Below are 72089 nucleotides of genomic sequence, written 5' to 3'. Positions count from 1 at the left end.
TCTCTGTGCGTCACGTCGCGGCTGGAGCGGGCTCACGCTTAACAGCGGAGGCTTACCGTCGTCCTCTTGAGTTGTGTTTAGACGCAGGCTTGTCCTTAGGGCAAGGCTTACTGTCGGTCGTTCTTGAATTTTGTGTTTAGACGCAGGCTTGTCCTTAGGGCAAGGCTTACTGTCGGTCGTTCTTGAAGTTTGATGGCTCGGATTCGAGATACCAGAATCTTTGACGGTCTGTCTCAGATTTCTTCTCTGGTATCCCACTTCTGACACCAATTTGTTACACGGCCTTTCTCAAACTTCTTTTTAAAAAAACACAAAAACTTTTCACAACTAAACTGTCTTTTATTAGATTTCACAATTTTACAACACTATTGTTGACTTCTCAAATTTATGTATGCTCGCGACGGCTTCCAGATTCTAACTGGTTTTCAATATGATTTGATTTTACATGAAAGCTAAAAATGATGACTCTAATGGAAAACACAGTGAGCTTGTAAACGAGCTGATTAGGGCAAAGCTGCTTTGTAGAGTAGTGTGTAACAGTACCTCCCGCTCCGCGGGGGGAGAATCCCTCCGTGCGGTCGAGCGATCGGCCGCACGCTGCCCCACCGTTTCTGGGGGGGGCAAACAATGCCAAGACGTAGGGGGCGACAGCACGGGTCGCGTAAGGGACAGAGTCCCCACCGTGCGCCTCGAGCGCTGTGAGAGCTTGATCTCGCTGTACTCGGCGCGGAGCTCCGTAAGGGGCGACGCGTCTAGTGGGCGGGAGACGCCAGCTCTGTTTGCTGATTGTGTTCGGCAGCGGACTCGGCGGAAGCGGAAGTCGGCTCGTCAGCCGGCGTCCTCCGCTCCGTCCGACTCCTCGGAGGATGAGCCTGCCAGCGCCAAATACATGGCGTTGGCGGAAGGGCCGGCGGCTGCTGCGGCGCCGCCCGCCACTGATTGTGACGATAGTCTTCCTCGCGGACTGGCTGCTGCCTCCTCGGCGCATTCCAGGGCCGCCTGCCGTGAGGCAAGAGGAAAAATAAAAATAGGAGAGGTCGAGCGCCTGGAGCGCTCCCTGACGGAGGTGGGTCCCTATGACCACCTCCGAGCATTCGAAATAGTGAAGGACATGGTCGCCACCATAGCTACAAAATCGGCCAAGGGATTAAAGGGCGACTACGTGCGTGCCATGAAGTCGGCAGCCGCCACCTTGGCAGAGCGCATGGAAAGGATAGTAAGCCGCACAACAAATGAAGAGACAATGGACCAACGCAAGGAGCTGGATCTGATGCACGCCCGCCTTGAGCAAGTGTCAGAAGAGAATGGCCATCTTCGGGCGGAGAACGGACAGCTCCGCGTCGACATGGCCGAGCTGCGAACAATGGTTGCCGATCTCATCGAGCGGCAACGCAGCTCGGCCCCTGTCCCTCCTCCGCCCGAAGCAGAAGGCCTCACTGAGGTCGAGGAGCTGAGGCGGCAGCTCCTCATACAGGAGGCGCGCAGCTCCAAGGTGGAGCGCGCGAGACCGCCCCTCGCTCACGAGGCTTAGGGAAGCGCGCCTGTGCCGGCACCCCGCAGGAGTGTGCAGCCCGCTGCCAAAACATACAGCGGGAAGAAGAAGGTTACACCCGCGCGAGCTCCCGCTGCGGCTGCACCTAAGCCCGCGGCTGCGGGGGCGCTGGCACCCACGGCCCCTGCATCTAAACCGGTGTCCGCTCCTGCCCCGTCCCAGCCTGCGAAGGCGGGGCCCGGCAGGAGCCGGACCAAGAAGAAGGGGGGCGTCAACGCCGCGCGCCCCGCGGTCGGTTGCAGTGGTAGTGGAGCTGCTGCCGGCCGGCAAAGAAAAGGGCATCACCTACCACGAGGTGATGACCCAGGCGCGCGGCGGCGTGAATGTGGACGCCCTCGGCGTGGAGGGGGGCATCAAGGTCCGGCAGACGACCAACGGGGCTCGTCTTATAGAGTGCCCCGGCCCCAACACAAACGCCGCGGCCGAAAAATTGGCGGCCCGGCTGAGGGAGATCCTGCCGGACCCCGAGGTGGTGCGCATCGCGCGGCCCGTGAAGATGGGAGAAGTCAAAATCACGGGCCTCGACGAGTGCGCAACTAAGGAGGAGGTCGCCGCGGCCATCGCGTCGCAGGGCAACTGCGCCCTCGCCGACGTCAAAGTCGGGGAACTCCGGGCGACGTTCTCCGGAACCCGGACGGCGTGGGCGCGTTGCCCGGTAGCAACGGCGAACCTCCTGGCCACCCCTCCACAGGGTCGGCCTTCAGATAGCCCAGGATGGTTGCGCGTGGGCTGGGTAGTGGCCCACGTGCAGCTACAGGATGCCAGGCCGTGGCGCTGTCTTCGGTGCTTCGGCACCGGCCACGGCCTCGCCAAGTGCCCCTCGACAGTGGACCGCAGCGGCTTGTGTTTCCGCTGCGGCCAGCCGGGGCACAAGGCTGCATCCTGCACGACAGCCGCGCCGCACTGCGTCTTGTGCGACGCGGCCAAAAGGAAGGCCGACCACCGGGCCGGGGGCCCGGCGTGTAAATCCGCCCCCTCCTCTACAAAAACGAGGAGGGGCGGAAAGAAAAAGAAGCCGGCTGCAAAAAGGGCAGCCGGTGAGTCAGCTCCCGCCGCGGCACCAGAACAGCCGCAAGGCGGGACAGACGAGGGAGCGATGGACGTAGCCCCGTAATGGGTTGCGTCCATCGCTTCCTCCAAAGTAATTTGAACCACTCCGCCAGGGCACAGGATCTCCTCGTCCACACCATGGCGGAGTGGTCAATCGACGTCGCTGTCGCTGCGGAGCCGTACTTCGTCCCCACCGACCAGGACCAGGACCTGCTGGATGGGGGACGTCGACGGCTCCGTGGCCATTGTGTTGAGACAGTCCGCGGCGTTACCCCCCTTGGAAATGGTGGCCAGGGGACCCGGGTACGTCGCGGCTAGGATCGACGGGACCGTCGTGATCGGGGCGTACTTTTCTCCGAACAGGAGCCTCGCCGAGTTCGAGCGGTTTCTGGGCGGGCTCGAGGCGCTTTTGCACCGCCTCGGGTCCCGCCCTGTCATCGTCGCGGGGGACTTCAATGCCAAGTGCACGGCTTGGGGTTCCCCCCGCACGGATGCGACGGATGCGAGAGGCGAGGCCCTTTCGGAGTGGGCGATCGCGACCGGCCTCTGTCTCCTAAACAGAGGCACGGTCGCGACTTGCGTGCGGTGGAACGGGGAATCTCACGTGGACGTGACGTTCGCGTCCCCGTCCGCCGTGCGCCGCACCCGCGGCTGGCGCGTACTCGAGGGGGCGGAGACGCTCTCGGACCACAGATACGTCCGATTTGAGCTCTCCGCCTCCTCCTTGTCGTCGTCGTCAACCGCGGGCGCCCGCGGTGAGGAGGAGCTCCCGCAAGGTGCGCCCCGTTCGTTCCCCAGGTGGGCCTTGAAAAGAATGAATAAGGAGTTGCTGATGGAGGCGGCCGCTGTTGCTGCGTGGGCACCAAAACCCGCGCAGCTCGCGGACGTGGATGCGGAGGTCGATTGGTTCCGGGGCACCATGGCAAATATTTGTGATGCCGCCATGCCCCGGGTCGGCCCCCGAGCACCACGTGGGGGTGCGTTCTGGTGGTCGCCCGAGATCGCAAGACTCCGCGAGGAGTGCGTGAGGGCGCGCCGCCGGAGCGCACGCCACCGCCGCCGCCGTCGTCGCGACGCTGCGTTCGCGGAGACGGCGGCCCAGCTGCACGCTGACTGTCGTCAAAAGCAGACGGCGCTGCAGCTGGCCATCGGCGAGGCCAAGAAGCAGAGCATGAAGACTCTCCTGGAGTCGCTCGACGAAGATCCCTGGGGGCGCCCATACAAGATGGTTCGCAGGAAACTGCAGCCGTGGGCGCTCCCGGTGACCGAGCGGCTCCAGCCTCGGCAGCTGCGGGAAATTGTTGCGGCACTCTTCCCGCCGGCAGCGGGGGGGGACTTTGAGCCCCCCCAGATGGACGCCACGTGGGGCACGCCGCCGCGTCGTCCGAGCGTTCCCGCTGCCGAGGAGCCCCCTCCCCCTATCACGGGGGCGGAGATCCATGCGGCCGTGTCCAGAATGAGAGCGAAGGACGCGGCCCCCGGCCCTGACGGCGTTCACGGCCGGGTCTGGAGCTTGGCCTTCGAGGCCCTAGGGGACCGGCTCGGGGGGCTTTTCGAAGCGTGCCTCGAGTCGGGACGGTTCCCGTCGAAATGGAAGACGGGCAGACTGGTCCTTCTGCGGAAGGACGGGCGCCCCGCGGATTCACCCGCGGGCTATCGCCCCATCGTGTTGCTGGACGAAGCGGGCAAGATGCTCGAGAGGATCGTCGCGGCCCGCATCGTCCGGCACCTGACCGAGACGGGTCCCGATCTTTCGGCGGAGCAATACGGCTTCAGAGAGGGCCGCTCGACTATCGACGCAATTCTGCGCGTGCGTGCCCTCTCCGACGAAGCCGTATCCCGGGGCGGGGTGGCGATGGCGTTATCCTTAGATGTAAGGAACGCCTTCAACACCCTGCCCTGGTCGGTGATCGCGGGGGCGCTGGAATATCACGGCCTCCCCGCATACCTCCGCCGACTGATCGGCTCCTACCTCGAGGGCAGGTCGATCCAGTGCATCGGACACGGTGGGGCGATGTACCGCTTTCCGGTCGAGCGCGGTGTTCCACAGGGGTCTGTCCTGGGCCCCCTGCTGTGGAACATCGGCTACGACTGCGTCCTGCGGGGCGTCATTCGGGGTCCCCTCCCCGGGCTGAGCGTAGTTTGTTACGCCGACGACACGTTGGTCGTGGCTCCGGGGAGGGACTACCGGGAGTCTGCCCGTCTGGCGTGCGCAGGCGTGGCACCCGTCGTCACCAGGATCCGACGGTTGGGGCTCGAGGTGGCGCTCGACAAAACCCAGGCCCTGTTGTTTCACGGGCCGGGACGAGCGCCGCCTCTGGGTGCCAACCTCGTGATCGGAGGCGTCCGCGTCGAGGTCGGGGTGACCGGTCTTCGGTACCTCGGCCTCGAACTGGACGGTCGGTGGAGCTTCCGCGCTCACGTTGAAAAATTGGGCCCTCGACTGATGGCGGCGGCCGGCTCTTTGAGCCGGCTGCTTCCAAACGTCGGGGGTCCCGATCAGGTGGCGCGCCGCCTCTACATGGGGGTGGTGCGGTCTATGGCACTATACGGCGCTCCCGTATGGTGCCACGCCCTGACCCGCAAGAACGTCGCGGCGCTGCGACGTCCGCAGCGCGCGATTGCGGTCAGGGCGATTCGAGGATACCGCACCGTCTCATTCGAGGCGGCGTGCTTGCTCGCCGGGACGCCACCCTGGGACCTGGAGGCGGAGGCGCTCGCTGCCGATTACCGGTGGCGTAGCGACCTCCGCTCTAGGGGGGAAGGGCGCCCCGGCGAAGGAGTAGTTCGAGCGCGGAGGCACCAATCTCGGCGGTCCGTGCTGGAGGCGTGGTCTCGCCGCTTGGCGGACCCGTCGGCCGGCCTCCGTACCGTCGAGGCGGTCCGCCCGGCTCTCGCGGACTGGGTGGGCCGTGACCGCGGATGCCTCACCTTCCGGCTGACGCAGATGTTGACCGGCCATGGGTGTTTTGGCCGGTACCTCTTTAAGATAGCCGGAAGGGAACCGACGGCGCAGTGCCACCACTGCGCGGACCGCGACGAGGAAGACACAGCGGAACATACATTGGCGCGTTGCTCTGGATCGATGAGCAACGCGCGGCCCTCGTCGCGGTCATAGGTGAGGACCTCTCGCTGCCGCGCGTCGTGGCTACGACCTAGGTGTCGTGGCTACGTCGTGGCTAGGTGGCGGCCTCCCCCCGGTGAAGGTCAAGGGGCGACCTGAGGGGGTGAGGCCGCGCGGCGCGCTACCAGCACTCTAGCGCGCTGCCGTGGAGTGATTAGAGCGACCGGTCGACGGTGTATCGCGTCCCGACCCGGCAGGCTGGTTCTGGTCCAGCGGGGTATTCCGGGACAACAGCGGCACCGTCTGGGCGGCCCGACGGGCTGCCGTACCGAGACGGCCGACGTTTCAGAGCCTTCGATTCGCCTCGAAGGCTCGCCGCGCCGTCTGGTTGTAGTGTTGACCGCGGTAGCCCCCCTACCTCATCCGGGTTCTGACCTCGGAGGGGATCGGACGTCGGGTGTAAGAGTGCAGGGGAGTCGTTTAGTGGGTGGGCTCTAAAATCCTTGGGCCCGCGGTCTGCTCACAACACCATGCAGATCGTTGAGTCTCACATACCCCGCGCGCCCCTTTTGCGCGGGGACCTCGTAGGAGGTTCGGCCCTCTACCCGAAAAAAAAAAAAGTGATGGTACCCGTGCGGTCGATGGCACTATACCGTCTGGTGCCACGCCCTTACCCACGAGAACGTCGCCGCACTGTGACGCCGGCAGCGCGCGATCGCAGTCAGAGTCATTCAAGGATACCTCACAGTCTCCTACGAGGCGGCGCGCCCTAGCGCAAGTGCAGCCGGAGCGCGGGGGCTCCAATCTCGGCAGTCCGTGCTGGAGGTGTGGTCTCGTCTTTTGCCGGACCCGTCGGCCGGCCGTAGAGGCGATCTGCCCGGTTCTCGCAGACTGGGTGGGCCGCGACCGCGGAAGTCTCACCTCCGGCTACCTGTGCAGACTCACAAGACATCTTACCACCAGCCACCACGCAAACTACAATTTTACGGGTTCCACCTCTACTACACGATGTTACTCCCACACTGCGGAAGCCGACCGCGAACACTTGTCAAGCACGCTCAAGCATCCACTTCACCGGAAAAACTGGCATCCGCCAGCGGGACCCGAACACCGCCGCATCGCCAGACACGAACGCACCGGACGTCTTATCTTACAGGCCACGACGACTTCAAATGTGTCAATTTTCTTCCCCACGGAAACTTGCTTGCTTTCTTGTTTGCTTGCTTGCTGGAGCCCGAAGTCATCGAACGTGTAGTGTTATTGGTATTAAATCTAGCAGATTCTAAAGTTTCAGCGACAATTCACAGTCTCATGTCCTGGTTTACAGCACTAGTGCCATGTAACTAGCAGTAGTCATTGGCTTAAGACGATTCGTGTCGGAACTACCCACTCGTCATGACAGATCCATTATTGCGATCGAACTTTCACTTGAGACTTGCACTTGCCTTAATTTCTTGCTATAGCTTGTTACGTGTCGTATTTCCGCTAGTAAATGCCATGTGATTAAGTCGAGAGTCAACTGGGCAACATGAGCCAGAACGTAAGATGTGACGATTTCTTCGTGGCTCAGATCTTCTATCGAGGTGACAGACGTTATTACAAGACTTGCGTATGCTGCATTCACGCTTTTGTGGCTTACCATTGCTTAAATTGATAAGCGTCGCAGCAAGAATTTCGCATCATAACGAGCGAGAAATAAGTCGCAAATGCCTCCATGTGACACCTACGTGTGAAAGCCGCGACAAAATGATAAGGCACCTGCCTTTCAGGGCCCCACTGAAGACTACAATGAGCTATGCACCATCCAGTAGACGTTCATCGAGGTGCATATCAACCGTAGCGCACCAAGTACATGGATCGGCATCTGTCTGTTCCCGATGAATTTCTGATTACTGGTATTCTGATCTGTATTCTTTCCTTGTCCCGAAAGCCACAATACAGATTTCTATGGCAGAAAAATCTGTCTCGCTCTTCCAATTTGTTTTGTTCAGTCTTTATCATGAAAGCATTAATATGTGACTTAGCCTCAGTATTCCGTCATAGATTCACTCTTTTACTGTGTTGCTCGTCAGCAATTCTTTTAAAACATCTTTCTGTAGTGTGTCGGGTTCCTTTACAGTAGGAACACTCCTTAATGGATGGTGTAGGCGAATCTCTTGATGAGAAAGAAGCTCCTGATCCTGATTCTGAAAACGTTCCACGTCGAATTGCATTTTCCGGGCAATATCCAGCAAAATAACCTGTTTTTCCACAAACATGACAAGTCAAGTTGGATCTATCACGATTGAAGTTCAAACGAGGCTGTTTATTGAAGTCAGTCGGTTTAGTTGGTATATTCTTTCGTTTGCAAAACGTTTTGGCTATAGCAATTAACTCCGGAACAGTATTTGACTTGCTATTGAGCAGTTCTGTCCGAATCCGTTCATCTCCAATGCTCCCAATGACAAACTCTACTGCATCCTGGATTCGGGTTCGAAAGTTTGCAACATGTCATCCCGCATTTCCATCCAGGTTGTTGTCCTTAGGAGGCTACTATCTGCCCATGTTTTTGCACGACCTTTTAATACACTTACTGCTTTTAATCGTACCTCATGATCTCGAGGTCCATATTCTGCTTGAGTACATATAATAAGATCTACCCAATCGTGTACATCGGTACTAGAATCGGGGTCATATGTAGGAAAATAAACGTCGGCAATGCGCACTCGCGTATTTTCTTCTGACTTCATGGTGCCGATCATTTCAGTCAAGGATTATGCGATGATCGTAAGACAGTTGAGTTATCATATCGTTCATCGTGGTTTTAAATGCGTCTGCCATAGCTTGGATTACGTCGTTAGGCCGTTGTTCGTCACGTGGTGTTCCCTCTTCTGATGTTGGAGTATTTCTACTTTCGGGTAGAGACATGGTAAGCGGGCGGTCTTCGTAAGTCAATAAAACCAGAAATGTTAACTCAGAGCGTATATTACGCAGGAGCGTTCCGTCTGATACGGCGACTCGCTCGCATCTGAGCTCGAAAGACAACAACGGAGCGTTTTTATAGCAAGGTATCGTGGTGGGACGATGTTGTTTACGACTCTTATCTTGCACGTGTTGTTTTCGATGAATGCTTGCACGTGTTGTTTGTCGTCCCATCTTTATTAGTCATGAACTAATGGTTTATAAAAACACGCGCCGACATACATAGGTTTCTGTGCCCCAATGGCATTATATTTCCCGCAGATTCAAGTTTGAAAACCATTTACCTTAATTATAAAAACGAACATACTAATCAGAAACACGGGTGTACCAAGGCTATATGAATCAGATATTTACCTTTATATCTCCGCAACGACACGAACCAGCCACACGTCACGTCGCGACCACGTCAGCCGAGCCACTGGCTACCGCCAGCGCGGGGAGGGGTCGCCTGATGTTTCGTATTTAGCTGGGTACTTTCGAGTGAAGCGCGTGAATATGAATCAGACTTTTGTGCCGGACACTCGTTATTTTTTTATTTATAAATAAACAATCGTAAATATTAGTACCATTTTTTTTTGGTGTAAAGAAACAACTAATATTCTTTCGTATTAATTATAATTCACATCAATTTATGAATAAGAAATAATGTTATTGTTACTAATGTTCAAGAAACTGGGTTACGGACCCACCATATTAATCAGAAGAACTACTTTTAAATATTTTTTTGAAATATTTAAATAAATATTATTAAAAAAAAATAACTTGTGCAAGATAGGCAATAGTCTGAGGTATGTTTTAAAATTAATTGCAGACTGATTTGTCAGTTAGTTACAAAAATAAACCTCAAGACATCGAAAATTTAGGGTTCGGAGAATCACTCTTATACTGACATCTAAGTTGAAATAAATGATTTTGTTTGAATTGAATTTGAATCAAATTGAAATACGTAATTTTCCTATCTCTTGGAAAATTTGTTTCAGATTTCCTAACGTCATCTAGGGGCACCGTTAGTTGTGGGTACTCAATCTAATTAAGGTGCAGGGGGGTTTGTTGTTCCGAGGGATTACGAGGCTTCGTCGGAACGTATCCGTTGTGATATCCGCCTGTGAACGATCTCCGGAGTGACAAACATACAATTCTCACTCCATTTACATTCAAGCTGCCGTGATTGCTTTTGCGTCTACCGGTATCGTGTTATTTGTATAAATTAAAATAAGACATGACTTAAAGGTCTCAGTTACCAGGTCATGAAATCCATTAAAAATGTAGGAATAATTCCAGCGCACCTGGCGGCCGTAGATTACCATGTATTCTGGAATTATTTATAGTCTGTGGCATGTCACTTTTTACATCGAAAAAAAGTCAGGATCGAAATTTTTGAGCGAGCTATAGTTTGTGGTGATAAAATTAATAATTTCAAGTAGATTCATTGTTGTAATTGATATGACTAGTTAATATCAGTCGGTGCTCGGCCCCCTTTTGTGGAATATCGGGTATGACTGGGTACTGAGGGGTGCCCTCCTCCCGGGCCTAAGCGTAATCTGTTACGCAGACGGCACGCTGGTCGTGGCCCGGGGGGGGAGTTTTGCTGAGTCTGCTCGTCTTGCCACCGCTGGGGTGGCGCATGTCGTCGGCAAAATCAGGAGATTGGGCCTCGACGTGGCGCTCAGTAAATCCGAGGCCATGTGGTTCCACAGGCCCCGGAGAGTGCCACCTGTCGATGCCCATATCATCGTTGGAGGCGTCCGTATCGAGGTCGGGGTGCAGTTGAAGTACCTCGGCCTCATTCTGGACAGTCGTTGGACCTTCCGTGCTCACTTTCTGAACCTGGTCCCTCATTTGTTGGGGGTGGCCGGCGCGTTAAGCCGGCTTCTGCCCAACGTGGGGGGGCCTGACCAGGTGACGCGCCGTCTCTATACGGGGGTGGTGCGATCAATGGCCCTATACGGGGCGCCCGTGTGGGGCCAGTCCCTGGCCGTGGGGGTAGCGAAGCTGCTGCAACGGCCGCAACGCACCATCGCGGTCAGGGTCATCCGTGGCTATCGCACCATCTCCTTCGAGGCGGCGTGTATACTGTGCACCTGCGTGAGCCGGAAAGTGAGGCGTCCTCTGTCACGATTCACCCAGTTCACAAGAACCGGGCGAATCGCCTCGACGGTCCTACGACCAGCCGAAGGATCGGCCAGCCGTCTGGACCATGACTCCAGCACGGACCGCCGAGATTGGGCCCTCCGCGCTCTGACCACACTGAGGCTGGGACGTGCCACGCCCTCCATCCCCAGTGAAGGGCTGAAGTCCGGCGATTTCCTCCTGACAAAAAAAAAAAAAAAAAAAGTTAATATCAGTAAAATAAAGTTGTGAGTGATTAATATAATATGCAATTTAGGAACCAGAAGTACCGTAGAATTAAATAAAATTTCGCATCCTCAAAAAACCGTTCTGCTTACAGTAAACACAGTCGGTAGTCTGGCGATCCGTTTACAACGAGATTTTTGAACGGAACTTGGCGCCAGATTCTACCGAATCTGTGGATCAAATTAATCATCTTCATTTCATTTCATTCCATAATATCATTTTTCATAAAAATATGAATATAAATTAAAATAAGACATGACTTAAAGGTCTCAGTTACCAGCTCATAAAATCCATTACTAATGTAGGAATAATTCCAGCGCACCCTGGCGGCCGTAGATTACCATGTATTCTCGAATATTTATAGTCTGTGGCATGTCACTTTTTACGTCGAAAAAAAGTCAGGATCGAAATTTTTGAGCGAGCTATAGTTTGTGGTGATAAAATTAATAATTTCAAGTAGATTAATTGTTGTAATTGATATAACTAGTTAATATCAGTAAAATAAAGTTGTGAGCGATTGATATAATGTACAATTTAGGAACCAGAAGTACCGTAAAATTAAATAAAATTTCGCAACCTCAAAAAACCGTTCTGCTTACAGTAAACACAGTGGGTAGTCTGGCGCTCCGTTTACAACGGGATTTTTTAACGGAACTTGGCGCCAGATTCTACCGAATCTGTGGATTTGATAAGCATATTGTATCTGCACAATGATTTTTATTATATTTAATAAAATAATACTATCAATCAATCAATCAATCGAAATCAATTTTAGTATTGTGACGGCTCTTGATCATTTCACTCTAACGATTTCTTGTCATTTCAGAACAAATGCGTCGTTTTTTTATTTCAAAGATTAATTAGTAAATGTTGGTGCAACAATAAGCTATGTTTTTTTTTGTAATCCGCTAACGAAGAGCAGAAAATGTATATAATATTGTTACGCGCTGGGGTTCGGGATAAATAAAAATTCTACCGGAGTACAACTTAAAACTATATTAGCACTCAGAGCACTTAGAACACGTCACCAACACTAAAATTCTCAATTCCCTGCTTCCGCTCGAGTAGAGTATTGTGTGTTTCCATATCTGACTGTTGTCCTGCGTCTGCGTTATACTCCTCGACCGCTCTAGATGTTACTAGATCCTTCGATTTTCGTTCGGCTATTCGAATCCGTTGCTCTTACCGGCGTAACAATATCTTCGTATTCCGAAATCAGCTATAGCCATTATTAATCACTAGATATTATTAATCACCATTAATCACCACATAGATATTATTAATCGGCCATTATTAATCACTAGATATTAAATAACCGATACTGAGGAAATGTCGTAGAATAGAACATAAATACGGTTGTAGGGGAACACGAAGCTCCCAAAAACGAATAGTGCTAGTGATATATAAATTAATAATTAGAATCCGAGGCTTTGGAGCTCAATCTCAAGATTATCCATCGTCAGGTATCGACTGGGGGAGGGGTATTTGGGTACTGCGACATGAGTCACATACAACCTCAAGTTTTAGCATGCCTGGTAACGAATACAAGAATCTTTCTGAGGACCCAATAAAATAAATAAATAAACCCAATAAAACAAATGCTTTCCGGATATCCGCTTAGCACCGAATGCTATACTAACAAGTCGCACAGCATATCTCGCGCAGCTTGTGCTGGCATTGAAGTGGTAGGACAAAACATACTTGTGGCGTAATATTATTTTGCTAGTTGTTGGAACTGAGAAAAGCATATTTTAATTGCTTCACTCCGAAACTCCCTGTTACACTTTTGATTATTCACACTCGTGTTTTCAATACAGATCGATGAACAATATTCACAAATTTTCGTTTATGACACAGGCACCGTGCGTGTTTATATTTTACCGCCATTTTTTCTTTCTATTTTATTTTCTTGAGGTGCACGTAGTTTCGCTTGGGCAGCCAACAGATGGCGTAGGTCGAGGATTGAGAAAGGAATCAGGAAAATGATCTCGCAAAATAGCATGATAAACATAGCCTATACGTTACTTTAAGTAGTTGCCAAGCTATAAGTAATTTATTAGCACTTAGAATCAGAGCCACTTGCTCCTTGGGTGAACTAAAATAAATAGTACTCGAAATCATAATCTTGTCAATAATCATATTTAAAATTAAAATGTTTTATTAATATTCCTAATGCTTAAATAATATTAAAGCATTTTTTCTCATCCCATTAAATCAAATCAAATCAAATCAAATCAAAAATTTTTTTTTTATTCAACATAAATGAAAGTACATACTTGTTGAACGTCAAAAGAACTACCGCCAATTCACAAGAACTAGCCTCCGTCCTGAGAAGAATTGGCAAGAAACTCAGCGGGCATGTTTTTTTTTTTTTTTTTAATAAGCAATTATTATTTATTAATTTTTTAATATTACATTTTTTTTTTAAATATGAGTTTTTTACAATGAGTATTATAACGTAACAATTACTACAATATTGAAATGCCCGGAGCGAGCAACTCATTCCCACTTTGTGCAATCTTCTAGATAATCATTGACTTTATAGTAAGCTTTATTGCACAGATGTTCGTTAACAGTTTTCTTAAACCTATGTATATGTAGGTTCTGAACATCTTGTGGGATTTTGTTGTACAGGCGCACAGACAAACACCCGAATGAATTTCGTATCTTATGTAACCTACTCATCGGCACAACAAGCTTGTGTTTGTTCCTAGTATTTCTATTATGTATGTCCGACTTTTTAGGAAACTCCTCAATATGTTTACGAACATACATCAAATTTTCAAAAATGTACTGGGATGGCATAGTGAGAACTTTAATTTCTTTAAATTTCTCCCTCAGGGATTCCCTTGAGTGCATGTTATAAATAGCGCGTATAGCTCTTTTCTGCAGAATAAATATCGTTTCTACATCGGCCGCATTGCCCCATAGCAAAATGCCATAGGACATGACACTGTGGAAGTAACTAAAGTAAACTAAACGAGCCGTGTCCGCGTTTGTTAACATTCTAATTTTTTTTACTGCGTATGCTGCAGAGCTGAGCTTACTCGCCAATTTATGAATATGAGGTCCCCATTGCAGTTTTTTTTTATTCTTTATATTAATATATAGTTAATTAGCTTCGGTTGATAAGATAACAGATTGTTGAAGAATTTCATATTCCTAAACTTATATCTAAAATATCCTTTCTTCTTCAGCCGCCCCATGCGCTGCAGGGTCCTGACGAGAAGCAGGAATCGATACAAGCTGCTCAGCTCATCGCCCAGGCAAAACAAAAATGTAGACTCAATGTAATCTGGAAAATGTAAACATCGATATTTAGCTCTCCGAGTTTCGTTCAGTATTAAACACACAAACTTAATTGAAAAACATGACGTCAAAAGTTTCGAAGCGCGCCCTTTTATATTTTGTTTTGCAGTTACGAACAACTCGAAAATTCAAACATCAGGTTTTCCGTGAAATCATATTTGATAGTTTGACGCACGACAAAGGAATGATCCAGTGCTACAAACGTGAATGTTAAATAAAAAAAGTATTTTATCATATTTCGTGAGCGCTTGCATCACAGCCCGGCACATGAAAATTCCCGATGAGTTTTCTTTATTTCGCTAAAGTTTCTGGTTTTTGGATGATATTAAATGCAAGAGTGCAAATAAATAAAAGCAAAAAATTCCAAATCCAGCCTCATTTATAGACACGCCTTCGAAGTCTAATGTAACGTTTAAAAAAAAATGGATTTTATACAAGATTTTTAAACAATAATTGGCGTGTAACTGTAATTTTAAAAATTGCATAAAAATCGAAAGATCGGAATGGTCTGATATAAAGTACACGTTTAAAAATAAATGCGAGATTAAAATCCAGAAGTGTTTTTTGTTTTCTTCAAATAAATCACGTACGAATCGCGAAATTAGAAATTTTAAAACTGCGTTTATTAATTCTAGAATGCAGCAAAAAACATCCAGTCTCATTTATAGACACACCTCGGAAAACAGTCAAAGCTCTATTCCCACGCCGCGAGTAAATAAAGAATGTTCGCCGTCTGTTTATTTCGTTTTCTGGAAAAATCCCTACAGAGATCTGTCTGTTTTTCGTAGCTTACATATTTGTAGTTTATGACCAGAGTCAGAAGTGAGCCTTTGGTAATAAAATTGTTAAACTTGCTTAATGTTTAAATTTAAAAGAAAGGCGTTTTCAAAGACTTTTCTAGAAAATGTAGACATCTTCCGTTATACTAAGAATATTCTTATTCAATAAATAAGTTTGGTGTCGTGATAGAGCGGCGGAATATTTTTACCTAGAAATAAAAGCAATTCAAACTGTATAGTTTATAAGAGAATGGTGCACTTAATTTAAACTATCTATACTTTCATACTAATTTATTTCTCAGACGGCTCACCTTCTGTTAAGTGGTTACCGGAGCCCATAGACATCATCAATATAACATCAACAACATCAATATAAAAGCCACCACCCACCTTGGAGCATCAGTTGTAAATCTCAGTACAACGGCTGCCCACCAATAAAAACCAGACCGCATTACTACTAGAAATACGCAAGGTGGTGGTACCTACTCGTGTGGTAGTGCGCCACGTGGCCTCGCCCCTTCATATCGCCCCATAACCCTCACCAGGGGGAGAAGGCCTCCTCCAGTGGCCGGAGCCGGGGTCACAAGACGCCCTACCACTAGATATTACGTAAACTATATTTTCTCGAGGGTTTGATTTTTCTTACGCAATGTTATTTCTTCATTACGGAAGTCATTCATGAACATGTCGTCTTCTCGCATTAAAACTGTACAATTTCAAAACTTACTAATTTTACAGCTGAGTGTTTTATGTATGTGATATTTTTAATATTAATCATCTTTGTAACATTTATTTTAATTTTATAACAGTTACATTATCTGTCTTTTAAAGTAAGATAAAATTATGTGTTAATTTTGTTAATAGTAGTCAAAACATAGGTAAACAAAAAAAACTAAACTACGCTCTTTTGGCCGTATTTATGAGAAAAATACTGGTGATGCCAAATGATTCCGCAAAGTTAACTCAATTTCGAATATATTTGGAAATTGTACACTTTTAATGCGAAAAGACGATGTGTTAAGTATTAGAAATATTGCTGCCTTCCTCTACACCGGGATTTATGAATGCTTCGGGCGTTTTATCCTGAAAAGGCAAAGGTACCATACAGCCTAATCTTTTATATATATTTTTTATATATAACAAAGGTAATATGAAGTGAAATGAAGTTGATTAATATGAAACATGGCATGAAATTAAATGAGATGAGATGAGATGATATGGGATGAAATATAATCGCAGTAAAATGGTGGACATTTACTGAGACTCTTTCAGTGGACTTTTTGGAGGATCCCGAGAAGCTACGTTCAGTGGCTTTGTTACATTTGCCCACATTTGTGGACTTTCACAGATATTAAACAGTTAATAAACCATCGTTATTACGCATTTAAACCTGAAGAAACACTAAATAGACAAAATAAAATAAATCACACAACTTTACTCCTCGCGGTCCAGCCAAAATTCTTCATCGGGAACTCAATTTTTATTGATCGATGGCTTTAACATAGACAGGAATACAAACTGACGATCTATTGACATCACAGAATAAGATCTTTGAAACGAAATTGAAATATAATCTATTAAACAAGGTCCCAAAGCCGAAAAGTAGGCCAATGTACTTACTACTAGATACAAAGCTTAAAGCAACGCTCTTTTGCGAAACTAATCTTAATTAGTTGTAATTTAAATAAATATAAAACTTACAAACAACAAAACAACGCTGAAATACGCGTTGGTGTGAATTACATCCTTCCCGAAAATACACAACCTTTGAGAAAAACTAATGAGAATTCTATGTTTTTTTTTCTCATAACAGACGAAAACTAACACGCTATTGATATGTAAAATATCCGCACGTTCCCTGGATGAAAATTTCAGTGTTTCGTATGCAAAAATGTGAAACAAATTTTCCATTGGAAATTTTGAATGCCTTACGAGAGCTACTACACTAGAGCGTAGTCCTCTCTCTAATTAAATACTTCCTACATACTACAAATCTCTTCGACTACAATATTAATTAGTTATATGCTGTATGATTTTAATAAGTTTGTGAGATATTTGCTGCGTTGTGGTGATTTGCTTCTTGCGTATCATTATGACATTTTTGTAATAAAGTAAAAGTGTAAAAAGGGAATTTTGTTTTTAAATTTGTACATAATTGATGTTGTTCGTTTTCATTAAATAATTCCGCAGCATCTACGAGACGTCTTGAAAATTCACGAGGTGTTTTAAATAATTGTTCTTCGAAAATAACTTGTAACTATGGTTTTCTTTTAATTATAAATATAATACCGTATTTTCTTTCAAACCTTAGCTTTGGTACAAAAATATATTTGCAAAAACTATCTCCATAAAACATATAAATAAAAAAATTCAATGTTTTTTTTCTTAAGGAATTATCACTATTAAACTATAAATTTTATAAGCCTATATTATATGCAATATTTACTAATCTTTTGCGCAAGTAACCAAAATATTATCTACTTCAAATTGAGTTTCTAAAATAAATATCTGATAAATAAAATTCATTCGTTTGCACCGGAATGAAAACTGCTAGGACTAGGAAACAAATTCAGTCGAATATTCGTCGAGCCAAAGGAGCGAATTCATTTATGAGTCACTCAATGGTGAAATATCCGTTTGACACGTAGAATCCCTTTTTTGAACGGTCCACTGAACATACTCACTTTGAAAAGTGTGAAAAATGCACGACAGGAACGCGGTGACAAACTTTTTTCCAGATTTTTTTGTTATTGATCATTCGTGCTTTGTTAATTTGTCTCTACTGAATTAGGGTAGCGTTATTGAGTCACTTAGTATTTCGGGAAATTGGCAAACAATTAACAATTAATTTTTTTACTGGTGGTAGGACCTCATGTGAGACCGCGCGTGTAGGTACCGCCAGCCTGTCTATTTCTGCCGTGAAGCTGTAATGCGTTTCGGTTTGAAGGGTGGGGCAGCCGTTGTAACTATACTTGAGACCTTAGAACTTATATCTCAAGGTGGGTGGGGCATTTACGTTGTAGATGTCCATGGGCTCCATTAACCACTTAACACCAGGTGGGCTGTGAGTTCGTCCATCCATATAAGCAATAAAAAAAATACAATACAAAGTACTCACACTGCGACATCTATGATAACACGATGCCAAAGTAGGATAATGATAGTGATCTTCAGAGATATTCTTCGGTATTTTTACCCAAGGTTCAAACACTTTAACTGGACCCGCGTATTTTATCAGCATCCTTCTTGAAGTTTCGTTCAACTCTTTTTCAATTTCTCTCATAGGCATATCAAAAATATGTGTAGCAGCAAAGAAATTGTTAACTGTTTCATTAATATTGTTACCGCCAAATAGGGCAGCGTTTACAACAAATAGTTTTCCATTTCCATTTTTTTTTGTCTCGATAATTTTTAGAACCTATGCTGTCTATTATGTGTTTAGGATCGTTGGTAAGGTTTAGTTTATTTTCTTGGCTTATATTAGGAATAATTACATTACAAATATTCTCTTCGACTACTTCAAGCTTCAAATCATTTTCGCAATTAAATTTCATAAAGTGACAAGTATTTTCGAAAAGTATGACCTTGAACCCGGAACCGTTTTGTCGTAAAGCACACACTGACTTAGAATCTTCATTACAATCAATATTAAAACAATTATTTGAAATATTTTTGTTGAGTAATTGTTTTTCTGCGAATTTGTTTATTTTATTAAAATCCTCGCTAAAGGCTTTTTTGCAGATTTCTATATTTATTAATCTGTAAGCTGCAAAAGAAGACAATGTTATCAAGCAAATTAAGGATTAAGGATTTTATGATAGGATTAAAGATTAGCTTCTCCGGCTGTTTTTATCAAACAAAACTCATACAGTAAAAGTCCGTAGGTTTGTTTATTTACTCGTATTCATTGTATTCTCTCGTTGTTTTTAATCTTGAGTTAAAACTTACGTTTTACTTAAATTAGTACACTTAAGTTAAATTTTAGTTAAAACTTTGTACAGATTTTTGGCATTGCTAAAAGGCATTTGATATCTAACGTATGAATAATGCCCGTAAGTAGTTTAAAAAAAATGGACGTATTGATATTGTTCGAAACCAATCCGTTAGTTTTTGAATTCTTACCACGGCAACACGGGTCGCGATTTGACGGTGCCGTCGCGATTTGACATCTGTCACTTTGTCTTGCTTCTCGAACGGGACGGTACCTGTATGTTGACGGTCTACGCTAAAGTATTGTATCATCGCTAATCCTTATCCATTCCTGCCCTATACCCTTCTCCCTAAGTGATACGGCGTGAGAAGACGAAGGCATCGGTTCCGGTGAGTGATTGCATGATATTTTGTTAAAATAATACATACGGCGCCGCGAATCGCGGCACATGTTCGACGCGCACCTCGTGCTGGTTTCCGGAGCCCTAGGCTGCCACGAGGTTGCTGGGTTCGAATCGAACAATTTCTGGTAGCAGAGCGTGGTTAGATTTCTGAAATCTATAGTAATTACCACGAATGTAAAATTTTTTACGTCTAACCTCACTTAATTTTGTTACTAGTCAGCAGAAGTAGTGTAGGCATAGGGTTCGGTTCTGTTTAAACTATCATTCTTAGTGTGTTTCTATCCACCTGGTTAAGAAAATTAGTGAGTAGTAATAGTTAGTAATAGTAAGACTGATTTATTAGCTTCCACTGCGCATAGCTAACTAATTGTACGTGAGTTGGACAGCTGTGCTGGCTGAGTTTATGACCTAGCACACAGCTGCTACAGTGGTCAGCTATTTTCATACTATTACTACAGATTTATGTTAATTCTGCTCATCATAGCAGTAGATTACCACATCTATTTAAGCATAATTGTGTGTAACAATCTGAATGTTATTACAGTTTGGGTTTATAATTTATTATTAATTTGTGTATGATTGTAGCTCACTTCCTACTTATATTTTAGTATAATTGAGCTGCAACACATTTGTAATTGAATATAACTGGAGTACTTGTTGAACTTGTAGTAGTAGATTGCTGGTTGGGCCCTGTTTGGAGACTAGCTTAGTTATAGTCCAGAGGCCAACGGTGTATGAGTGTCATTTCAAAACTTATACCAGCAATTTGCTATTATATATATTTTTTGTTATTTGTTTTAATTTGTTCTAAATTTAAATTACTTGTTTGAATTTGTGGTAGTGGATTGCTGACTGTGGGCCCTGCTTGGTGACTGGCTTTGGTATAGTCCTGAGGCCATCAGTGTTTGAAAATTAATTCACAAATTTTTATCAGCAATTTGCTATCATATAATTAATTTTTAATTTTAATTTTGTTATTTGACTTACCCGTTGAACGGTGTGAATACTTTGTGATAGTAAATTGTTGATTGGGTCCTGCTTGGTGACTAGCTTCTAGTTATAGTCTAGAGGCCAGGTGTGCTTGAGTTTAGTTTGCAACTCAAAACCTGGTATCAGCAATTTTCTATCTTATAACTTTTAATTTTAAGTTTGTTCTTATTTGTTGGGGTGTCCTTGGTACAGTGGTGAGGTCTAGGTTACCTAAATACTTAGGAGTAGGAATATTTTGGTGGGCTCACTCGTACACTCCTTTAAATAATTCCTTTGTAATTTTTTTTTTCTTTGAATTTAAATTTTTTTTTGATTTTTTTTTTGAATTTTTTTTTTTTTTTATTTTTTTTTTTTGAATTTTTTTTTGGTCTGGTTGTAAACTGCAAGTAACATGTCGGTGTCCTACATTCGCGGGAAGGTGACTAGTGAGCTCCGATGGTTCGCATCAGCTCATGCTTTGGTTGACAGAACAGATAGGGATGCGGCATTGCTCGATAGGGCGTCTCAGGTGCACGAACGGTTGGAGGTAGTGTACGATCGGTTGTCTGACCTCGTTGCTTTGGGGTCCGAAGTGGAGAAGGAGGTGATCCATGCCATCGGTCTTGACGTGGACCAGTGTCAGGAGTACGCTGATGCCATTCTGCAACGGGTGGCCGATGTTAAGAAGCAGTCGTCATCCGGTGGTAATGGAGGTTCGGGAACTTCGTCAGGCGTCATATCACGCCTCCCCTCCATCGACCTGCCGATCTTCTACGGTGATCTGAACGAGTGGGTCGGCTTTATAAATTTGTTTGACAGCCTGGTCCATGGTCGGTCGGACTTGACTGCCTCTTATAAGATGGCTCAGCTTCGGGGTGCTCTGCGAGGTGAACCTGGTGGATTGGTGGCACACTTGCCTATCACCAACGACAATTATGCGGTCGCACGCCAGATCCTGTTCGACCGATATCAAAATCAACGACGGTTGGTAGACGCTCAGCTGGCCAGGCTGTTTGCGATACCCAAACTTTCTCGGGCTTCCGATATCAGAGCCGAGGTACTGAATCCAGTTACGGTGGCCACTAAGGCCTTGGGCAATTTGGGTCTACCAGTAGACCAATGGTCACATCTGCTCTTTTATATTGTTGCAGGTAGGCTGCCGGTTGAGGTGCTCACTCGATTCGAGCAGCAGGACAACGCAGGTATGGACGAACTGCCTACCCTGGCCAGTCTGCTGGCATTTTTAAAAGCCGAAAGTCGCAGACACGAGATTATGCCACCGCCCTCCTCCTCTGGGTCGCGTGTGCCGGCTTCCGGCCACGCCGTTTCGGTTGCTCAGAGGGGAGGGGGAGGGGATAAGAGGGGGCCGTCTCAACGACTGACTGCGCTCATGGCAGCGGTGGGAGGCCCACGGTGTGCCTTCTGTCATGAGAGCGGGCACGACGTAGCCGCCTGTCCGAGGTTCCGGTCGACGCGCATCAGGGGTAGACGCAACATCGTTGCCCAGCGGCGATGGTGCTTTTTTTGTTTTGGTTCGCACACGGCGAGCGTCTGTCCACAGCCACAATTGTGCCCTAACTGCGACGGTCGGCACCATGCCCTCCTGTGTCTGGAGTCTGCCGCCACTCCGAGGTCATCCGGACGCAGTCATCCAGCCTCGCCGACCGGTGAGCGCACCGGTCGTAGCCCTCGCCAATTCGGCGGCGTGGACCCTCGGAAAGAGGCTTCGCAGGGAGGCGCCGGGTTTGGTACTGCGGGCGGGTGCCAGCGGATGCCCACTAGCTACGCCGGGGTGGCCACGTTGTCCCCCCGTGCGGGGCCGTGTTCGCCTGCTGGATCGAGTAGCCTTGCTCACTCGTCTCCCCCTCCCTCAGAAGTACGGTTTTCCCCTCCGCTGAGGGAGCGGCCGACGCTGGAGCGACTCCCTCCAGTGTTTGGCCCGTTTGGCCATCGTACGCGGAGGTATATGAGGCGGGACGGGAAACGAGGGCCTTATGTGGGAGCGTGGGATCCGCTGGCACGCTACGACCTTCCGTCGCGCGCCGACCGGGATAGCGGGGACCCGGGCCCCCGCTAGGAAATTGCCGCTCACTGCAGTGTTGCCCCAGCCCCAGAAGCTGTTTTACTTCCTACCGCTTCTGTTCGGGTGTTGGATTCGGATGGCAACACTGTGTTTGCTCGAGCTCTGTTGGATTCCGGCGCACAGGGCAGTATTATGTCGAGCAACCTTGCAGTACGGTTGGGCAATCCTATTTACAAGTCTTCTTATTCTATTCGTGGAGTGGGCAATGTTAGAATTTCGGACGTGATCGGTCACACTTCATTTATTTTCTCATCGAATCCTAACCCTCGCTTACAGTTTAGAGTCTCAGCTTTGGTGATGCCTGAGGTGATAGGTCGTCACCCTCCGGTGAAGGTAAACAGTTACATACGGTCATTGACTTCAGACTTACGGCTAGCGGACCCCAAGTTTGACACACCGGGGCCAGTAGACGTACTACTTGGGGCGGATGTACTAGGGAAGCTGCTCCTGACTGGGAAGCGCGTTCTTCATGCGGAGGGTTTGGTTGCAATGGACACAAAATTAGGGCATGTATTGTTGGGTCCTGCGTTCCGGCCGGTCGCTGCGAGGAAATCGGACAAATTTCTGGTCGGGTCTACACTTTCGGAAGTAGTCCAACGGTTTTGGGAACTAGAAGAACCTCCTACAGCTTATCGAGTTAACCTGGATGAGGAGGAATGTGAGCTGTTTTACCAGAATAATACGGGTCGTCTCTATTCGGGCCGGTTCTTGTTAAGACTTCCTTTTCGGGCGAATCGCCCACTGCTAGGCAGTTCGAGGAAGGCAGCAGAGACTAGACTTTTGTCAATGGAGAGACGCATGAGGCGCGACGCGGTGTTCCGGCAGAAATATGTAGATTTTATGCGGGAGTATGAATCCTTAGGTCACATGTCGGTTTCCAAGGTAGATTGGAGTGCTACGGAGCACTGTTTCCTGCCTCATCATGCGGTTTTGAAAACTCCTAACGGTAAAATTAGGGTCGTGTTTGACGGTTCGGTCACGACCTCCTCCGGCGTCTCGTTAAATCAGTGTCTCCATTCGGGTCCAAAGCTGAACCGGGACATTTCAGACATACTGACGAGCTTCCGCAGGCACCAGATCGTTTTCGTGGCAGACATCCGTATGATGTTCAGGCAAACGGTGATTCATCCGGAGGATAGGCGGTATCAACTCATTCTCTGGCGTGAAAGCTCAGATGAGCCCATAAAAATTTATGAACTGAACACGAACACTTACGGGTTGCGGTCGAGTCCATATTTGGCGGTTCGTTCTTTGCGGGAGCTGGCAGTGAGGGAACGGTTGCACTACCCTCGTGCTGCGGACATTTTGGAACGGGACCTATATGTCGATGACGTATGTACGGGCGCCGACAGTGTCGAAGAGGCCTTATCACGCAAGGATGAACTGATCCGCCTTTTGAGCAGGAGCGGGTACGAGTTGAGAAAATGGCTGTCTAACTGTCCTGAGTTGTTGACTGGTTTGCCAACGGAGTTTCAACAGGATCCCCATCTTTTCGAGAATGTTGATAACCCTAACATGCTGTCGGTCCTAGGGATTCAATATCGTCCGATTCAAGACGAATTTACCTATCGGGTGGAGTTGGAAAATCCAAAGGTATGGTCTAAGCGAACGGTGCTTTCCACAATTGCTCGAACCTTCGATCCAAACGGTTGGATCGCTCCTGTCACTTTTCTCTTAAAGTGCTTCATGCAGCGACTGTGGTCTGCTAACCTGTCATGGGACGAGGGGATTGCTGGTGACCTATTGAAGGATTGGTTGAACTTTTTCTCGTCTCTTCCTGATATTAACCACGTTTCAATACTTCGGAAGCTGGTTCCTGCGGGCAAATACAAGGCGTCTCTCCACGGGTTTTCGGATGCCTCGGAACGCGGATTCGCAGCTGCGGTATACTTGCGAACGGTTTCTTCAACTGGAAGGGTTGATATACGGTTGGTGTTAGCTAAGAGTAAGGTCGCTCCGCTTCGGACACGCATGACGATTCCGAAGCTCGAGTTGTCTGGTGCCGCTCTGTTGACTAGGTTGTTAAACCATACAGCTACTAGTTTACGGTCGGTTATTGATTTAGAAAACACTGTCTATGCTTGGACAGACAGCCAGATAGTGTTGTGCTGGTTGAAGGCTTCGGTTCATACACTTGAAGTTTTCGTGGCCAACCGTGTCTCCCAGATTCAAGGTTCTGAGGTCCCTCTAACATGGAGACACGTGCCTGGTGAGCTCAATCCGGCGGACTGCGCTTCTCGGGGATGCTTAGCATCGGAAATAGTTGATCATCAGTTATGGTGGGGTCCCCAGTGGCTCACCAAGAAGGCTTCTCAGTGGCCTCCCTCTCGCATAGAAGTTCCTCCAGGTCTCGTGGCTGCACCGGCGCAGTTCGAGGATCGAGGAGTGATTCAGGGGTTGGATTTGGATCTGCTCATCAACCGTTATAGCTCCTTGGACAAGCTGGTTAAGGTTACCGCCTGGATTTTGAGGTTTATTCGGAATTGTCGTTTGTCGGTGTCTCAACGCAATGTGACACCTGTTGTGTGTCCCATCGAGCGGAAGAAGGCGCTGCTGAAATTAATTGAAGTTGTGCAAGCCACCAGCTTTCATTCAGAATTGAAGGCGCTAAGGATTGAGCGCCCTAAGCTTCGTGGAGCTATCGCTCGTCTTAGCCCCTTTGTAGACGGCCAGGGGTTGATTCGAGTGGGAGGTAGATTAAGTAACTCCAATTTACCTTATTCGGCGCGCCATCCTCTTTTACTTCCCAAGAAGAGCCAGTTAGTTGACCTGTTGGTGATGGATCGCCACATCGCAAATTCGCATTCCGGTTGCAATGCGCTGTTGGCATCCCTCCAGAGGGAATTTTGGATTCTGTCGGGGCGTCGTACGGTTCGGAGCGTCCTGTTCCGGTGTTTACCCTGTTATCGGCTTAAGGCTTCTACGATGCAGCCTCAGATGGGAGATCTGCCCCCAGACAGAGTGAAGAAGATCAGGCCATTTTCTGGAGTTGGTACGGACTTCGCTGGGCCCTTCATGATCAAGGCTTCACGTTTGCGGAATGTTAGGTTAATTAAGGCTTATCTGTGCGTCTTTGTCTGTCTTTCAACCAAAGCTGTACATCTTGAAGTTGTTGCCGACCTTACAACTGAAGCCTTTATTGCGAGCTTGGATAGATTTGTGTCCCGTCGAGGTTTACCCGAATTGATACGCTCCGATAACGGAACGAATTTTGTAGGTGCGGACCGTTACTTGCGGGATGTAGTAAATTTCTTGAACAATAACCAGGTGGATATTGAAACGGCCCTCTCTCGTCGCGGTATTCGGTGGACCTTCAGTCCTCCAGGATGCCCCCACTGGGGTGGAATTTTCGAGGCAGTAGTAAAATCGGCTAAGACTCACTAGATGCGCGTGATAGGGCAAACCTCGCTCACCTTTGAGGAGTTAACCACGGTATTTTGTAAAATTGAAGCGGTACTTAATTCACGGCCGTTGTGCCCGCTCAGTTCAGACCCGAATGACTTGGAGTCGTTAACTCCAGGCCATTTCTTGATAGGACAGCCACTCAATGCGTTGCCGGAGTATCCCCTCTCGGATATCAAGCCTGGACGGTTGAGGCGATACCAGATGTTGCAGCAGATGTCCCAAGATTTTTGGAAACGTTGGTCCCTTAAGTATTTACATCTGCTCCAGCAGCGCTTTAAGTGGACGGATAGAACCAGTCCCCCTCACGTCGGTGACCTTGTGTTGGTTAAGGATGCTAACCTGCCGCCACTGCGTTGGCGTAGGGGGCGCATTGTTAATCTGTTTCCCGGTAAGGATGGGACCCCTCGGTCTGCAGAGGTTCTGGTCGGGGACTCGGTTCTTAAACGAGCGGTCACAACGTTGTCCCGGCTGCCAGTTGATTAGAGACAGGTAGGGGACCTGTCCGGGCGGGTGACTGTTCGAAACCAATCCGTTAGTTTTTGAATTCTTACCACGGCAACACGGGTCGCGATTTGACGGTGCCGTCGCGATTTGACATCTGTCACTTTGTCTTGCTTCTCGAACGGGACGGTACCTGTATATTGACGGTCTACGCTAAAGTATTGTATCATCGCTAATCCTTATCCATTCCTGCCCTATACCCTTCTCCCTAAGTGATACGGCGTGAGAAGACGAAGGCATCGGTTCCGGTGAGTGATTGCATGATATTTTGTTAAAATAATACATACGGCGCCGCGAATCGCGGCACATGTTCGACGCGCACCTCGTGCTGGTTTCCGGAGCCCTAGGCTGCCACGAGGTCGCTGGGTTCGAATCGAACAGATATAATATTTTGAGACCGTTTACACCGAATTTTGAAATCGCCGTGACCTAAGCGATAAGACATCCGGTGCATTCGTGTTGAAGCCATGCACCGGTGTTCGAATCTCAGGCGGGATTAAATCGATGGACATTCCACACATGAATGCAAAACTCACAACTGTACGAGTATTAACGATGCATGTCATTGCTGCGATAAACTAATTTTGATTCTATTTTATGTATTTCGTCCCTATACTTAACCGTAAGCCACTAAACATGTTGTAATTTGAGACTAGATTCGATTCCAAACACTAGTGAGATAATTTTTACAGTTATTTATTTATTATCACGAATTAGGCAATGTCAGGCTTTGTTATGATCAAGGTGAAAAAGATATTTTAAACGTTACGCGTGTCATTTTCGTGTCAGCTTGACAGTTCTTATCGGAACAGTGCATTAAAATACCACTACGATTTAAAACGATAAACAATGAGCGAAATATTAGAGTTGTTATATACCCTAACTCTATGTAATATTCCGATATGCAATAGGAATTTTACCACATATATACATTGGCGTACGTGACTGTCGTGAACGCTGAGACAGCATTGCAACACCCTAGAAACCGTGCATTGACGTAAATGGCACATTGACGCACTTGAGTGCGGGGACGCCGATTCAGCACCTTTACCTCATGGAGCCTCGAAGCCAGCCACGGGGCCCGGACTTCTGAACTCACATCGTCGGAAGACAGACCAGTAGCATTAATTAAGTTTAAGTTTCATTGTAATCTTTTTAATTTTAATAAACTTTAGATTCAGTTTCGGTTTTTTTTAAGACCTTAGGCTGCGACCTCCGTAATTGATTAGTTTCAAAAAAAAAAACTATAAAAAAATCATTTAAATAACAAACAAAATAATAGTAATAGGTTTATGTGGGTCGTAGGCATATTAAAACGACCTTTACGATTTTATCTTACGGTTTTTATTGCAAGTATATTATTTCTGACGTTTTGATTATTTTATAGTTTTTATGGTCACAGAAGACGACACTACGATTATATCGAGGAGTGAAAGACTACTTCGTTCAAGCGAAATTTTTGCAACTTTACCGGAGAGCCATTTAAAGTTTAAAATTTGGAAAAAATATTATAACAAAAAACTTCTTCAGCTATTTCAATGCAGTAAGCTTAATTAAAAACACCGGACCGTTTATGCTAATCTCCATATATAAAAATGAATTGCTGTTCGTTAGTCTCGCTAAAACTCGAGAACGGTTAGACCGATTTGGCTAATTTTGGTCTTGAATGATTTGTGGAAGTCCAGGGAAGGTTTAAAAGGTGAGAAAACATAAAAAAGCTCGACATTTTATATAAAAACAAACAATTTTGTTTTTCCTTTGATGTGTCCCCTTGATATGTCTTTTTTTTATCGATTGAGGCACTACGAAGTCTGTCGGGTCAGCTAGTACCTACCAAATAAAATGCACCTTTAATTACAAAAATAAATGTCGCGTAGGTATTCAAATCAAATCAAATCAAATCAAAAAAGTTTTATTCAACATAAATGAAAGTACATACTTGTTGAACGTCAAAAGAACTACCGCCAATTCACAAGAATTAGCCTCCGTCCTGAGAAGAATTGGCAAGAAACTCAGCGGGCATGTTTTTTTTTTTTTTTTGAAATATTAAATAATTTTTTTTAATATTAGATTTTTTTAAATATTCATTTTTACAATAAGTAATTATAACATAACAATTATTACAATATTGAAATGCCCGGAGCGAGCAACTCATTCCCACTTTGTGCAATCTTCTAGATAATCATTGACTTTATAGTAAAGTTTATTGCACAGATGTTCTTTAATAGTTTTCTTAAACCTATGTATATGTAGGTTCTGAACATCTTGTGGGATTTTGTTGTACAGGCGCACAGACAAACACCCGAATGAATTTCGTATCTTATGTAACCTACTCATCGGCACAACAAGCTTGTGTTTGTTCCTAGTATTTCTATTATGTATGTCCGACATTTTAGGAAACTCCTCAATGTGTTTACGAACATACATCAAATTTTCAAAGATATACTGGGATGGCATAGTGAGAACTTTAATTTCTTTAAATTTTTCCCTCAGGGATTCCCTTGAGTGCATGTTATAAATAGCACGTATAGCTCTTTTCTGCAGAATAAATATCATTTCTACATCGGCCGCATTGCCCCATAGCAAAATGCCATAGGACATGACACTGTGGAAGTAACTGAAGTAAACTAAACGAGCCGTGTCCGCGTTTGTTAACATTCTAATTTTTTTTACTGCGTATGCTGCAGAGCTGAGCTTACTCGCCAATTTATGAATATGAGGTCCCCACTGCAGTTTGGAGTCCACTGTTATACCAAGAAATACGGTTGACTCAACAAGCTCCAATGATTCCTCAGAAACAATTACACTACTATCTACTTGTCTTACATTTAAAGATGATTTAATACATTTTAAAGTAAATTTAATACATTTAGTTTTCTTACTATTCAATAATAGGTTATTGATACGGAACCAATGAACCACACACGAAATCGCAGCGTTACACAGAATTAAGCGAAATGTCACTTAAATAGTATTTTAACCCTCGAAATAATAATACTTACTTTAAATTAAATTAAGATACTGAAATTGAGATTTAGAGAAATATATTTTGAAAGTTTCTCTAAGAGTTGCATCCCGGAAGGATTTTTAATAACACCTCAAGAAATCACAAGAGACGTGGAGTGGTTTGTAATTTTCTTTGAAAACCGAAGAAAGACCCTTTAATAGCTAACGAACACGTAACTTAATATTCCTAGTCCATTTGGTCGTTTGTCTTTAAAGAGCCGTCTGAGTAATTCCAACATTGTTCTCCATTCTCGACTCTGCCTTTATCTCTAAATATAATAATACGACACTTGAAGAAAGAGTCACGTTATATTAGTTTTCGTTTCCCGTAGTTCATTTATTTTGCTTTCACGATTTTCCTTTGCGCTTAAGCATGTTTTTTATTTGATCCAACTGTAGCTCGAGCTATTGGAGACATCCGCATGTCTATGCTGTGAACTGCTAGTAGTTGAAGTCGTCGTGGCCTAAAGGATAAGACGTAGGTTGAATTCGTATCTAGCGATGCAACGGCATCGGTATATCACGCTAATATCACAATCGTTTTACTTGGAGTCTACAAACACACAATTTCAACTCAACCTGATAAACAACTGGCAAACGCATATATGATACGGCCCGGACAAAAAAAAGCTTGAAGCGGTAATTTTTTGTTCTAACGCAGTAATCGTGTTAGTAATAGTAGTAGTATACAATGTTGCCCTGAGCGCTTTCTATTTCGCAATTATTCCTACATCCACATATAACACCTATTCTTATATTAGTAGGTGGTCATAAGTATACTGTAAAAACTGAGACCTTAGAACTTAAGGCTCGAGGTAGGGGCGGTATTTACGTCGTAGGTGTCTATGGGCCCCGGTAACCACCTAACACCGGGTAGACCGTGAGCTCGCCCACCCACATAAGCAATAAATAAATATATAATAAAGTAAGTCCCGGCTGTTGGGTATTATTTTTTTATTACCACCAGTAATTACGCAAATTATAATTTTGCGGGTTTCACTTTTATTACACACGTAGCCAACATTTCTTCTGTTTTAGTCACGGAATAATGGTGCGTTCCAATTTAAAGGGTGAAACGACCGTATTACAATATTAATGAATGTTCTGCTTCTCTGCTAAATATATGATTTATATTATATTAATACGTGAAGCAAAAACTATGTACCCCTTTTTACGAAAATTGTGCGGACGTAGGAATATGAAATTTCCCACACTTGTAGAGAATAATCGAGAAGGAGTGCAAAATGTTTTTTTTTTTTAAATTATGCATAAAAAATACATTAAATCAATAAATAAAAAACATTACACACATTACCATAATTTGACCCAACAAATACTCTTTGTTTAATGTCAAATTTTTGTTACCTATTGCTTGTCTCATTTAAGCCACCTAAGCAATTCACAGACGACAGCCTTGCAACAGCAACATTCAAGATCAGACACGTAATATACACGAATCTCTAATACACAATATTATAAAATGGTAAACAAATTTCGTCTGCGTTTCTCTGCATGCGAATCTCCTGAAAAGCGCAACGAATTTACACGTCGAAATCGATTAGAAATGACGATCTGAGTTTGCTAAGGTTGCTAACTGTTCTTAGCCGAAATCCATAAAGGAGAAGATTGCCAATGGTACCCTAAGTAATTCGTAACCTCGACTTAATATCTCGTTTAATATAAATAAATAATAGCTTAAAAAAACTAACAAAATACGCTTTTATAGAAAATCCAACTAAAAAGTAGAAAATAAATTTTAATAGTTTTGAATTAAAAATAGGGTAAGAAAAAATTATTTTATTGTAAAAAAGCGTGGGCTGCTTTTCAGGATATTATCAAAATAACCCTTCTACTCATATCTGTTCATAAAATATTTATACTGATACCATGTACCCCACGCTTTTTTTTTACTATAAAATCATTGTTTCGTACACTATTTTTAATTCAATTTTATTAAAATGTATTTTTTATTTTTTAGTTGAATTCCAATTATTATTTTTTAATATTGAATTGTCATCGGTCCTTAATCAGTATCCTAAATTTCGAGTTAATCCGACGTTTTCAAGGGGGTCAAAATCATGTTCAAAGATTCCGTGACAAACATACATACGTCTGAAGCTAATAAAAGCTTAAAAACAAGAGATCCCAGCATCGCATGACCTGCCAATATATATTTTAGAGGGTAGGTCGGGCCGTAATTAGATTTTCACCAGCTCGCAACGAGAGGACTGATTGAAGAATTACTGGTGGCCCGGAGGCCTTTCCAGTTTCACCAGAACAGGTGGGCGAGCAAAGGCTCAGCCAGGAGGGGTGGGATTTACTAACAGCTACTCGAGCGCCTCAGAAGGAGACCTAACAGCTCAAGAGCAGCTGCTTCGCGAATGAATCTACTACCGGATCGGAATCGCGACCCGCTAAGAAGATCCGGCGAGAAACTCAGCGAGCTGATTCATGGGTTAGGTTGCACGGCGCACTCTTTGTCGAGTTCGACGAGTACGGTTACCGGGGTCCCTAAGCCTGCTCCTAGTGTTAGAGCTGAAGGCGTCTAATGCAAAGGTTATTGGATCTGATGGATCCGTAAGGACGTGTCTAGGGCGTCGACGGTGACTGGCTCCTGCGTGATCAGGATTCGGGGAGTAGTCAGCGGCGGCAACGATAAGGCGATTATCATGATATGCATGATATGATAAGGCGATATAGCTACGAGATGCACCCTGTGATTGGCCAGTTAAGCTTTTCAATCCCGCGACTGTCTGAACCGCCAGAAGAAAAACGGCACACTCTTGTTACTTCTGCGCCAAGAGAAGACTCAGTTATATTATTATTGGCTAGTCGTGTTTCGTCATGGTCAAAGTTATTACGTTGCGTGGTATATGTTTGCCGCTTTGCTAATATGTTACTACAGCAGCGGTACATAGTCGCCTCTGACTTTTATAAGGCAGAGCTTATTGTTCTTCGTGAACTGCAACGAGCGCATTTCGTTTCAGAAATTAGCAGCCTAGAGGCCAATAAACCTTGCAGGCGTCCTTTTCAAAATTTGAAGCCTTTCTTACAGGATGGACTCATCCGAGTAGGTGGTCGTTTGAGTCAGTCCAACTTAGGATTTGATCAAAAACACCCCATAGTTTTACCGCGTAAGGGCCACATCCTTGATTTACTGGTCGATTATTATCACAAACTTCACTGTCATGCTGGTCCCGATTTATTGATGTCAATACTTAGACAAAGATATTGGATACTTTCCGCACGTAATTTGATTCGCTCAAGGGTACATAAATGTGTGCCCTGTTATAGACTTCGTCCGCGTCCCATCGCACCTGAAATGGCTGACCACCGTTCTTGTCGCGTTGTACAAACCGCTAAACCTTTCGTGCATACTGGTACAGACTTTGCTGGACCCTTTAAGGTCACCATCTCACGTGGTCGGGGTATTCGTTCATCGAAAGCATATGTTTGTCTTTTCGTGTGTAAGACTACTCGTGCTGTTCATATGGACCAGAGACTCGAGAACTCCGATTCAGACTCCCTAATCACACCTTTATCAAGAAGATCCTTAATAATTTCTCTAACGCGAAGTTTTTCGCTAAATGATAATTTGTAAGGTCTGTAAACAATAGGAGTTTCATTGCTGAGTCGAATTTGCATGGATCCAGTTGTAACAGTACCGGCCGCGGTACCAGTTATAAGGTATTTTGAAAATTTTCGTACCAAAGCTAATAATTTATTTTTTTCTTCACCTGTTAATGAAGTATTCACGGTAGGGATTGAATTAAGTTCAGTTGTCTCAGCAGTAAAAACCTTTTCTACCCGAGTTAAGCGCTGTATGCCCTTTTTCCTAATATACGTGACACCTTCCCGATTCAAAACGTCAGTACCGATTATGACTGGGGTATTCATGAACTTGTCACTAACAATTGGAAAGTCTATTTCTAGTGTAATTTCGGGAAACTCAACTGTCAAAGTAGTAAAATAGCGAGATTCAGTGTCACAGTCACCAATTCCTCGTAACACGCAAAATGAGGGTACTCGTTTACATTGAAAATGTTTTACAATTGATTCAGACATAAGCGAGACTGTGGATCCACTATCTATCAGGATATCGACTGGTACACCCTGTACGATCGCAGTAGCTATATCATTTTTTCTATAGTCATTTACAGTATCACGGCAAAAATTCACGTTAGATTTTCCACGAGCTTCAGAACGCTGCTTAAAGAAACACTGCTCTACTTTATGGCCCAGCTTTTTACAAAAAGAACAAGGTTCAGGCTTCTGCACAGAGGAGCTGGCAGCGGGTACAGATGTAAATCTATCATTCACAGTCGGCGAACGTTTTCTCGTTCGCTTAGGGCAATTCACTTGTCTATGGCCAAATGATCCACATACGTAACAACCGGTTCTACTAGAACTATGCTCTCTTTTACGTGATGAGAATTGTGTATTATGAAAACGACCAGCGACAGTGCGAGTATTATGATTTGTTTTTGTTTGAGGTGTAGGTTTTACATATATGGAGAAAAACTCAACTAAATCGTTAGGCAATAACCTCGCGTTTGTAGCGGCCGCACGAATTTGTGGATCAACGATACCCCGGATCACTATTGCTGAAACTAATTCGTCACTAAGTCCATTTACTATACGAAGACGCAATAAAGATCGCCTAACATATTCCGCGTATGTAGGATAGTTGTTGGAATCGGTTTTCATAACATCAAAAAGGATATTTGCAACATCTACCCGACGGGGACACAACGGCTTAAGCTCGCGTTTAAAATTAGACCAGCTACAGTCATTGGTGACCCATTCATTTAACCACACACGAGCATCGCCTTTAAGGCAATTACCAATATGAGATAAGCACTCCCTATCGGTCCACCTATAAATGGCACGTGCATGATCAACTTCATCACACCAAACATTAATATCATTAAAATCGGGATCAAAGTTTGATATATAAATATGGTTCGGCCTTACCAGATTCAATTCATTAATTTCGCTTACAATTTTACCGGCTACCTCGGCAGCGACGCAATCGTCAGCGGAAACTCGTGGAACCGGCGTAGGCACCAATGCCGGTGTCGTGCTTTGCTCAGAAGCCAGAACCACGCACGGCACCACAGCACTGCTCGCCGATCCCGATGACTCCACCGCAGGCTGCCTCTCAACAACAGTCGCTATACCAGACCTTGAATTGTCTTCCAACGCATTCAGGCGAGATACAATCGCTTGAAGTTGTTGGTACAGTCCAGGATTCGGAGAACGTTCACGTGTTTTACTATTTTTACCTCTACCTGTACTTGACTTTGACATTTCGACTTTGTTTTAGAACAATGTTTCAGAATAGCACAGTAGGCTTAAGGATCACACAAAGCTATGAAAACTTTATGCGTATCCCACTTCTGATATTATCAACACCCTAACTTTACTATTAAAAAAAAATATAAACGATATAACTTAGACAGAAATCACTTTAATTATAACCAACAATGTAAATTAACTAAGGTTAACAAAATGCAACTAAATCTTGACAACAACTAAACTTTGACAATAATAACTTTGAATAATAAAATACAACGATTGTGCAACGATGTGAACGTCCGTCCGTTCCGACTGCCGCAAGCAAAAGAGAACGATGTCTTGTGCCAACGCACCTCGAGCCGAGACGCGCCCCTCCAACAACATCTCGCCACGCGCCTTCCCGACATCACACCATCCTTGACGTCACTTAGGCCACGCCTCCAATGTCATCATCATCTTCTAACAATATATTCTTCTTTTAAATGAATACATACGTAATTTGTTTGAATAAATTATGGTTATTAATAACTTATTTGATTTTTACACAGTATATAGCTGCGTACAATAAATCATAATGTTCTAAGAAACTAACCAAGGCCTTTGTATAATAGGTTGGGGAAAAAGTCTTTAAGCATTATAGTATGTATGAACTTGTAATAAAATATCTTTTCCTATAGATACTATTTGTATCTGACTGGTTTTGGTATTATTAAAAGTTTAAATTTTAAAGAAGATAATTCCAAATTCAAATTAGGAAAATGTGTGATTTTTATTTATTTTTCGTACTGTCAAGATGAGTGAATCTAATGAAGAAATTCGATACATTTTAAAATTTTAGCTAATACTAGTAGGTGAGCTCACGGGGCTCAAACCTGATGACACGAACCCTAGCAAGAGCCGTGCTTCGCAGAATCTACCACCGGATCGGAAACGCGACCCACTGAGAAGATCCGGCGAGAAGCTCAGTGGGCTGTATCTGTGGGTTAATTTACTCGCCGAGCCCTTCATCGCAAGCGACGGGCTCGACGAGAACGATGACCGACTCATTGACCGAGACCGCTTAGAGCTGCCTTTATTTGGTCCGCCCATCGTAACGTTTATCTGCCGCGCGGTCTTGTACCCTCAATCATGCCCTGCACCACAAGGCCCTCGTCTGAGTCGTCACCCTGTCACGGCACAGTCATGTCCGAAGAAAGTGTCAACGAGTGCACAAGAAAGGTACGCGCAGAATGTCTATGTCTTGTGAAGTGCACCACCACTAGAATTGATGACCACGATCACTCCGTCAAGAGTGCAAAAGACTATGAAGAAAAAATATGCCATTCAACACAACGAAACAAGCATAGGGAATTCCGAATAGAAGCATCCGTAGACCGGTTGTGTCCAAGGGAAGTCGCCTGTTAATACAATTATTGAAACATTCAATAATCATTCGTGCGGCTTTCATGTAATTTCTCTGTCAGCGACAATATACCAGGTACGAAACATCAGTTAATAGGACTAGCGTTGAAACAGTGACGATAAATTTATATCGATAATTGGACATCACACGTGCAGTTTTTTAATTTGCCTTAGTTACATTTACACATATTTAATTTTTGTCATGGACGGATGGACGAATTTGCGGAGACCATGGACATCGAAACGTAAATCCGCCACTCGCGTTGAGACTTGAGGCCTGAGTCTCAGTTGTACAATATAACGGCTGTTCCACGCTTCAAACCGAAATGAATTATTGATTCGTGGCAGAAATAAGCAGAGTGATGGTACCTGCTCCCAAAACTCCCGAACGCCAGTAAAATATTTTTAAGTAAACCATGTTACATTTGATAATGAATTTCTTCTTTTGGTGAGTCAGTCAAATATTATCAGGAATTTCCGCTAAATGTCTTTGTCATCTGACGACAATCTGCGGCAAAATAAAGCTGATATTACGAAAAACAAATCGAAACCTAATTAAAGATTATATTGAAAACTTTGAAAAAACTCAAGAGGATTTTGCGATTTTTTTTTTTTAAATGTGCGACGTGAATTTTTATTCATAGTCCGACATTAAAGTTTGGACATATCAACAACATACGTAGATTCATAAATACAGCGAGCCCCGGGCGAGGATGCACCTCACGGTTACCATGGCAACCCCAGGGTCGCTAGCTCGCTCGGTCTTTGTGATGCAACTCTATAGCAAAATTAATTTTAAGTACTCTGCGAACCTTTTACAATTTATCAATTTTATTCCATTCAATAAAGGTTTTCTGCTTTCTGATATATCTATTTGTTCACGGGTTTCATAGTGTGGACCGGGATAAAAAAAGCCTTTTGCGTTGAATATTTTTGTGATTTATTGTTTGGGAATTATTAGACACAAAGAGATCTGCGATATGCGAGTCCGACAAAATATGATTTTGTGTTATTCAAGAACAGGAAAGATTTTAGGCGCTTAAGTACGTGAGATTATGTTATTTTCTCAGAACAATTAAGAGCCAATTAGAATTGCTACAAATAATTATTTTGTGCGCTTGAAATAAGATAAATTGTAAATAATCAGAGAGTATTAAGATTTTTTTATTGCTTAGATGGGTGGACGACCTCACAGCTCACCTGGTGTTAAGTGGATACTGGAGCTCATAGACATCTATAACGTAAATGCCGCCTCCACCTTGAGATATGAGTTCTAAGGTCTCAGTATAGTTACAAGTTACAACGGCTGTCCCATCCTTCAAACTGAAACGCATTACTGCTTCACGGCAGAAATAGGCAGCGCGGTGGTGCCTACCCGCGTGGACTCCCAAGAGGTCCTACCACCAGTGATTACGCAAATTATAATTTTGCGGGTTTGATTTTTATTACACGATGTTATTCCTTCACCGTGGAAGTCAATCGTGAACATTTGTTGAGTACGTATTTCATTAGAAAAATTGATACCCGCCTGCGGGATTCGAACACCGGTGCATCGCTACAGACGAATGCACCCGACGTCTTATCCTTTAGGCCACGACGACTACTTATTAGTTGATTACGAAATTTACATAATAAGATTTATTGATTTTGTTTCCGATGTTGTTGTTGATGTTTGTTTGTTTGATATTGTTGTTCCTTATCACTGCCCTCTACGTTGAGTATCTATGCTTTTTTCCTACCTAAGATTAGAGGGCCATGCCAGCTTAACCGAGCGAGAGTATGCTTCGTAAATTCTTTCATTATTCTGTTTTGTTATTTTGTGTTCAAAACTAAACTTGACTAGACTTGCCTTAAGTTAGACAGAGATTAACTACAGATACTTGAGGCTCAAGTTCTAATTGTGTTGAAATAACGACTCTCTTACCAAATCGATTGGTTTGCTTTGCGAGAGCTCGGGAGTAGGTACGGTGGAATCAATACATCGATATTCTTCATCAGTAGAACTGATGAAGTTATAGGGTTGGTTGAGAAAATACGAACATAGCTACGGGTTTTTTATATTGATTCATGAACATTTCAAAAATCTCCCAGTGTTGTTAAGGGTGTTCAATAAAAAGACGTTGATGCGTATAACTTAATGAAATTTTATTAAATGTTATTTTATTTTTCGACGTAGTTACCTTTTAAATTTATAGACTTTGTACATCTTTTTTCTAAGATTAAAATTAACCTTAAAAAAAAATCTTCTTAATTCCTTTAAAAATCGTGTACCGCTGTGACTACTGTTTCATTATCTTAAAATTCATGGCCCTTGAGATGTTGCTATAACCGCGTAAATAGGTAGAAATCACTAGGAGCTAAGTGCGATCAATTTAGAGGACATTCCATCAATTCAAATCTAGCTTCTTGAACCAAAATTTTGACTTGTATGCAGTGGCGTTATCTTGGTGAAACAAAACAACTTTAGCGGGCATGCAACGCTGTTGCTTGTGTATCTCCTTAAGAAACTTTGTTATTTTTCCTGCGTACAAAGTCCCAAATAGTGGCTCCATGATTAAGGTATCCGAGCATTACCACTCCTTGGCAGGCCAAGAAAAAACAGCTCATAATCTTACCGGCGGATGGAATCGCCTTAAAGTTGGCGAGTTGGAAAAGATGCTCTCTTCTAAGTCATGGACTGTCTTTTTCGTTTTCAAGTTATAATAATGAAGCCATGTTTCGTGAATAGTCATTAATCGAGCCAAAAATCGGTCAAGATCTTGCTGTAACAAACTTTTTCATATCAATCAGATTCGGTCGCCGGCTCGAAAAAAATAGGTTCGCTATGCTTATAAACGTGTTTTTTTAGTTTTTTAAGTAACGTTTATATGTGAGGTTCTCGGACGACAAACACGACGTTGGTATTATACAGAGTTTGGGTGTGTTGAATATTATGGACACTTCCTACAGACATCTTCATTTATTCTGGTATAAAAAAAAACAGTAACACGACGATCCGCCAGGACAATGTTTTCAACTATTTTAATCATTTCTTCAGTCACTATCGATGTAGGGCGTCCCGTGCGGGGGGTTCGTCGTTAATAGAAGTTATTTTGCGCTTGAACTCAACACACAACACCCAACCGTAGAATATGGTGGAGAACGAGCCCCTAATATTGCTCTCGAGTCTTGCTTTACCAGTTCCGCAGTCAAAATAAAATTTTATCCATTTTTAACGACACGTTTCAACATGACGCAAACAAATTAATTCAATTTTTCAAAAACAAAAGATAATTAATTGCTTTTTTTTAATATATAAGTAATGTCTGAACTATGCCTGCCAGTATTTTTTTCTTTCCAAAGAAAATTGTATCGCATTTTCACTATTTATTGAACACCCCTCGTAAGTATTAACCGGAGCCCAGACACCCAAAGATAGCTTGTCCTGTACTATCACACCCTTCATAGGGGTACGCGTGACCGCTTCGCCGCAAATTTGTATGACTTATGGAATATTTAGACATTGTAAACCCCGTAACGCAATTATAATAGGTCGTCTCTATCATGGAGAAAGACTTCTGCAATATCGAGACTTTGTTTTGATGGTTTTTTTTGTTTTTTTTTTTGTTCGGTGTTTAAATACATCCAAATTGGTTGCGCTGGTTTAAAACTGTTAGTTTTAAGTTTCGAAAAATAGCAACATTTTAATTTGGTTTTGCAAATCCTGTCCCATCCCTTTCCGGCACTTTACCTACGGACGCGTGCGAGCGAGATCGTGTGGTGACATCGAGACGAAAAAATATGGCTGAACAACCGCGCGCGCGCTTCGTGTCTTTGTTATGTTAAATACTTTTGGGTGTCAGACTTAAATTAAACAGGCCAATTTTGTTCACACTCTGCTTTATTTTGCTAGTTGTACATTGATGCGTTTTGTTCTTGATTCATTCAGAAGAAGAAGAAGGGTCGTCGTACCCCCTTTCGGGGGCACGGAACGGGCCTCGGGGCAAACCCCACTACCCGGGCTGAAACTCCCTACCACATAGGGCAGGGGTGAAGTAGATGCGGGGAGGACTTGGGGAAGGTACGCTGTTCGCAATGTGCACGGCTGCACTACATCGACAAAACATATATACTTATACATAATACGATGGGCTTGAATGGCTCCAGGGATGACGCCCGGCAGCAGGATCCTCCGGCTTCGTGTTGTCCTAAAATTTTTTTTTTTTTTTTTTCCTTACTAACTAACTACAAGCTAACTAAAACTAAACTACACTACTATTTACACGGGGACAACAGTCAGCGGCTACGAGGGGCCCGCCACCGGCCCCATGCCGCGGCCCCGCCTCTACAAATCAGAGGGGGAGCCGCGGCACTAGTAAGGCGCTCACCCGCTCCGGGCTCCCCAGAAGGGGAAGTCCGTCACGGGGAGGGGCCGACTTAAAACACTCCCCAAACGGGGGAGTGGTCCACCCTCGGGGGTGGAAAATGGGTCCCCATAGGGGGGCACCCCAACAATGTGGGGGGAAGTGACGAGTGTGGACAGCTCAGTCCCATAGGGGCACTCATTATGAGCACTCCCATATCACTCCGGTTAAGCCGACTATCTTACCATAGCCGGGGGTTCCAGTAGCTCCCTTGGTAGCGCCAGACCATCAGGTGGTCTAGCGTGCAAGGGAGCTAAGTTGTGGAGATGCTCGTGGGGTCCACCGTCAGCCCGCTCGTAAAGATTACGAGCTAGCCTCCGGATGAACTCCTCGAGCGACTCCACATCCAGATCCCGGGCGATTACGGCATTACTGACGTAACGCCCTGCTCCGACTATCGTGCGAAGAGCCAGATTCTGCTGGGCCTGTAACTTCACCCGCGTGACCTGCGGGATGAGGTGATACCAGGCCGCAGCTGCGTACGTGATACGGGAACGGACATACGTCTTATAAATGCCGAGCTTAGTCCTGACCGGCAACCTGGAGGCCAACACCGGCTGGAGGAGGAATCTCGCGTAGCGAGCGGCCGCCAACGCCTTATTGGCGTGGGCGGTCATCCTCAAACTCCGGTCGATATCGACCCCCAAGTACCGGACGCTGGATCTAAACTCGACATTAGCGCCACGGAGACTGAGCTGTCCCGGGACGACTCTTGTGCGGACCGGACCGAAGAGAATAGCCGCGGTCTTCCCCACGTTGACCGCGACCCTCCATCGGTCCAGCCACTGGGGCAGTAAGTCCAATAACCTCTGCATCCTCGAAATGGCCGCAGAGGGGAAGTTGGATGACGCGAAGTAGGCGCTGTCGTCGGCAAACAGCGCCAACTTCACGTCGGCTTCCCACGCTTCGAGGTTGCCCTCGAGCGTGGGAATATCGTTGGTATAGAGAGCGTAGAGGAATGGTGCCAGGACGCTCCCCTGCGGAACTCCGGCCGTGACTGGGCGCACCGACGACTTGGCGCCCTCGACCGCGACAAGGAAGGATCTTCCCTCCAAGTACGACCCCAGCAGTCGCACGTAGGCGTGCTGGAGGTCCGTGTTCTGCAACAGCTTGTGGATCAGTCCCGCATGCCAGACACGGTCGAAGGCCTTCTCGATATCGAGAAAGACTGCGGCCGTGTACTGGCGCGCGTTGGACCGATCCGCCAAGTGATGCATAACGCGGACCAATTGCAGCGTTGTCGAGTGACCGCTACGAAACCCGAATTGCTCGGGTCTGAGAAGGATGTGCGGCGACACCCTTCTCAGCAGCAGCCGCTCGAACAACTTGCCCACGTGCGACAGCAGCGTGATCGGACGGTAACTGGAGGGATTTCTCCTGTCCTTGCCGGGTTTGGGCAAGGCGATAACCTTGCCCAATTTCCAAATTCCCGGGAAGTGTCCTGTGGACAGAATGGAGTTGAACAGCCGTGTCATATATGACACGACCGTCTCAGGGAAGTGGAAAAAAGCGAGGGAGGGAATACCGTCCTCGCCCGGCGCCTTGCGCCTCTTCATCCGCTTGATGATGAGGCGCAATTCGCTGGGAGTGATGAGATCACCATCTCCCAACGGTGGCACCGGGGAGGAGAGTAGGCTTGCTACGCTCTCTTCCACCGATTGGTGGAATGCGGCCTCTGAGTGTGCAGAGTCATTTGGAGCGAACTGCCGCTCCAGCATTTCGGCCAGGATATCGGCGCGGGCCTGAGCCGAGAAGCATCGGTTGCCCCTCTCGTCCACGAGTGGACAAGTCGGGGCAGGCCGATTTGAGAGCTGGCGACAAAGCCGGTGGAGGGATACTGAGGAGGGGTCCTCGCGGGCCTCCTCGATCCTCTCCTGCCAGGCATAGCCCCGGAAGGTGCTAATCTTTGTCGCCAGCTCCGCTTCCAGCTCATTAAGCTCGCGCTTTATCCTGGGACAACGAGTTGTCGCCCAGAGCCTCCTCAAGCCCCTCTTCCGGCGAATAATCGCCTTCAGATGGGCCGGGAGTATGCCTCTGGGCCCGCCGCTGGGCACAAGAGTCGTCGCCTGGTCGATCGCTCCCCTGATGGAGTCAACAAGGCGGATTGCCGCATCGTCGACCCCATCAGGGGTGTTGGGGTCCTGAACCACGGGAAGGTCGACTAGTCGTCTCTTAAAGAGCTCCCAGTCGACCTTCGGTCGTAGGGGCGAGGTCGCAACCCGGGTGAGCCCCATTCCCAGTGTCACCAGGATAGGGAGATGTGGGGTACCCAGGTCGTACAGTGTCTCGATCGTTACGGGGCACCGTAGCCGTCGGGGCCGACCACAGAGTAGTCGCCCCTATCGGCATCTTCTAACAGCCGCCTGCCCACTGCTGAGTTAAGTCGGGAGCCCCACGCGACGTGCTTCGCGTTGAGGTCCCCGACCAGCAGAGCTGGGCGGCTGTCGTGATTCAGGGCCCGCCTTATGTCCTCAGGGTGAAATTCAGGCCCCGGGGGTCTATACGCGGCATAAATCCGCATATCTCCCCCCGAGGTGTGTACCCTCACACCGACCGACCTTGTCGATGTGAAGGACAGCAAATCCAACTGATCATGCACCACGTCCCGCCTGACGAGGGCCGCAGTGCCCCTGAACGGCCGCCCGGCAGGGGTAAGCTCGTCACGTCGGTACATGAAGTAGTTAGGAATCCTGAACGCATCCTGAGGACGAAGCTTGGTCTCGCCCAGGAGCACAACCTCTGGGTTGTACTCTCGGGCGAGAACAAGCAGGTCGTTCTTTCGGGACTTTATCCCGTCGGGGTTCCAATAAATGATGCGCAGCTCCTGGCTAGCCATTGAACTGCGCAATCATTCGGTAGAACCCCAACAGGAGCGCCCCGAAGGGACTGGCTCCCGAGGCGATCTCGCGGATTACTCCGGAGATCACCTCGGACAATTTCTCCCACAATGTGAGCAACCAGGCAGCAAAACCGACAGGCTGGGAGGCCTGCCGACCGCTGCGCCGCTCGCGCTGTGGGCGGGGGGGGAGGGGGGGCAAATTATTTATGTTGGCAGTAGTGGTTGCATCGGCCGAATGGGCCGAAGGCAATGGTTGGCTTGGTATCGTATGGGCCGGAGTGGAGTTTTCTGTGACCTCCATGTTCTCTGGGTCAGTTGGTTGTGGTGCAGAGCTCTGCACTGTAGGCACCGGAATGCCTCCGTTTGCATTCTCCCGTTCCTCTCTTTTAATTATTTTCCGTTTCAGTTTTTTCCTCCTGTTTTTTTCCCTTTTTTTGTTTAGGGTCGTAATGCCGCTAGTCGGACGGGATATTGTGGGAGCACCAGCAGAAGTGCGACCACGGGGAGCAGGAGTAGGTTGGACTTTCTTTGACTGCCGTGGCGGGTTGGCCTGTGCCATCAGCGTAGACGCCGATGGCAATGCCTCCACCACCACCGCAGACGGAGCGGGGTGGGAAGTTTTCCCTTTCCCCTTCCCCTTCCCTTTTGCTACAGGTACTGAAGCCGGAAGAGCTGTACTCCCGGCTCGAGGCGCCTGTGGGGCAGGAGGAGGGACGGTTACTCCCATCATCCTGGCCCGCTTGCGGAAGACCGCACACCGTCTGTCGACGGCGGCGTGGTCCTTCCCGCAGTTGGCACAGGATAACGGGCCGTCCCTCGGCCTCGGGCAGTCCGATACGATGTGCTCCCCGGCACACCTTATGCAACGGACCGCACGATGACAGTTGTAGGAGGCGTGTCCGAAGGCCTGGCAGCGATGACACTGCGCAGGCCCTCGGATTGGACGCCATCCTTCGACCGTCACCCCCGGCAGGTACAGCAGTTCGTTGACTGCGTACAAGCGGGCGAGGTCGTCCTTCGAGAGGTGGTCCTGATTCATTCAAAATTGCTTTGGACTTCTTATACTAATTTTTACACACAACGCTACCGCGATGTAATTTTGTTGGCCTGTGACATCTATTGACGACATTTGTCAACTGTTGGGTTTAAACTTAACAATATTTTAATGGTGTGCAATATAAACCTCATATTTAATAATAATTCTTAATATGTACAGGACTCTATATAATCATATAAATAATCATAAACCTTACACTCTATATAATCATATTAATATAAATAATCATAAACCTTACAGCTCGGCCATCCTACCTAAAGCGAGACCCTTCGCTTTGAGATCAAGAAAAAAAAACAAAATATATATGTTGCAAACAAAACAAAAAAAAATAAAAAAATTTGGCAATTAATTATACACTAGGTTGATATATGACCCCCGGTGAAGGTCAAGGGGCGACCTGAGGGGGTGAGGCCGCGCGGCGCGCTACCAGCACTCTAGCGCGCTGCCGTGGAGTGAATAGAGCGACCGCTCGACGGTGTATCGCGTCCCGACCCGGCAGGCTGGTTCTGGTCCAGCGGGGTATTCCGGGACACCAGCGGCACCGTCTGGGCGGCCCGACGGGCTGCCGTACCGAGACGGCCGACGTTTCAGAGCCTTCGATTCGCCTCGAAGGCTCCGTCGGCTGGGCGTCCTTGGGGTGAGCCGCGCTGTCTGGTTGTAGTGTTGACCGCGGTAGCCCCCCTACCTCATCCGGGTTCTGACCTCGGAGGGGATCGGACGTCGGGTGTAAGAGTGCAGGGGAGTCGTTTAGTGGGTGGGCTCTAAAATCCTTGGGCCCGCGGTCTGCTCACAACACCATGCAGATCGTTGAGTCTCACATACCCCGCGCGCCCCTTTTGCGCGGGGACCTCGTAGGAGGTTCGGCCCTCTACCCGAAAAAAAAAAAAAAAAAAAAGGTTGATATATGACCCCGAGGGACCTGGGCGGGCCCCCCGGCGCGCACTCTGCGTGGCCGGGGGCTCCGTCTGTGGGGGAGTTTTGCTGGACTTCCACCGGGCGCGTCCGTAGGTGGCGGATAACGGGATCCTCTGGGAACAGTCCCACTCCCAGGGGTATCGTCCGGTCTTTTTCGTTGCAAGGATTTCTAGGTGTTAGGTAGGTAGGCTAGGTGTAGGAGTAGGGTAGCCTAGTTAGGCTTTGCAACGAAAGAGATCGGATGACGCGGACCAAAACCAGCAGGGGGAGTTGCGGGCTCTCCACGCCCTTCACTCGCTGAAGGGTGTTCCTCCTGGAGACGCTCGGGCTCCCTCTCTTTTCCCCTTTCTTCCCCCTTTTTTGTTTTCTTCGGGTCACGTCCGACCCGTTTCGGACGTAACCCATGGGAGATGGTGGGCCACTTTTGGCCTGCCTTTCGATGGAGAAGTGAGCCGGCGTTGCTTACGCATCTTCCGGCCGCTGGTCGCCATGTCCCCGGCCTCGGCTACAGGGGCACGCCCTCCAGAGGGGGGTACCGGTATACCGGCGTGGCTTCGTGGTTGTTGCTCTTTTGAGCGTCGGGCGGTGGTCTGTCGTGTTGCTCGTTGCACTCGGCGGGCCGCCGGCCAACCCGTAATCCTCACCGTGTGGGGGACGGGGGCCGCTGCTGCGAAGCACGGGGCCGCGAGGACGTAAACCTCTTTAAAAAATGCCCCAATCCTAAGCTCTGGTGCCCGGCGATGGGATGAATGGCTGGAGGGAGTCCAGTCCCAAGGGTACCAACCAGACCCCAGGGGACCGACCCCTGGTTAATCAAAAAGGAAAAATGAAAAATGGCACCTGTGAAGAACTTATTACCCCAGGAGGGTACCTCCCGCTCCGCGGGGGGAGAATCCCTCCGTGCGGTCGAGCGATCGGCCGCACGCTGCCCCACCGTTTCTGGGGGGGCACACACTGCCACGAGGAAGGAGGCGACAGCACGGGTCGCGTAAGGGACAGAGTCCCAACCGTGCTACTCGAGCGCTGCGAGAGTTTGATCTCGTTGCACTCGGCGCGGAGCTCCGCGAGGGGCGACGCGTCTAGTGGGCGGGAGACGCCAGCGCTGTTCGTAGACAGCACTCGACAGCGAACGCGGCGGAAGCGGAAGTCGGCTCGACGGCCGGCGTCCTCCGCTCCGTCAGATTCGTCAGAGGGTGAGCCCGCTAGCGCCAAATATATGGCGTTGGCGGAGGGGCCGGCGACTGCTGCAGCGTCGCCCGCCACCGATTGTAACATGATATCTTCCGGCGGACTGGCTGCTGCCCCCTCGGTGCAGACCAGGGCCGCCCGCCGTGAAGCCCAGGAAAAATCAATTGGAGAGGTTGAGCGCCTAGAGCGCTCCCTACTAGAGGTAGGTCCCTCTGACCACCTCAGAGCCTTTGAGGTGGTCGGAAAGCTTATGACGGCGATCGCCACAAAATCCAGCGCTGGTCTGAAGGGCGACTATTTGCGGGCCCTTAAATCTGCATCTGCCACCCTAGAGGAGCGACGAAGAGAGGTGGTGAACCGCACTACGACGACGGAGACGGCGGCCGTGCGACAGGAGTTGGACCTGATGCACGCCCGCTTCGACCAGGTATCGAACGAAAATGACAAACTTCGAACGGAGAATGGGCAGCTGCGCGTGGACATGGCCGAGTTGAGCACCATGGTTGCCGACCTCATCGAGCGGCAACGCAGCTCTGCCCTTGTCCCTCCTCCGCTAGAAGCGGAAGGCCTCAGTGAGGTCGAGCAGTTGAGGCGGCAGCTCCTCATACAGGAGGCGCGCAGCTCCAAGGTGGAGCGCGCGAGACCGCCCCTCGCTCACGAGGCTAAGGGAAGCGCACCTGTGCCGGCACCCCGCAGGAGTGTGCAGCCCGCTGCAAAAACATACAGCGGGAAGAAGAAGGTTACACCCGCGCGAGCTCCCGCTGCGGCTGCACCTAAACTCGCGGCTGCGGGGGCGCCGGCACCCACGGCCCCTGCATCTAAACCGGTGTCCGCTCCTGCCCCGTCCCAGCCTGCGAAGGCGGGGCCCGGCAGGAGCCGGACCAAGAAGAAGGGGGGCGTCAACGCCGCCAAACCGGCACCGACCCCCCAGCCCCGCCCACTGCCCCCGGCCCCGGTAAACATGAACGAGGCCTGGACGACGGTGCCCAAAAAGGTGGCGGCGCCTCCTGCGCCGCGCCCCAAGCCCGCCCCTGCGGCTGCCGCTCCCCGCCTAGGGGGTCGAGCGGAGCCGAGGGGCCGAACTGGACGAAGGAGGCCGCGCGCCCCGCGGTCGGCTGCAGTGGTAGTGGAGCTGCTGCCGGCCGGCAAAGAAAAGGGCATCACCTACCACGAGGTGATGACCCAGGCGCGCGGCGGCGTAAATGTGGACGCCCTCGGCGTGGAGGGTGGCCTGAGGGTCCGGCAGACGGCCAACGGGGCCCGCCTGGTAGAATGCCCCGGCGCGAATTCCAGCGCCGCGGCAGAAAAACTGGCAGTCCGTCTGCGGGAAATCTTGCCGGACCCCGAGGTGGTGCGCATCGCGCGGCCCGTCAAAATGGCGGAAGTGAAAATTACGGGCCTCGACGAATGCGCCACCAAAGAGGAAGTCGCCGCGGCCATTGCGTCGCAGGGCAACTGCGCCCTCGCCGACGTAAAAGTTGGGGAGCTCCGGGAAACATATTCCGGTACCCGGACGGCGTGGGCGCGTTGCCCGGTAGCAACGGCGAACCTCCTGGCCACCCCTCCACAGGGTCGGCCGGCTGATAGTCCAGGGAGACTGCGCGTGGGCTGGGTAGTGGCCCACGTGCAGCTACAGGATGCCAGGCCGTGGCGCTGTCTTCGGTGCTTCGGCACCGGCCACGGCCTCGCCAAGTGCCCCTCGACAGTGGACCACAGCGGCTTGTGTTTCCGCTGCGGCCAGCCGGGGCACAAGGCTGCATCCTGTACGACAGCCGCGCCGCACTGCGTCTTGTGCGACGCGGCCAAAAGGAAGGCCGACCACCGGGCCGGGGGCCCGGCGTGTAAATCCGCCCCCTCCTCTACAAAAACGAGGAGGGGCGGAAAGAAAAAGAAGCCGGCTGCAAAAAGGGCAGCCGGTGAGTCAGCTCCCGCCGCGGCACCAGAACAGCCGCAAGGCGGGACAGACGAGGGAGCGATGGACGTAGCCCCGTAATGGGTTGCGTCCATCGCTTCCTCCAAAGTAATTTGAACCACTCCGCCAGGGCACAGGATCTCCTCGTCCACACCATGGCGGAGTGGTCAATCGACGTCGCTGTCGCTGCGGAGCCGTACTTCGTCCCCACCGACCAGGACTGCTGGATGGGGGACGTCGACGGCTCCGTGGCCATTGTGTTGAGACAGTCCGCGGCGTTACCCCCCTTGGAAATGGTGGCCAGGGGACCCGGGTACGTCGCGGCTAGGATCGACGGGACCGTCGTGATCGGGGCGTACTTTTCTCCGAACAGGAGCCTCGCCGAGTTCGAGCGGTTTCTGGGCGGGCTCGAGGCGCTTTTGCACCGCCTCGGGTCCCGCCCTGTCATCGTCGCGGGGGACTTCAATGCCAAGTGCACGGCTTGGGGTTCCCCCCGCACGGATGCGACGGATGCGAGAGGCGAGGCCCTTTCGGAGTGGGCGATCGCGACCGGCCTCTGTCTCCTAAACAGAGGCACGGTCGCGACTTGCGTGCGGTGGAACGGGGAATCTCACGTGGACGTGACGTTCGCGTCCCCGTCCGCCGTGCGCCGCACCCGCGGCTGGCGCGTACTCGAGGGGGCGGAGACGCTCTCGGACCACAGATACGTCCGATTTGAGCTCTCCGCCTCCTCCTTGTCGTCGTCGTCAACCGCGGGCGCCCGCGGTGAGGAGGAGCTCCCGCAAGGTGCGCCCCGTTCGTTCCCCAGGTGGGCCTTGAAAAGAATGAATAAGGAGTTGCTGATGGAGGCGGCCGCTGTTGCTGCGTGGGCACCAAAACCCGCGCAGCTCGCGGACGTGGATGCGGAGGTCGACTGGTTCCGGGGCACCATGGCAAATATTTGTGATGCCGCCATGCCCCGGGTCGGCCCCCGAGCACCACGTGGGGGTGCGTTCTGGTGGTCGCCCGAGATCGCAAGACTCCGCGAGGAGTGCGTGAGGGCGCGCCGCCGGAGCGCACGCCACCGCCGCCGCCGTCGTCGCGACGCTGCGTTCGCGGAGACGGCGGCCCAGCTGCACGCTGACTGTCGTCAAAAGCAGACGGCGCTGCAGCTGGCCATCGGCGAGGCCAAGAAGCAGAGCATGAAGACTCTCCTGGAGTCGCTCGACGAAGATCCCTGGAGTCGCTCGACGAAGATCCCTGGGGGCGCCCATACAAGATGGTTCGCAGGAAACTGCAGCCATGGGCGCTCCCGGTGACCGAGCGGCTCCAGCCTCGGCAGCTGCGGGAAATTGTTGCGACACTCTTCCCGCCGGCAGCGGGGGGGGACTTTGAGCCCCCCCAGATGGACGCCACGTGGGGCACGCCTCCGCGTCGCCCCAGCGTTCCCGCTGCCGAGGAGCCCCCTCCCCCTATCACGGGGGCGGAGATCCATGCGGCCGTGTCCAGAATGAGGGCGAAGGACGCGGCCCCCGGCCCTGACGGCGTTCACGGCCGGGTCTGGAGCTTGGCCTTCGAGGCCCTAGGGGACCGGCTCGGGGGGCTTTTCGAAGCGTGCCTCGAGTCGGGACGGTTCCCGTCGAAATGGAAGACGGGCAGACTGGTCCTTCTGCGGAAGGACGGGCGCCCTGCGGACTCACCCACGGGCTATCGCCCCATCGTGTTGCTGGACGAAGCGGGCAAGATGCTCGAGAGGATCGTCGCGGCCCGCATCGTCCGGCACCTGACCGAGACGGGTCCCGATCTTTCGGCGGAGCAATACGGCTTCAGAGAGCGCCGCTCGACTATCGACGCAATTCTGCGCGTGCGGGCCCTCTCCGACGAAGCCGTATCCCGGGGTGGGGCGGCGATGGCGTTATCCTTAGATGTAAGGAACGCCTTCAACACCCTGCCCTGGTCGGTGATCGCGGGGGCGCTGGAGTATGACGGCGTCCCCGCATACCTCCGCCGACTGATCGGCTCCTATCTCGAGGGCAGGTCGATCCAATGCATCGGACACGGTGGGGCGATGTCCCGCTTCCCCGTCGAGCGCGGTGTTCCGCAGGGGTCTGTCCTGGGCCCCCTGCTGTGGAACATCGGCTACGACTGGGTCCTGCGGGGCGTCATACGGGGTCCCCTCCCCGGGCTCAGCGTAATTTGTTACGCTGACGACACGTTGGTCGTAGCTCCGGGGAGGGACTACCGGGAGTCTGCCCGTCTGGCGTGCGCAGGCGTGGCACACGTCGTCACCAGGATCCGACGGTTGGGGCTCGAGGTGGCGCTCGACAAAACCCAGGCCCTGTTATTTCACGGGCCGGGACGAGCGCCGCCTCTGGGTGCCAACCTCGTGATCGGAGGCGTCCGCGTCGGGGTCGGGGTGACCGGTCTTCGGTACCTCGGCCTCGAACTGGACGGTCGGTGGAACTGCCGCGCTCACTTTGAGAAGTTGGGCCCTCGACTGATGGCGACGGCCGGCTCTTTGAGCCGGCTGCTTCCAAACGTCGGGGGTCCCGATCAGGTGGCGCGCCGCCTCTACATGGGGGTGGTGCGGTCGATGGCACTATACGGGGCTCCCGTATGGTGCCACGCTCTGACCCGCAAGAACGTCGCGGCGCTGCGACGTCCGCAGCGCGCGATTGCGGTCAGGGCGATCCGAGGATACCGCACCGTCTCATTCGAGGCGGCGTGCTTGCTCGCCGGGACGCCACCCTGGGACCTGGAGGCGGAGGCGCTCGCTGCCGATTACCGGTGGCGTAGCGACCTTCGCTCTAGGGGGGAAGGGCGCCCCGGCGAAGGAGTAGTTCGAGCGCGGAGGCTCCAATCTCGGCGGTCCGTGCTGGAGGCGTGGTCTCGCCACTTGGCGGACCCGTCGGCCGGCCTCCGAACCGTCGAGGCGGTCCGCCCGGTTCTCGCGGACTGGGTGGGCCGCGACCGCGGATGCCTCACCTTCCGGCTAACGCAGATGCTTACCGGCCATGGTTGTTTCGGCTGGTACTTGCACAAGATAGCCGGAAGGGAACCGACGGCGCAGTGCCACCACTGCGCGGACCGCGACGAGGAAGATACAGCGGAACACACGCTGGCGCGTTGCTCTGGATTCGACGAGCAACGCGCCGCCCTCGTCGCGGTCATTGGAGAGGACCTCTCGCTGCCGCGCGTCGTGGCTACGATGCTCGGCAGCGACGCGTCCTGGAAGGCGATGCTCGACTTCTGCGAGTCCACCATCTCGCAGAAGGAGGCGGCGGAGCGAGAGAGGGAGAGCTCTTCCCTTTCCGCACCGATCCGTCGCCGTCGAGCCGGGGGCCGGAGGCGGGAATACGCCCGTACGTCCCGGCCCCTGTAGGTGGCGGCCTCCCCCCGGTGAAGGTCAAGGGGCGACCTGAGGGGGTGAGGCCGCGCGGCGCGCTACCAGCACTCTAGCGCGCTGCCGTGGAGTGAATAGAGCGACCGGTCGACGGTGTATCGCGTCCCGACCCGGCAGGCTGGTTCTGGTCCAGCGGGGTATTCCGGGACACCAGCGGCACCGTCTGGGCGGCCCGACGGGCTGCCATACCGAGACGGCCGACGTTTCAGAGCCTTCGATTCGCCTCGAAGGCTCCGTCGGCTGGGCGTCCTTGGGGTGAGCCGCGCCGTCTGGTTGTAGTGTTGACCGCGGTAGCCCCCCTACCTCATCCGGGTTCTGACCTCGGAGGGGATCGGACGTCGGGTGTAAGAGTGCAGGGGAGTCGTTTAGTGGGTGGGTCCTAAAATCCTTGGGCCCGCGGTCTGCTCACAACACCATGCAGATCGTTGAGTCTCACATACCCCGCGCGCCCCTTTTGCGCGGGGACCTCGTAGGAGGTTCGGCCCTCTACCCAAAAAAAAAAAAAAAAAAAAGGTTTATATATGACGTATAACATTTTTTTAACATTTTTTTGCTACAAATACTAAGTACATACACATATCTATCGCTAAATCGTTTCCATGGTTTTAAGTTCTATCAAAATAATAATTAAAATAACAATTTCTTTCTTAAGTAACTAAATGTCCAACATAAACTGAGTAATCAAGTATCTAATTAATCACTGTCATCGACACTATTACTAGATTCATCAGACTCCAATTCTCTACAGAGCGACATCCAAGCCTGAATCTTATCAATAGATACAACTGCTTCATACCTTCTACATTTTTTGCGATTCATTGGTGTATCTTCTACCACGAACCTATCATTGGGAGGAACCTTTAGTATAGGATAAGGGCCTTGGTACTTAACAGAGAGCTTTTGAGATTTTCCATCGAGCGGAACCTGCCTTGCTAAGCGTACTAAATCCCCTTCTTGGTACTGCCTCGCTGGTTTCCTATGCTTATTAAAATTGACTGCATCTTTAACTTGTTGCCGTTTTATTTTTTTACTAGCCTGTTGTCTGACTTCCGCCAATTCCTCAATGGGAGTCTTACTTAGGGTGTCATTGATTACCGTACTAAGTATGCCTTCCGTTCTACTAATTATGTTAAATCCAAATAGTAGCTCAGAGGGGCTCTTTTGGGTAGTTTTATGTCGAGCTGTGTTCATACCAACCTGTATATCAGTGATGTGGTTGTCCCACGACTTGTCGTCGCCGCCGTGACTGGCTGTCGATAGAGCATCTAGAATCGTTCGATTAAACCTTTCTACTTGCCCGTTTGCTCGAGGCGTTGCAACGGCATTTACAATATGTTTGATCCCGTAAGAGGTCGTAAAATCTTGAAACGCCTTACTGGTGAAACTCGTACCTTTATCTGTAATGAGACGAGTAGGAACGCCAAAATAACTTACATGGTCTTTTAGTACTCGCACGGTCGTACTGGATTTGGTGTTCCTAACCGGGGTTATATTGACGAATTTTGTAAACCCGTCAACGAGAACGAACAAATAACAATTGCCTTTCTTGCTTTTAACAAACGGTCCCAAATGGTCCGCGTGGACTGTGTGGAACGGCACGCTCACCTTTTCGATTGGGTGGAGCTCTCCTTCTCGTTTACCACCTGGAGCTTTGTGGTACGCGCACTCAAGGCAGGAGGTAACATACTTCCGGACGAAACGCCGCATTTTCGCGAACCAATAATGGCCTCGGATGCGCTGTAGGGTTCTTTCAAAACCACAATGGCCAACGTCATCGTGGTTCATTTTTAAAATTTGCCAGCGTACACTTTTGGGTACCAGCCATTTTATTTCGTCACCTACCACGCGGTAAACACGATCATTCTTCAGTCTGTAGTTTTTGTGTATGTCCGCTACCTCCGCCGATGAAGGGTCAGAGAGAATCCTTTTGATTTTATTTATCTCGTCATCTGCAGTTTGTACCGTCGCAATCCAGTCCTGTTCGATTTGCTGTATTTGTAAAACATCTAGTACGTGTGTATTACCTGAAGAAGAATTTACTGGGTTTCTGCTTAGGGCATCCGCGTGTGCCATGCTAACACCAGGCCGGTACTCGATTGTACAGTCGTACTCCTGAAGTTGGACCCACCATCTAGCTATGCGAGGTATCAAGTCACGTTTAGTTAGAGTGGACCTGAGTGCATTGCAATCGGTCAAAATTTTAAATGGTATTCCCACTAAATAAACCCTAAACCGATTGAGAGATGCAATGACCGCCAAAGTTTCGAGCTCGTACGAATGAAACTTGCGTTCGTCAGCGGTAGTTTTCCTGCTGAAATAGGAAACTGGTTGCAATGCACCATTACAGTTACGCTGCAATAAAATACTCGCTAGGCCTTCTTTGCAAGCGTCCGTGTGTAGCTCGGTTTCGGACTTAGGGTCGTATAGAGCTAGCACCGGTCGCTCCACCAGAGCGCTTTTAGTGCCTGTGAACGCCTGATCCTGTTCGGGTTTCCAACTCCAGTTAGCGTCCTTCTTCAGTAAATCCGTTAACGGTGCAGTTATCGTTGCATATCCCTTTATAAAACGTCTGAAGAACCCAGACAGACCCAGAAATTGGCGCAATTCGTGCTGATTGGTAGGTGTCGGGAATTTTGAGACGGCTTCAGTTTTTTTACTACCTGGGCGGATACCATTAGCACTCACTTCAAACCCTAGAAAGTCTATGACATTCAAAAAGAAATGGCACTTACTTAATTTCAGTGTGAGTCCGCCTTTCTTCAGAAGCTGTAGAACTTCGCCTAGTCTTTGGATGCCTTCTCTAAAATCCTTGGATGGTATCAGTATGTCATCCATGTAGACAACAGCATATTTAATTTGGGCCTCCTTTAATATTTTATGGATTGTCCTTTGGAACACAGATGGTGCATTAACTAGTCCGAAAGGCATGCGGTTGTATTCATACTGCCCATCAGGTGTTACAAAAGCAGTTTTACTACGGGAGGCCTCGGCGACTGGTAGGGGGTAGTGTTCCTTTTTGGTCTTTCTATTTAGAGCTCGATAGTCCACACACAATCGTTTCTCACCATTCTTTTTTTGTACCAGGACTATAGGACTTTTTTTTTTTTTTTTTTTTTTTATTGCGTAGACTGGCATATGATGAAGATGACTCCCTTGCTATACCATTATCTACCATCTCCTTAACCATGTCTCTTACCAATTGTCGCTCAGTATGTGACATACGGTATGGGCGATACACGACTGGTTCCGTGTCGTTAAGGTCGATCACCATCTCAGTGATGTTGGTAAACCCAAGGTCCTTGAGACCACTGGAGAAGCAATCGCTATACTGAAGTAATAACTTTTGTAGTTCTTCGCGTTGCTGTTTTGTTAGCTCAGGATTGCAACTGATCTCTTCATCCAGTCCCCTATCGGTAAAAACGCTACAAGATTGGAAAAAAGGTGTTGGATGCGTATTACGCAGTGCTCGTGTTAAGAGAGTGTCCTTCTTTATACAAACCTTGTTTGACGAGGCATTATAAATTAAAAGCGCTGTGCGACTGTCTTTTATCTCGTACGCACCGGGAAAAAGGTAGTACTCTTTTCCTTCAGCACCCCTTAACGAGCCATGGACGTAGATGCTACCGTTTTCCTGCCCATCAGCATTAACAATTATGGGACGTACAACGTTACCACCTACTTCCGTGTCATCTTCCACTATGAGTCTTATTTTAGTACACGCGAGTCTTTCAAATACGATATTAGTCGGAGTCTTAGTCATTATAATATCAGGCTTCTCTGTAAAGGAATGTCCAAGTAATGCTGAGTAACTTAGTACATAATCTTCTACTACATATATTTCAATAGTTTCTTTTAACCCTTGAACTTCTACACTCACGGTAGCTACACCTAAAGGACAAGTGAGGTTTCCTCCTATTCCTCTTAATACCGGCATACCTTCCCTCACATCGACATTCAGGTTCAACTCCTTAGCGGTACTCTGTCTAATTAACGAACATTGACTCCCTAAATCTACATGACACTTGACCCTTGAGTTGTTAATCTTTATATCCAGTATATATTTATCAATAGCGCGATCATCGACAGTTACATTAGATTGTGTACAATTACTTGTTTTTGTACATTATTTTTATCTAAGGCCTGACTATCGTCTTTATTAATCGGAGTTTTATTTTTAAAACAATTAATCGCCTGATGACCAATCCTCCCGCAGGTCGTACACTTCACGATAGGTTTTGTACATTTAAAACTAGGGTGACCTATTTCGTTGCAATTGAAGCAACGGATTCCGTTATTACTAGGGCCCGCCCTGCTCGTGCCAGATTGATTTGTTTTTTTCAGGTTGGCATCGTTACTGGAGTCACGAACTTTGCCTACCTTCACGGTTCTAAAGTATTTGAGCACTTGCTCAGGTTGCTTAAATTGAGCGGCTTGAGCACCCACTTTAACGGCACGATCTTCAGCCCCGTACAGCAAACAGTCTACCGCTTCCTTGCCATAAATTTTGCAACGATTTAACAAGTTAATTTTCGCATAATAGTAATGTTCAAGCGACTCACCGTATCTAACTGTTTTTGCTAACATTTTATGCAATAACTCAGTATAGTCCTCGCTTTGGGGAAAAGATTCTATAAGTTTTTGTTTCCACTCAGTCCATGTAAATAATAGGCTAGATAAGCCCTGATACCAAGTTTTAGCGACACCAGAAAGCTTGGGCAAGGAATAGTGGATAATTTCCCTGTCTTGCCACCCATATATGTGAGCACATTCTTCCACTTTCGTCAGCCAAGTAAGAATAGTTTGTTCCTTTGCCATTGGGTCAAATTCGGGGATAACATTTGTGTTGAACGTAAGTTTGGGCTTATCTGAACCTTTTATTTTGTCAAAAATATTCAAGAATTTATCTACTAATACCTTTGTATCTGAACCATCGTCCTCCTTACCACGCTTAAGCTTGCGCGGAAGCTGCGGTGACCCCATATCAGATCCTGAAGAGGAAGACGCATGCCATCTCCTCTGTCCTGTTCTTGTTCTTGTTTTCCGTCTCCCTCTTTCGTACTCGTCCCTGTCATCAGAGCCGCTTGATTGTTGCCTGCTCGACCGCTGCTTACGCGATCGTCGTTCACACGATCGCTTTCCACGCAACCGTTCTCTTCGAATCATCGCGTCCTTGTCCATTTTATCCAATGGTACCGATTGCTCTATGCTCGAGCTCCTCCTCCTAATTCTTTCCTTTCGACCTACATCCTCAACCTCGGATGCTCCATGCTCTATCCTCGAGCTCATCCTCCTAATCCTTTCCTGTCGACCTACATCCTCAACCTCGGATGCTCCATGCTCTATCCTCGAGCTCATCCTCCTAATCCTTTCCTGTCGACCTACATCCTGAACCTCGGATGCTCCATGCTCTATCCTCGAGCTCATCCTCCTAATCATTTCCTGTTGACCTACATCCTTAGCCTCGGATGCTCCTTGGTCACTCCCATGTGTTAGTCCTTCCCCTCGACTAAGCACATGGGCTCCTTTCATCATTAAGCCACTTCCTTTTACTAGACGAGCACTAGACCCTTCCCCTCGGCTAGTGTCGTCCTCCATGTCACAGTTGAGCGTAACTGAAACTTACATTATTGAGTTTAGAATGATGAAAATTATAAGCTGCTTTAATCGGGTTTAATAATTGCAAAGAGTAGAATAGGGTTATTTAAATGGCACAATATCGGGTACATTCTGAAAAGCTAGAAGAGGAATTTGTTAAATACACTTCTCGCGGAACGCGGAAAAGAAAAGAGAATAAACTTTGTTATGCATGTTCATTTATCGAAAAAATAATAATCATGTATTTCCAATGACCTGACGCAATTATGTAACCATTTAAACCAGTTTGCAATAAAGAGTGTCGTTAGATTCTAATAGGACAGATAAAACCGTTAACTTTTCATCACCACGCGAATAAAACGGTAGGTGGGTAGAATTAATATGTTGTTTTAAGTTTTAACTATTTCAAATAACATGAAATGTAAAACTGATATTAACTGATAGATTTACTAAATATTAAGTCTATACTATAATCGTCATTGATAGTTTATTCAACCCAACGCACATGTGAAATTTACGTGGATTGATTGTTCGTTCGGTGCGTTTGCACAAAAACGGTTACAAGGCAATAATGAAAAAAACGACTTCAACGCAGGTTATAACGAGAAGAGGAGAGAAACAAAGAAAAATTTTCATAAAAAAAAAATTAATCACAACCACCAGTCAATCAATCAAGCAAGCAATAATCATTTCCAACATCAGTGAATCACATGTAAATAATTAAAATAACTTACGTTTTTCCGAGCCGTGGACGTAGTAAGGGTAGTTTTCTAGAGCCTTATTTATCCCGCTTCTGACCTTTTAGGTGTCAGACTTAAATAAAACAGGCCAATTTTGTTCACACTCTGCTTTATTTTGCTAGTTGTACATTGATGCGTTTTGTTCTTGATTGATTCAAAATTGCTTTGGACTTCTTATACTAATTTTTACACACAACGCTACCGCGATGTAATTTTGTTGGCCTGTGACATCTATTGACGACATTTGTCAACTGTTGGGTTTAAACTTAACAATATTTTAATGGTGTGCAATATAAACCTCTTAATTAATAATAATTCTTAATATGTACAGGACTCTATATAATCATATAAATAATCATAAACCTTACACTCTATATAATCATATTAATATAAATAATCATAAACCTTACAATACGTAAATAAGTGAAATCGTTGGTGTTTCTCATCGCGAAGTGGTACGAGTCTGCAGTAAGGACTACATAAAGGTATTGTGCATCCTTCCTTTAACGCAGAACTGCCGCTTCTTATCGTTTCTTCCCGCAGTCTGTGTCCTTCATTTGCAACGACCAAATTTCTAATATTCGTTAGTTTTCTTATCTCGCGTCTACATTTTTTGGTCCAAACGAGCCGGATTCGTATTAAATCAGCGCCAACCATTGCCTAGGTTACCTAATTTACCTAATATAATTAGAACCGCGTACCAAGTAGGTACTTCGAAAAAATATCGCTTTTCCTGCTTTCGTCTTAAATATCGTTTTCGTTCACATTATTTCTTACAATTCACTTATTTACAAATTAACATTTGTACTATTCGCATAAATTTGTACTCGTAGGTAGGTGTTTACCTTTCCCGCCGCTTCGAATATCGTTAGTTTGTTAATTTGAAATATTTATTTTACGTTTATCTTAAAATGGCACCTTCAGATACTAATTTAAAGATGTTATATGCCAAAAGAGATAGGATATTCTCCCGCATGCAAAGCATTTCTAGCCAAGTTAGAGATATGGATTCAAAGTCATTCAACGCTGACGCTTTTTTGTGCGACTTTGAAACAGTAGATTCATTGCGTGAAGATTTTGAAGGTGTGCTCGATAAAATAATCTTGTTGGAGTTAAAGGCTAATCCCGATTATTTAGTTAATTATCAACCTCTTACGGCGTTTGAAGATCTCTTAGGCTGCGTGAAACGAGCTGCCAAAAGGTTACAATCGCAAACGGGGGATCACGTTACGCTGGCTGGTCAATATAGGATTCCAAAACTACCCCCAATAGAAATTCCCGAATTCAATGGCGATATAAAAAACTGGCCTTTGTTTATCTCTAGCTTTCGGAATGTCGTACATAATAATACATCGTTAACGGACTCTGAGAAACTTTATTATTTGATAGGCAAATTAACCGGCAGGGCTCGTTCCATATGCGCGGGAATTACTCCAAGCGCCGAAAACTATTCGTTAATTTTTGATTTATTAAATAGCAAATACGAAGATAAACGTCTATCTGCTACTGCGTATTTAGATCAATTATTTGAATTTAAACCTATCTCTTCTGCAAAGCCTAGTAATTTAGAATTATTTTTGGACAAGTTCGCATCGTCGGTAGCCGCTTTAAAAAACTTGAAGGTCAAAGACCTATCGGATTTTACATTTTTGCATGTAGCGCTTAAAAAATTAGACACAGACACTGCCCGTGCGTTTGAATCCTATCAGCGCTTAAATAATAAGGGATGCGAAATACCATTGTTTGTAGATCTAGTGTCTTTTGTTCGTGATCACATAAAAGTATTAGAGCGCACGTCATCAGTTCCCAAGGCTGCCAACAAAGGGCAGTTTGACTCTAAGTTATCATCGACACAGGCTTATACATCTAGTTCTGAGTCAACGGTATGTAGTCTGTGTCGTGACAAACATGATCACATTTATAAATGTAGGGTTTTTAATAGTTATAAACCGAATGAGCGGTTTCAATTCGTCAAATCGAACAATTTATGTATAAATTGTTTAAGTAGCGGTCATCGTGTTTCCGCGTGTAGGTCGTCCTCTTTATGTAAAAAATGTAATTCTAAGCATCACACTTTATTATGTTTCGGAAATGAACCCGTCGCGAGTAAAGCGCATTCGAATGCTAGACGCACGCAGTCACCAGGTACACGAGCATCGGCTGTCGCACGGCCCTCCATGCCTTCTTCGGTAGGCTTAAATGATATGGGCATTGCTCCAGCTCGCGTCAGCACGGATGACGTAACGCTGTGCACTTTATCGAAAGGTTATAACCGCATCTTACGCAGTCCTACTACGGTACTAATTGCGACCGCACGTGTAGTTATTATTGATTCACGTGGTAGGGAGCATTGTGTACGCGCGTTGTTGGATGGCGCGTCTCAAAGCAATTTTGTCACTCGTGATTGTTGTCGACGATTGGGTTTGAACATAAATAATAGACCTGCTTGTTCCGTAGTAAAGGGAATAGGAGGTTCTAGCAAAACAATTGAAGATTCTGTAGAAATAAAATTTTATTCTCGTTTCGATCGTAACGTAAATTATACTATGGAGTCGTTAGTAGTAGATAAAATTACTGAACGTTTACCGACTACCACAGTTGATGCCTCTCTTTTATCGAATTTCGAAGACATAGCATTGGCAGACGATACTTACTTTAACCCAGGCCCGGTCCAACTGTTGATTGGAGCTTCGATTTTCCCGCATCTGCTCTTATCGAACAAGGTTCGAGGACGGCCTTCGCATGCCTCGCCGATCGCGTTAGAGACTATCCTCGGTTATGTTATTGTTGGTGACGCTCCCGTACGTGTAGCTAGCAACGAGAGCGTTTCATATTGCTGTACCGGAGACCCGTTAGACTCCACAATTCGGAAGTTTTGGGAATTAGAGGAGGTAGACGTGCCGTCTGTAATCAGCTCCGAGGACAAAATGTCTGAGGAGTTTTATACCAGTACTACCACACGAGATAGTAACGGACGATACGTGGTGGCTTTGCCCTTTAAAGGTGATGTTAACACTCTCGGTAATTCGCGTCAAGCAAGTGAAAGTCGATTTTACTGCTTAGAAAGAAAGATGCAAACTTCTCCGCAGCTAAAATTAGCGTACGACAACATCATTCTCGAATATTTAGAGAAGAACTATCTCTCAGCTGTAGATTGTGACAGTTCAGATATTTCTTATTTTATTCCGCATCATGGTGTAATCAGACAAGATAAGGTCACAACCAAATTAAGAGTCGTACTCGATGGTAGTTGTAAGACTACTACTAATGTTTCGCTCAATGATCTGTTATATCGTGGACAAAATTTCCAAGGAAATTTATTTAATATTATTATTAATTTTCGTTTGTTTCCGGTTGCCCTTTCCGCTGACATTCGTCAGATGTTTCTGAGTATTGGAGTCAGAGAATCTGACAGGCGTTTTCAACGCATTCTATATCGTTTTTCTCCTCAACAACCATTACAAGTTTACGAATTTAATCGTGTAGTTTTCGGGCTTAAGTCTAGTCCTTTTCGTGCGTTGCGTACTATTAAACAGCTGGCAGCTGATGAAGGTGTCGCTTACCCGCGGGCCAGAGAAATTATTGATACTAGCCTATATATGGACGATTTTGTTTATTCAATTCCAACTGAAGACATCGGCATATCGACCGCTTCTGATATGATAGGTCTCATGAAGGCCGGTCAGTTCGAGCTGGTGAAGTGGACGAGTAACTCACAAGTAGTGTTAGATTCGATCCCGCCGTCGCATCGCCTGCCAGGTGTCAAGGAGTTCGATGAGTCGAACCAGCATAAAGTACTCGGCTTGTGTTGGTCTCCTACGTCGGACAGTTTTTGTATAAAAATTTACACTCCGATTGAAATTTGTACTAACGTACAATACTGTCATGTGTTGCTAAAATATGGGACGTCATGGGATTTGTCGCACCGGTCGTCCTGTTCGTTAAACTTATTATTAAGCAGTTGTGGCTGAGCAATTGTGACTGGGATGACACTCCATCCGAAGATATAGTAAAAATGTGGAGCCGATTCAAAGAAGAACTTCCTTTGCTTTCTCATATAAAGATCCCACGTCACGTAGGTATGAACGTCGACAGCATCGCGACTATCTTAGGTTTCGCGGACGCCAGTGAGAAAGCATATGGGGGGGTGATATATTTTCACGTTCAAAATAACAATGATAATACAATACGTTTGATAACAGCAAAATCAAAGGTTTCTCCTAAAAAGGTTGTGTCGCTCGCCAGACTTGAGCTTTGCGCGATTCTCATACTCGCTCAGCTTATAAAAAATGTAGTAGTCACTTGTCAAAATCGCATTGTTTTTCGCAATATATTCGCGTTTTCAGACTCAACAGTCGCACTTTGTTGGACACATTCATCGCCTCATCGATGGAGCACCTTTGTAGCTAACAGAGTGACGAAGATACAAAGCTATTTATCTCCACAAAATCTATATCACGTGTCTGGTAAAGACAATCCCGCTGATTGTTTGTCGCGTGGCCTCACTCCTTCCCAAATAATTAATCACCCGCTTTGGTTTAGTGGCCCCCCTTGGACACATTTGGATGTCGCGCAGTGGCCTGCTGTTCCTTTTAATCCTTCCGTAGAGCCTGAGGCGCCGGAAGAAAAGAAACAGACTTTTCTCGCCGCTACTTTAAATGAAAAATCTCCTATATTATCACTAGGAGATCGTATCTCATCTTGGCCTAAACTATTGCGCAGTGTAGTTTTCGTTTGTCGATTTGTAAAATTGTTACCTCACAGATATCGCATGTCAGCATCGGATTATGAGTTCGCTGAGTTATTAATTCTTCGTGAACTTCAACGGTTATATTTTCGCGCTGAGATCGCGAAGCTCGAGGAAGGTCAAGTTTGTAGCCCTGCATTTCGACACTTAAAACCATTTCTTAAAGATGGAGTAATTAGAGTAGGGGGACGTTTAAGAAACTCTGACTTGAGCTACGACGAGAAATATCCCATTTTGCTTCCGAGAAAAGATCCGATCTTGAATTTACTTGTCGAATATCATCATAAATTAAATTGTCACGCCGGTCCTGACCTGCTGATGGCGCTCTTACGTCAGAAGTATTGGATACTTTCTGCTCGTAATTTAATTAGGAATAGGATACACAAATGCATGCCTTGCTTTCGACTTCGTCCTAAGCCAACATTCCCTGAAATGGCGGATCATCGTTCTTGTCGTATCGTTCAATCCGCTAAACCCTTCATTCACACGGGTACAGATTATGCTGGCCCTTTCAAGGTTACCATAACACGTGGGCGAGGTATTCGTTCTACCAAAGCTTACGTGTGTTTATTTGTTTGCATGACTACGCGCGCAGTACATATAGAACTGGCTGGTGATTTAAGCACAGCTAGTTTCATGTGAGCCTTCAAGCGGTTCCTATCTAGACGAGGCCCGGTGGGTAGAATTTATTCGGACAATGGAACGAATTATATAGGTGCTAAACGCAAGCTTTCAGAACTTCATGAATTTCTTTGTTCAAAGTATCATAATACAGAGTTTGGTCACGTCTTAGCTGAAAATCGCATTGATTGGTCCCTAAATGTACCGACAGCTAGCCATTTTGGCGGGAATTGGGAGGCTAATATCAAAAGCTTAAAGTCTCATCTATATCGCGTTATAGGTGATACAATTCTTTCATTTGAAGAGCTATGTACTGTTCTCACTCAGATCGAATCGGTAATGAATACACGACCTTTATGTAGAACACTCTCTAGTGATCCTTCAGAACCGCTTGCCTTAACTCCTGCGCATTTTTTGAATCTCACGCCTTTGAAATGCTTGCCTGCGGAAGAAATCGATGAAAATTTAACTACTCTTGCTAGACACGATTTGCTAGACAAATTAGTTCAATCGTTTTGGAAGCGCTGGAGACGGGAATACCTTCATACGTTGCAATCACGCCGCAAATGGAACACGCCGGTCGATCCAGTCGTCGTCGGCTCGGTGGTGATTCTGATTAACGATAATTCGCCTCCTCTACACTGGCCTTTGGGTGTCGTGGAAGAAGTGTTTCCGGACTCTACGGGAGTTACACGCATTGCACGGGTTAAGACAGCGATCGGATCGTATTTGCGTCCCGTGGTGCGACTCTGCCCACTACCCAACCAGTAGCTCATTTAGATTTTTCATATTATTTAGGTTAGTTGTATATAGATATAGTATAGATTCTTAATTCTTGTAGGAACATAGCGTAATAGTAGATAAACGTAGCGTACTTATTTGGATTTATTGTTATTCGTTTGTTAGATAATACAACTTTGAAGGCGTCCCTTCAAGCCCGGGGGAATGGTTGCGCTGGTTTAAAACTGTTAGTTTTAAGTTTCGAAAAATAGCAACATTTTAATTTGGTTTTGCAAATCCTGTCCCATCCCTCTCCGGCACTTTACCTACGGACGCGTGCGAGCGAGATCGTGTGGTGACATCGAGACGAAAAAATATGGCTGAACAACCGCGCGCGCGCTTCGTGTCTTTGTTATGTTAAATACGTAAATAAGTGAAATCGTTGGTGTTTATCATCGCGAAGTGGTACGAGTCTGCAGTAAGGACTACATAAAGGTATTGTGCATCCTTCCTTTAACGCAGAACTGCCGCTTCTTATCGTTTCTTCCCGCAGTCTGTGTCCTTCATTTGCAACGACCAAATTTCAAATATTCGTTAGTTTTCTTATCTCGCGTCTACACAAATCAAGTGAGGATGAAATTATTTATTAATAGGGCCCGGTCGTAAACCCCAAATAAATCCAATACTAATGGCAAATTAGTGAAGACATGACGGCTCTTAGATGTTTCACGTTGATAGTTTTCCACGAATTAGTTTACATTTAAGACGCGTCTGATATCGATGCTTCGGCAATCTTCGGACGCGCTCTGCGACGGTTAGAACATGTGGGTAAGTAAAGGAATAGGAAATAGTCGTTGCAAATGGTTTTGGGGAAATCCAAATATACAAATATTTACTGGTGGTAGGACCACTTTTGTGAGTCCGCACGGGTAGGTACCACCACCCTGACTATTTCTGCCGTGAAGCAGTAATGCGTTTCGGTTTGAAGGGCGGGCAGCCGCTGTAACTATACTGAGACCTTAGAACTTATATCTCAAGGTAGGTGGCGCATTTACGTTGTAGATGTGTATGGGCTCCAGTAACCACTTAGCACCAGGATGGCTGTGAGCTCGTCCATCCACCTAAGCAATAAAATAAAAAAATATAATATATCGAACATCAACTGTGAATTTGGTAATTGTATTGTATATTTGAATGTATGCCGGTAGGAAGATCCTATCTCTGATGCTCCATAGATCTGTGGATATGATGACTATTGCCTTAAGACTTACATGTTTCCCGTTTCGAGCCATTAAAACACGAACACTGGTTTTTGTACATAACTAGGTCAAAATTTAAAAACGAATTTTTGAGACAACATTTATTATGACACCGATTATATTGTAACACCAACAAAATAAATACTTATTAATAGCTAAATGTAAAAATGGTTTGAATTCGAAAACTAGACATTTTATAGAGAATTTGCTACAGTAAAATAATATGGTAAAATTCAATACGTAATTTCTCAAATACACGAAATCCCTGTATTTTTTTTATAATAACTGTAATACATATTATATAACAAACAGGATACGTGAGGGAACCCTTCTCGAAGTCAAAGAGCATTAACTGGTAGTTGATCATTGTGAGGCAACGTCAAAAATAGCGAGTAAAATATAATTTACTCTTCGATGAAATAGAAATTTTATGCAGAAGGTTTGCTAAAAATAGCTCAAACGCCACCGAAGGAGGACGAATAGCTCAAGGCTTCGCGAGTGCATTTTCGAGCGATGTCCAGTTTCGGAGTCATTTGGAAGGCAAAGCCAAGTTGGCGTCCAAAATGCTGGGAGTCCTCAACAGAGCGAAGCGGTACTTCACGCCTGGACAAAGGCTTTTGCTTCATAAAGCATAAGTCCGGCCTCGCGTGGAGTACTGCTCCCATCTCTGGGCCGGGGCTCCCAAATACCAGCTTCTTCCATTTGACTCCATACAGAGGAGGGCCGTTCGGATTATCGATAATCCCGGTCTCGCGGATCGTTTGGAACCTCTGGGTCTGCGGAGGGACTTCGGTTCCCTCTGTATTTTGTACCGTATGTTCCATGGGGAGTGCTCTGAGGAATTGTTCGAGATGATACCGGCATCTCGTTTTTACCATCGCACCTCCCGCCACCGGAGTAGAGTTCATCCATACTACCTGGAGCCACTGCGGTCATCCACAGTGCGTTTCCAGAGGTCTTTTTTGCCACGTACCATCCGGCTATGGAATGAGCTCCCCTCCACGAGCGCTATGACATGTCCTTCTTCAAACGAGGCTTGTGGAGAGTATTAAGCGGTAGGCAGCGGCTTGGCTCTGCCCCTGGCATTGCTGAAGTCCATGGGCGACGGTAACCACTCACCATCAGGTGGGCCGTATGCTCGTCTGCCTACAAGGGCAATAAAAATAAATAAAAAAAAAGGCCCTCTTGAGTCCGCACGGGTAGGTACCACTGCCCTGCCTGTTTCTGCCGTGAAGCAGTAATGCGTTTCGGTTTGAAAGGTGAGGCAGCCGTTGTAACTATACCGAGACCTTAGAACTTAAATCTCAAGCTGGGTGACGCATTTACGTTGTAGATGTCTATAGGCTCCAGTAACCACTTAACACCAGGTGGGCTGTGAGCTTGTCCACTGATCTAAGCAATAAAAAAAAATAACTTTGCAATACTATTCATATTTTTTACTTTTAAGGTCAAGTTATTACATTCCAATTTAGTATAATAATTTATACTAAATTAGATTATAATAATTAGGTCGAAAAAGTCGTAAACGGAAAGGTTTTCATTTACACAAATCTTCACCTTCATACTTCGCGAATTGTTTTATTACAATCAAACGTCATTTGTCTGATCACAGTCCATTAAAAATATAATTGATTTCATCTGCTATTAGTAAACACACATGCCTGGAGTAATTGCATTTACCCCGCCTGTTATGCACAATGTTGTCCTTATTTTTAAATTAATACAACATTCATAAAACCACTTCAACTTCGTGTGTCGTTCCCTTGCATCATGTATTTGTTATAAATACATAAAAAAAAACCTAAGCACTGTTAATTTTAAATAAGAATTATAAAAGTAACAACAAAAAACTCACGTATTTCCATGAATTACAGACTACCTTAAAAATACGAAGTACGTAATAAATTGAATATATATTCCACAGACTAGATATAGACTAGATATACTCGTTAAAATACTCGTTAAAAATGACACAGTAAACAGGTTCACAGACATGTAAATATTAATTTTATTAGTAAAGACTTAATTTTAAAAGATATTATACTTACTACTGCACAGACAAAATATTTCTCATATGTAACACATTAAATATCATTTCCAATTACTTATTTAAATTAATGATCAAAGGTTTTATATACTTAGAAAGAATAGAAAATGAACATGGACACTTCAAATACTGATAAAGTACATACATGAGAATCGTAATTTTGTCTCGATCGGATAAATAAAATTTGAATTTATAATTATTACTTAAAAAATGTATTAATATTCTAACACTGTTTACAGGATTCACCAAGAAAGAACCAAGATCATAAACGTTTCAAAACATTAAAATATTTAGAAAACAATATCTACTTTATTCTGATATATCAGTACACGCAAGGAAAAACATTTATTACCACATTTATTACCACACAAAGAATTAGTAAGCGAAAATTACTCGATAGATGCTCGTTTTTTTTCATGATTAAACCTATTTCAGTTAAATTTCCATTTCTGTTTTTACTTGAATACGCATGTAAAGAAAAACCTTCATAATCTAAAACTCTTTAGTTTTCTAAAAAGGATTTTTCTTATATGTCATTAAGTGAAGTTTGACATTCAGTAAAAAGAAAGTTTAGTTTGTTTAAAAATATTAATTTTATTACATTAAGGGCTGTTTAATGTTGTTTTCTCATTATACACATAACTGAAAAAGCAATTAAGTCTTTTATTGTTTATTTATTCTGGAGTACCCAATATCATTATACGCATATCCGCTGTATTGTTAGATTTTTAAGTTGTTTTACCTGTTCTTCTAAGTCGGATCAGGTGTTTCGCATTTCAAGCACAACTTTACGCAGGCACACAAACACAGACACAACCACTGTCTAAAGACATGTAAACATTCCAAATACTCGCTACCGGAGAATACAAATCAATATTGCATTCCAGTTATACATTACCTTTGACCATTTTAATTATGTGCTTACCACAACCTATAGCAGTCCGCTTTTCATTCCGATAGAGGCACCCGTCACGTGCGGACGTGCTCATCGACCACTCGATCGCCCGGTCTTTGTTCGCCCGGCTTTTGTTAGCCCGGCCATTGTTCGCGCGGCCTGTGTTCTTGGTACATCTGCCGACTAAGTGCTCTTCCTGGAAGTTTTTATTTGTTTTGTTTCCTTTTGTTGTTTCTGTGTTCGTGGTACATCTGCCGACAAACTGTTTTCCTGGAAGTGTTTAATTGTTCTGTTTCTTTTTGTTATTTCCGTTTTGTTGTGTTTTTTCTTTGTCCTGTAGTAATCGTGCCGCATCGCCACCTGTGTTCAATAGAACCGCTCAGGTCCGAGAAGTTGGGGCCTCGCCGCAAGGCGAGTGTTTTCAAGACCCGGGGCCGCCCCACCTGGGCACTCAGCGATCATGGACGCTGTATTCGCGGAATTCCTCCGACTTCGCCACCCACAGCTCGCCTCAGAGTTTCTGGCCTTCAAGGCCGATCACACCGCGAGCCCTCTCGTGGACTCCGCCGAGCTCGCTGCTCCTGCGTCGCCTGTACCTGCGTGCAAAGCTTCTGCATCGAGCACCGCAGCCTCCGTCGTGCCTGCCGTTTCCGCGTCGCCTATACTGGCGAGTAAAACTGCTGCGTCGTCCGCCGTGGCCACCGTTCCAGCAGCGTGATCATCCGCAGCCTCCGTCGTGCCCTCCAAAACAACGACTCGTAGGTCACCTGCGCCCGCCTCCTCGTCCTCCGACTCTGACTCGGAGATGGAGGTCGACCTCGCTCCCGCCTCGATACGCGCCTACGATAGGTATCCTACCGTGAATAATCGTATTCGAATGCGTGCCCTACAACGCGACGTAAAGTCTCGCATCGCCGAAGTCCGAGATGCCAGATGGTCTGATTTCTTAGAAAGACTCGCGCCCTCCCAAAGGTCTTACTACCGCTTAGCTCGTACTCTCAAATCGGATACGGTAGTAACTATGCCCCCCCTCGTAGGCCCCTCAGGTCGACTCGCGGCGTTCGATGATGACGAAAAAGCAGAGCTACTGGCCGATACATTGCAAACCCAGTGCACGCCCAGCACTCAATCCGTGGACCCTGTTCATGTAGAATTAGTAGACAGTGAGGTAGAACGCAGAGTCTCCTTGCCACCCTCGGATGCGTTACCACCCGTCACCCCAATGGAAGTTAAAGACCTGATCAAAGACCTACGTCCTCGCAAGGCTCCCGGTTCCGACGGTATATCTAACCGCGTTATTAAACTTCTACCCGTCCAACTCATCGTGATGTTGGCATCTATTTTCAATGCCGCTATGGCGAACTGTATCTTTCCCGCGGTGTGGAAAGAAGCGGACGTTATCGGCATACATAAACCCGGTAAACCAAAAAATCATCCGACGAGCTACCGCCCGATTAGCCTCCTCATGTCTCTAGGCAAACTGTATGAGCGTCTGATCTACAAACGCCTCAGAGACTTCGTCTCATCCAAGGGCATTCTCATCGATAATAATAATAATAATAATAATAATTAACATTTATTCCAAACACAAATTAAGTACAAAAAATAAATAAAAAAGATAACAAAAATAACGAGGCTTGGAAATGGTTACCGGCTCAGCAATGCCTAACAGTATCGAGACAATCGGTACTGCGGCGCTGATCTTCCGCCGGCACCTGCGGAGTGACGCGCACACCAGCATCAGACCGACCAATACACATCATTGTAAAATATATTAAAAAATAAAAAGAACATGAATAATAAAAAAATAAAAAAAAAACAGTTATGAAAAGGACAACAAAATGACATTATTAAATTAATTAAATAAAAATTGCAGTTGCAAAGCACAATTGATTATAGTACGGAGTAATTATATTTGATATTTTCGAATTTTTCTTGTATATTCAAAAGATATACTTTTAAATTTGTTTTAAAGGACCTTAGCGTTCTCTGGTGCCGGATAGGTGGAGGAATATTGTTCCAGCATTTAGAGGCCAAGTAGCGGAAGCTGCCTCTAAAAGCAGCAGAGCAGTGTCGAGGAGTCGCAAACACTTGGGAGCGTTGTCGCGATTGCCAACCGCCATCTCCTAAATAAGTCAACTTAAGATATAAATAATTCGGCGTTTGCAATTTTACGACTCCAAATAATAAACAAGCAAAATGCAACTTCCTTCTCAACTTTAAATTCAACATTTTGCTTTGATTAATTATCGGCGTAACATGGGATCGTGGTGGGATGCTAAAGCAAAATCTCATGCATGCATTCTGTACTCTCTGTAATATGCGCCCAGTTGAATTAAGTAATCTTGGTCCGTATACCACGTCCGCATAATTCAGTTTCGAGAGAATCAGTGTCTCAACGAGTTGAATCCGAAGTTTTTCACTGAGATAATTGCGGATGCGGTACAGGACCTTCAAGCGATAGAAGCAGTGGCGGACCATCTCAGTGACATGCTTCTTAAACCGGAGACCTGCGTCCATCAGTAGGCCCAAGTTACGCACCTCATATACTCTCTCAATGGGGTCATTTCGAATATTTAACCCATTGAAAGGTTGTGATGGAAGCTTAGACAATCGAGATTCATTTCCAAACACAATATATTTAGTCTTGCTGGGATTTAAGAAGAGTGAGTTCTGTTCCGACCAATTCGCCACACTATTTAGGTCCCCTGTAAGTTTCTCAATGGCCATTGTAAACTCGGATATCTTAAAAGAGATGTACAGTTGAATGTCATCAGCATATATATGGTACTGACAATGATTGATATGACCAACAATATCTGCGCTGTAAAGGATAAATAGTAAAGGGCCCAGGATCGAACCCTGTGGTACACCATTAATGACGTTAGCCATGTTGGATCGAACATTACCCTCACCGCGACGAATTTCCACCAATTGCGATCGTTCAGTCAGATAACTTGAGAACCAACGAATGGTATCCGCACTTAAGCCATAGAAACTCAATTTGGCAAGAAGAAGGTCAATGTTCAAGCTGTCGAATGCTCGAGAGAAGTCCAGAAGTACCAGAACCGTACACATACCCCGATCCTGTGCAGCAAGGATATTATCCGTCACATCTAAGAGAGCAGTTGCAGTACCACGCGATCTCCGGAATCCGGACTGATACTTTTTTTTTATTTATTTTTTATTGCTTAGATGGGTGGACGAGCTCACAGCCCACCTGGTGTTAAGTGGTTACTGGAGCCCATAGACATCTACAACGTAAATGCGCCACCCACCTTGAGATATAAGTTCTAAGGTCTCAGTATAGTTACAACGGCTACCCCACCCTTCAAACCGAAACGCATTACTGCTTCACGGCAGAAATAGGCAGGGCGGTGGTACCTACCCGTGCGGACTCACAATAGGTCCTACCACCAGTGATTACGCAAATTATAATTTTGCGGGTTTGATTTTTATTACACGATGTTATTCCTTCACCGTGGAAGTCAATCGTGAACATTTGTTAAGTACGTATTTCATTCGAAAAATTGGTACCCGCCTGCGAGATTCGAACACCGGTGCATCGCAACAACGAATGCACCGGACGTCTTAGCCTTTAGGCCACGACGACTTCAATATGTTATGTTTCTCGAGATAGTCCGTCAGCTGTGAAGATATTACTTTCTCTAGAATTTTAGACAAGCATGGCAATATACTGAT

This window comes from Bombyx mori, chromosome W (genome assembly GCF_030269925.1).
Source record: "Bombyx mori chromosome W, ASM3026992v2".
Classification (NCBI taxonomy): domain Eukaryota; kingdom Metazoa; phylum Arthropoda; class Insecta; order Lepidoptera; family Bombycidae; genus Bombyx; species Bombyx mori.
The sequence above is the reverse complement of the archived record's forward strand: the minus strand, read 5'-3'. Positions refer to the sequence as shown.